The 67,842-nt window shown below is 60.3% G+C and overlaps 3 protein-coding genes across 7 annotated transcripts; 2 read left to right on the top strand and 1 right to left on the bottom strand.

Annotated features, from left to right (window-relative positions):
• Window positions 1-34,961: 34,961 nt before the first annotated feature.
• Window positions 34,962-42,653, top strand: PPP1R26 (protein phosphatase 1 regulatory subunit 26). 3 transcript variants are annotated; one of them, XM_021081056.1, is made up of 2 exons: window positions 34,962-35,113; window positions 38,051-42,653. In XM_021081056.1, exon 2 carries the CDS (start codon window positions 38,488-38,490, stop codon window positions 41,998-42,000), a length of 3,513 nt encoding a protein of 1,170 aa, XP_020936715.1. In that variant the 5' UTR covers window positions 34,962-35,113; window positions 38,051-38,487; the 3' UTR covers window positions 42,001-42,653. The 3 variants fall into 3 exon arrangements, with proteins under 3 accessions (XP_020936715.1, XP_005660603.2, XP_005660602.2); XM_005660546.3 differs by lacking the exon at window positions 34,962-35,113 and adding an exon at window positions 35,463-35,756; XM_005660545.3 differs by lacking the exon at window positions 34,962-35,113 and adding an exon at window positions 35,763-36,309.
• A 5,250-nt stretch (window positions 42,654-47,903) lies between these two features.
• CUNH9orf116 (chromosome unknown C9orf116 homolog) lies at window positions 47,904-53,314 on the bottom strand. 3 transcript variants are annotated; one of them, XM_013993957.2, is made up of 3 exons: window positions 52,362-53,314; window positions 51,257-51,341; window positions 47,904-48,727 (listed from the first exon to the last, which is right to left on the bottom strand). In XM_013993957.2, the coding sequence occupies exons 1-3, from the start codon at window positions 52,502-52,504 to the stop codon at window positions 48,539-48,541; spliced, it is 417 nt and encodes a 138-aa protein (XP_013849411.1). In that variant the 5' UTR covers window positions 52,505-53,314; the 3' UTR covers window positions 47,904-48,538. The 3 variants fall into 3 exon arrangements, with proteins under 3 accessions (XP_013849411.1, XP_003122328.1, XP_003353756.1); XM_003122280.4 differs by having other exon boundaries at window positions 51,263-51,341; XM_003353708.4 differs by having other exon boundaries at window positions 48,625-48,682; window positions 51,264-51,341.
• Window positions 53,315-53,378: 64 nt separating this feature from the next.
• On the top strand, window positions 53,379-56,471 carry MRPS2 (mitochondrial ribosomal protein S2). The gene is made up of 4 exons (XM_013993955.2): window positions 53,379-53,480; window positions 53,602-53,727; window positions 54,114-54,243; window positions 55,482-56,471. The coding sequence occupies exons 1-4, from the start codon at window positions 53,441-53,443 to the stop codon at window positions 56,053-56,055; spliced, it is 870 nt and encodes a 289-aa protein (XP_013849409.1). The 5' UTR covers window positions 53,379-53,440; the 3' UTR covers window positions 56,056-56,471.
• Window positions 56,472-67,842: the final 11,371 nt, after the last annotated feature.

Raw genomic sequence — 67,842 nt, 5'->3', positions numbered from 1 at the left:
CCCGCAGCACTCACAGGGCGCTGTCCAGGTGTCCTTCTGCCCCTGGGCCCTCTGGACCCTTCTGGAGCCAGGTGGGTGGGGGAGAGAGACCAGGTGGGAATGAGAGACTCAGCGGCACCCCTCCCCCATGGCACCTCGGCCCCGAAGGCACAGGCCTGACATCGGATGAGGGTCAGAGTGAGATTGGGCACACGGTGTATGACCGTGTATTGATAACCGGAGACGAGAAGCAGGGCAGGAACGGACCCCCGAGGCAGCAAGTCCAACAGTGGGAATGAGAAAGAGCAAAAGGCCGCCTGCCCCTGCCTCGCCGGTCCACTCGCTCAGGGAGCCTGATCCGAACTCCAGCATCCGAGAACAAACGTGGTCCCCCCGTGCCGGCTGGAACATCATCCAGCCTGAAGAAGAGGGAAATGCTGACCCAGCCCGCAACACCGATGACCCCTGCAGACATCGTATCCAGTGAACTGAGCCGGTCTCCAAAGGAGCAGTCCTGCAGGAACCACTTCCAAGAGATGGAAAGGGGATGATGGGGCCAGGGCTGGCAGAGGGGAGGGGAGTGAGCATTTAATGAGGACAGAGCTTCCGTTTGGAAAAATGACAAAGTCCCGGAGTGCTGGGGGACGGCTGCCCAGCAACGTGAGCATGCTTGATTCCCTGACTGTGAACTTGAACGGCTTAGGGAGTTCCCGTTGAGGCTCAGAGCACCTGACTAGTATCCATGAAGATGCAGGTTTGATCCCTGGCCTCTCTCAGTGGGTCAAGGATCGCACATTGCTGCAGCCTACAGCATAGGTCACAGACGCAGCTTGGATCCCACGTGGCTGTGGCTGTGGTGGAGGCCGGCAGCTGCAGCTCTGATTTGACCCCTAGCCTGGAACCCACCACGTGCCACAGGTGTGGCCCTAAAAAGGAAAAAAAAAGTGCTTAAGATGGTGTATTTTATGTACTGTTTATTTTATCACAATTTTTAAAAACAGTTTTCTGAGCCTGTTACACATGTATGTGTTTTTATCGAACTTTCTCTGGAGGCACAGACGCCCAAGAGGGCAGGGCCATCTCTGACCCAGAGGGTGGTGACCATCTATTTAGTTGGAAAGAAAGTCACGTGAGCCCATCTGCTCAGTGGGACAGGCGGGGGGACAGAGAGCCAGGCTGTCTGGCGGGACTCAGGGACCACACTGGGGAAGGGACCCCATCCGTGCCCGCAGGTGGTGTCAGGTCTGCCCAGAGTGACCCAGGACTTGGAGAAGAAGTGGAAAAAGTCATGCCTGGGGTCAGAGATTGTGGTAAGGGGCAAACAGCCCAGTCACCCGTCCTTCCCCAGCCCTGCACCAGCCCAGTTCCCCACCCCGAGCCAAGGCACCCATGGCCCAGGACAGAGCCCGCCCTTCAGCAGGGCTGACCAGAGGGACGGGCACCCTCGAATCACCAGCCGCCATTGAGCCAGTGGGTTCTCAGGCCATCAGTAAATGCTGAGTGGTTGCCACAGCAACTGCCCCGCCATATTTCATCTCTTGGAGATTCGGGAAAGCTCCAGCAGCACTACAAAGAGGCAGGCTGAAAGGGAAGGGGCCTCAGCCTCCCGCTTCGGCACTGGCCAGACCCCAGGGCTCTGAGTGCAGGGCAGATGCTGCTTGGACGCGACAGGATTTGGAAGGAACAGGAAGGATGAGTTTGAGGCCAGAAGCAGGGAGCAGCACAGCTCAGGGATGAAAGGCCAGCCAGATGCATCTCCCAGCGGATTCTCACCCTTTGCTCTGCTATCCACGTCATGCGACCCCTCAGAGCCTTAGTTTCCTCATCTGCAAACTGGCGACAGCGACTGTACCCCATCTGGGTTTTGCAAAAACGAAGTGTGATACAGAATGTGGTGGGCTGGGGGCATCTCAGCATTCAGTAAGTGGTGTCTAACAGTGTCACTGTTGGCAAACGGATTTAAACAGTAATTACCCACATAGCTACTGTGTCGGGGTGTCTTTATTCCTCTGTGTAAATCCGTGCTTCTCTTTGGCCTCACTTTCCTTGTTCCCCAAAGACAGCCTTCAACATTCCTTGTCGTGCAGAATGTTTGGTGATTAATTCTTTCTGCATGGTGTAGCTGAAGAGTCTTTATTTCACCTGCATTTTTGGAAAATGTTTTCATGAGGTAGGTATAGAACTCTAGATTGACGATTCTTTTTTCTTTCAGCATGTGAAAGATCTTTCCCCGCTATCCTTTCTCTGGTTTCTTTCTTTCTTCTTCTTCTTCTTCTTTTTTTTTTTTTTTTTTTTTTTTTGTCTTTTTGCCATTTCTTGGGCTGCTCCCGCGGCGTATGGAGGTTCCCAGGCTAGGGGTTGAATCGGAGCTGTAGCCACCAGCCTACGCCAGAGCCACAGCAACGCAGGATCCGAGCCGCGTCTGCAACCTACACAACAGCTCACGGCAATGCCAGATCGTTAACCCACTGAGCAAGGGCAGGGAGCGAACCCGCAACCTCATGGTTCCTAGTTGGATTCGTTCACCACTGCGCCACAACGGGAACTCCCTCTTCTTTTTTTTTAATGGCTGAACCCAGCATAGGGATGTTCCCAGGTCAGGGATCGAATCCGCATGGCAGTTGCGACCCGAGCCTCTGCAGCTGGATTCCTAACCCACTGGGTGACAGCAGGAACTCCGTCTCCCTGGTTTCTGGTGAGTGATCTGCTGCTTCCCTCATCGCTCCTCTGAGGGTAACGTGTATTTTTCCTGTAACTGCTCCATCACTGGTGCTGAACGATTTGATGATAATGTGTCTTGCTGTCATTTTTTTCCTGTGCTTTGCGCTTAGGGTTCATTGGCTACCCTGAATCTGTGGGTTAACGGTTTTTATCAAATGTGGACATTTATGTGCCATCATTTCTTCCAATATTTTTCTGCTCTCCTGTCATTTCTCTCCTTCAAGGCTCCAGCTGCAAGTATATTAGGCCATGAAAGCTGTCCCACGGCCCTCTGAGGCCCGTTCATACTTGTGAGAGTTTTTCCCTTTGTTTCATTTTGGGCCACTTCTAATGCTATGTCTTCAAGTTCACGCATCTTTTTTTTCTGCAGTGTTTAATTCCATCTGCTGTACTTTTCATGTCAGATGCTACAGTTTGTCACTTTCATCTCTAGAAGTTTGATATGTCTCTTTTTTAGCGTCCATGCCTCTACTTAATATGTTCAATTTTCCTCTGGCTTTTCGGATATGTAAACTACAGTTACAGCAACTGTGTTACTACATTGTCTGCCAGCGCTAACATCTGTGCTGGTTCTGAGTTAGTTTCAGTTGATATATATATATATGTTTTTTTTTCTTCCTTGAGGGTCATATTTTCCTGTTTTCTGCATGCCTGGAATTTTTTTTTTTTTAACTGAATGTTCATCCTTGTGGCATTCTCCTTGTGTGGTACTGAATCCTTTTTATTCATGTCATTAGTCCTGAGCTTTGTTTAGGGAGCTTTTATTTGGAAGCTTTGGGGTCTTAACTTTGAGCATCATTGTGCAGGACCAGGCAGCCATTAATTATAGTTATTCATCATGACTGAGGCAAGGCCCCACTGAGTGCTCCCCTCTGAGTGCTCAGAGGTCCTGAGGTTTCCCCTCTGGCTGATGGGAAGCACCCAACGCCCAGCTCTGTCAGCCCGAGGGCTGTTTCCTCCAGCCCTTTCAGGAGGTAGGTCCTCTCCTCGGCCTTGAGAGTCACCTCACACATGTTCAGTGACTGGTACTCCTGTGAATACTGGGGGTGGGGGGTCCCAATTCCCATGCAGCTCTGCCTCTGGGTTCTGCCCTGTGACTCTAGATGCCTTGGTCTCCCCAGGGCCTCATATCCCTCTCCTCAACTCAGGCACCAGGGTCCTCCTGGGGGTCCCGCCCCTGCACCAGGGCCTGGAAACCCCTTCCTGGCCACAAGCCAGGGCCATCCTGGGGCACACCTCCTGCATTTCCAGCTCTCGGCAGTCACTGTTCTTTGTTCCCCGGTCCAGCGTCTGGATAACCAGGGTTTCCCTGATGATGTCTGGATTCAGGGCAAGGAAAATGCAGAGCCTTTTAACAGACTCCCGCCAGGACCCGGAGTTGGCACTGAGTCCCAGTCCAGTACCAGCAGCACCAAGGTCCTTGTCATTTACATTTCAAGGGGAGACAAGAAAAGGGGAGGGTCTCCCACCCACTGGTTCTCAGTCTTCAACTCCTCAGTCCCCCTGGGCCTCTGTCCCCACTGGGCCTCAGTCTCACTGCTCAGTAGAAAAGGCCTGTCCTCACAAAGGCGAAAAGGCTATTTGCAAACTGGAGGCCTCTGCTCACACTTCTCTGAGGCCAGTCAGGGCCAGGCCAGCAGGCCCAGCACACGGGAGGATACAGGCCCAACAGAAGGACAGGGCCCCATGGGGCAGCTGGACCTCCATCCTGCTCCCAGGGGCACACCCAGCACTGGGCCAGGTCAGGGGCTGGGGGAGGGTCTGGAAGTCCAGAAAGATGGGATGGGGACACCAAATGTCATTTTCACCATCGTCCTCGTCTTCTCCTGCCCCCAGGCTCCCGTGGCAGGAGACCCCCCCGACCTCCACTCCGACCTCCCCACCCCGGCCTCCTCCGCCCATCCACAATCAGGGCCCCACAGCTGGTGTCACTGGGCAAAAGGGCCGGGCAGTTCCCCGGTCTCTCCTTGGCTTCCCTGAGTCCCAGGAGAGATAAACGCAGCCAAGCTACTGACCTCCAGCCAATGGGCCTCCCTCATAAAAATTTACCACCAGACCATGAAATGTTTAAACACCGTCTTCCGCCACTAAAAATAAGGCAGAAGCCAGCACCCCCTGAGCTGGGATATTCCTGGGCTTTTTATAGATCAAAGTGACCGAATAAAATAAATAGGACCCGCCACCTGTGGGGAGTGGGGAGTCCTGCCAGCCCTGCTGGTGTGGACTCTCGTCCTGGGCAGCTCCCTGCAGGTGCCTCCTTGCCCACAACTGGTTATAACCACGGCCTGTCTCACAGTAGCTTGGGGGGTTCAAGTCTCCGGGTTCCAGAGGAAGAGCCTGAGGTCCCACAAACTCCCATGACTGTCTGTGATGGAGACAGGTTCGAACGTGCCTGGAGCCAAACCTGCCTCTTCCTGAGCCCCTGCCCCGCCCCCACCCAGACCAGATGGGCTTTTGCAACTTCTCCTGCACAAGGGAAGGCGGGAAGTGGGGTGTGGCTGTAAGGGGACTGGACGGGGGTGGGGGGGCGCCCCTCAGGGAAGCAGGGAGGGGGAGTCGGAAACGGCACTCCCTCCACTCTGGGGAAGGAGAAGGAACCTGGGCCTCTGGGAGGCCTTATCCTGCCGAGGGCGGGCTGGTCCCATCAGAGAGCAGAGGGAACTGGCCAGAGAGGGCATGGCCGGGGGAGGAAAATGAGGCCTGGGGGACCCACCAGGTTCCCGTCCCTGTGTACTGAAGGTCCCTTCCACAGGCAGGATCCGCCCCTGACCCCAAGCCCTCTTCCTGGCCCCCCAGCTCAGCAAAGCCTCCTTCCCCAGATCCATGCCTCCCTTCCCGGGCCAGCCCATCGTCCACCAGACCCCGGTGGCCTCCTTCCCGCCCTCCTGGTACCCCTCTGGGACCACCCCGCCCATTTTCATCTCTGTTCCCCCAGAGACTGTGAGCACCATGGAGGGAGGGGGCTCTGCTGGGCCCACCGCTGTAGGCCATTCTACTCCCCACCCCAGGACACTGGCCAGTGACTGGAGACACCCGGGCTGTCGCCCTGCTGGGGGGTGGGGGAGCGGGCCCTCAACACCCAGCCATGCCCAGGACGGCCTCACGGCAAAGAGGGGTCCAGAGCCAAACAGAAAAGGTTGGGGGCTGCTCCGCGGAAGGCACGGGGCCCACGCATGGTGGGAGCTCAGTACTGCGTGCCCACAAATGAACGAGAAATGAATTCGCTGGCGACAAACGAATGGTGAGTGACCGCTGTCCCCTCCGACGGGAGGGGCGGAAGTGTCTCCTGCGACACCCACACACAGGTAATCAGTTCTCCTCCGCCCATCGCATCGGTCACCAGAGCCCGCGCATTGCCCCGCCCCTCCACGTGCTCCTGGCGGCCCCGCCCTCAGCCCAAGCCCCGCCCACACACCGATGCCACTCCCACCACTGCCCGCCCTCCCCTCATCCCTCTCCACCCTCGCGGGGTGCAGGCACCACGCACCACAGAGATGAAGGCTCGTCCCTGCCCCTTGGGGCTTGGTCTCCCCGGATTCTGTTTCCAACAGCCTGCCACCTCCCAGGACTGCCATGACAAAGGAACAATGAAACACCTTGTCAACCATAGGTACTGAGCCTCCACTACCCCCCCCAGGGGGGGGCGTCCCACCCTCCTGGGCTCTCCAGGCCCAGCCCCTTCTCCACCAGGGCGCAACACGCCTGGTGTTTGCTGAGATTGGGGTCCGGGGCCCACGTGTGCAGCTGGCAACTGTGCCGGAGCCAGGCAGCCCACGGGCTCCAGCACGCTGGCGCGGAGAAGGAAGGCGCGAGGCAGATGGCTCGTGGGCAGGCTGGTGGCACCGCCCCGCGTGGGCAGTCAACGCAGACTTCTTTGCACCGCCTCCTCCACACTGTGTTGGGAGACGCCATGGGGAGAACTGGTTTGGCCCAGGACACAGGCCTCCAGAATCTGAATTAACTTCTCTGTCCTCAGGGAAGCCTGCCTCCATCACCCCACCCGCCCCCCAGCCCCAGGCATGGCTCTGCTGGCTGCCCTAGCACCCGGGCTACCCCCACCTGCCCATCTCCCTTCCAGGCATCTGTCCATGCCCCGGACTTTGGCTCGGTGAGGGCAGGAATTATCGGGTTTTCCCCCTTTGGAGCTCTCCCTGCCCACGCCCGGCTCTCAACTGGCGTGTGTGACTTGCCCAAGGAAAATATATATAGAATGAAGGGGTGGATGGATGGGTGGATGGGGGATGGGGGGTGGGTGGGTAGTGTCTGGACGCGGGTGGGTGGTGGGGAGAGTGTCTGTCTGGATGGAAAGGCTGATGGTTGGTTGGATGAGGGGCTGGAACCCTGCACACACGAGAACACGCTTGGCACGTAAATGCAGGGCTCACGTGAGGTGCAGGAAAGCGGGAGCTGCACAGAGGCAGGGCCCAGGCCTGGACCCAAGGCAGGAGGCCCTCGCAGGCCCAGGGAAGCAGAGCCAGGAGCCAGGAGGGGTCAAACCCACACGCCCATCCCTGGCGCCCCAGCAGCCCCATTTTCGTGAAGGTGTGAAGAGAATTTCATCTGAAATAGAAATCGCCCCCAGCCCTGGCACTGCCACCCTCCTGATCAAGCATCTCCCACGGTCTCCCCATGGCCGCAGCCCTGGGGCCACACAGCCCGCAGAGTCCCACCAGGAGTGAAGAAATCCTTGAGCCAAGAGCAGGAGCCGGGTCCCTGCTCATGACGACTCAAAGGACACTCTGAGGCCCCCCCCCCCCGTCCCCTCCCTCCACCAAGGAAAATTCAAAGATCCAGATTCCAAGGCTTTAAAAACCACCCAGCTGGGGCTGCCTTAAGCATCTGCCCCGCCCCACCCCCACCCCAGGCCTTCCTTCCCCACATCTGAACAGGGCGCCCACCACGTACCCTGTCCATCTGAGCCCCACTCAGGGCTGCTTGTTAGGTCCCTGCCTCCCAATGTCCAGATGGGACGCTGAGGCTCCATGGGGTGGGGTGACATGCCTTGGCCAGCAGTGCATGGGCCAGAGAGGCCAAGATGACCCCAACTCGGGTATGCTGTGGGCTGCACGGCTCTGCTGGGGTTTGCCCACCACCTGCTGTGGCACCCAGGAGACGGGAGACATGCACGGGGATGAGCCAGAGCCCAGTGCCAGCGCCTGGGACTCGTGGCTCCCCGACCCCGCACACCTGAGGCAGGTGTGGTCACCCTGTGACACTCCCACTCCGTTCAGTGGGTGGGAGCCAAACCAGGGAGGTCCCGGCAGCTGGCAGAGGGGGAGGCACAGGCAGGTGGCCCAGGGCTGACAAGGGACTCGGGTCACCGACCCTGTCACCCACCGCTCCAGGAGGCAGGGGTTCTGGTGCCCGGCTCGGCTCTAGCCAAGCCCTGTGACCCGGGCAAGCCTTCATCTCCCCCGAGGCCCAGGGTGAAGACAACCCCCTCTGGGGCGGAGGTTCTGTTCCTGGGCTGCCCCGCAGCTCCCCAAGGCCTGTCCACCTCCGGGTCTCTCTGAGCCCCGACCGGACGTGCAGAGGGACAGCTCTGCGGGGACGTTCACTGTGACAAAAGACAAGGGCCCCGTGTGAGAAAGGACGGTCACTTCAACCCGCTAAGCTCGTCCTTGCCGGCAATCCAGTTTGTCAAGGCGGGACCAGCTCAAACACACTTGTCCCCCATTCGGAAGGCGTCCAGCCAACAGGGAGGCCAGGCGCCGTCTCACTCCAGCTCTCCCGATGCCGCCTCCGTCACCGGCGCGGCCCCTTCTGGCGGGGGACGCGCTGGGCACGGCCATTTGCGGCTGATCCCAGGCCCGGGCCTCAGCCCCGACGGAGCCCTGGCCTCAGCCTCACGGGGCCTCGTCCCCACTCTGTCCCTAGTGATGACTGAGCTCCAGGAGGTGACAGCCCACGTCCTGGCGCAGGGTCCGCCCTGCAACCTGGGCAGGGGTCCGAGTCGGCGCTCGTGGCGGGAGTGAGGGTGAGGACGGACCCACGGGCCGCGCGCTGTGTGCAGACCCGACAGTGGCCTTCGCCTGGGTGACCTCGCTCCGCCCTCAGAGCCAACGCGCTTCCTTCTGCATCCTCGGAGGGCACGGCGGCTCTGCGGGGCAGCGTCCCCAGGAGCGGAGAGTCCATTGCCCTCCAGGCCACCCAGAGGCCCCGGGCGCGGGCCAAGCAGGGGGGCCGGGCCCAAGCCCAGCATCAGCCAGAAGATGCCCTAAGGACGTGCCTCGCAAGACCAGCCCCAGGGAGTTCCCATCGCGGCTCAGTGGTTAGCGACCCCGACTAGGATCCGTGAGGACACGGGCTTGATCCCTGGCCTCGGTCAGTGGGTTAAGGGTCTGGTGTTGCGTGAGCTGTGGTGTAGGTCACAGATGCAACTCAGATCCCATGTGGCTGTGGCTGTGGCTGCGGTGTAGGCCGGCAGCTGTAGCTCTGCTTGGACCCCTAGCCTGGGAACCTCCATATGTCGTGTGAGGCCCAGAAAAGACAAAAAAAACAAAAACAAAAAAAAATAGATGGGCCCCAAAGGCACTGGCAGGTCAGGAGGGCAGAGGCGGCACTGATGGCCGCGGAGGGGGGGTCAAGGGCGCAGGTGTTGCCCTCGCAGCAGCTGAGCAGAAGCAGGAAGCAGGCGGGAAGGTGGTTCATGGTCCCCAGAGGGAGGGTCGCCCTTGGCGGCGGAGGGGGCAGTGCGGTCCGAGAGGAGGACAGGTGGCTTGGGGACCCCCAGGGAAGGGCCTGGTCCGAGCGTGAGGCCCCCTCCCCGCACCCCTCACCCGGGGAGGACCACAGCCCCTCCCCAGCGGCTTGGCACAACCCTGTGCCGAGATCCCACACCGCCTGCCGGCTCTCAGGTCACGGCTGAGGCCGTGCCGTCTCTGACCCGCTCTGCACGGGCAGGGGGGCCGCGAGCTGCCCCGGGGGGCTGGCCCCAGTCCCTGCCCGTGGGGACCTCCTCCCAGCTCAGCTCCTGGCCTGTGTCCGCCCCCACCCCCCAATTCCAGTTTTCTGAGCCTCCTGGAGCGCTGTAGGCTCAGCTCTGGAAAGATGCCCACAGGTAACTCCCACCTCTGGGGGCGGCTCTCTCTGCCCCCGCCCCCTCCTTATCACCTTGGGTGCCCTGCCTTTCCCCCCCCCCAACCCTCTGGGTGCAGAGGTCGCCTCTGGCCACCGCTCCCAGGCCCTGCCGGCTGTATAGACAAGCACACACCTGCTCGCGCCCTGGGTGCTCACAGACTGGGCCCCAGCTCCCCACCCCACCTCCTAGCAGGACCCCTCCTCAGGCCTCCCAATGGCCTTCAGTGTCCCAGCGCCCCCTCGTGGACAGTCACAGGCTGGCCGTCACTCCCATCCTGGGCAGAGGCAGGGCAGGAACCCAGGCAATGGGGGTGCAGGAAGCGGACTCTGATGGCAGGAGGGCAGACGGGGGCCTGAAAGGGGACTCCTGTGCCCACGGAGGAGAGCAGTGATCTTGACATCGCTGAGGGACCCAGGGGCCCCAGGGCCACCGTCCCCACATTTATTTATTCAACCTGCTCTGAGTGCCATCCGTGGACGAGGACTCTGCCAGGCGGCCTGACCCAGGGAGACACAGGTGGACGACTGAGCCGGGGGTCAGCCAGCAGAGGGACATGCACGAGGTCCGCCTGGAGGAGGCGTGCACCCCACCCATGCCAGGGCTGGGGGCTGGAGCGGGGGTGCACCAGGCTGGGCAGGCCGCCAAGGCTAGGGAGGGAGTAGCAGACGCCGCCTGGGGTCACAGGGACCCCTCTGCATGGGAGCTGCAGGGCTCTGAGCTGGGGATGGATGTGTTCAGACTGGCGAGTTAGGGCAAGGATGCTGGTGGCCTGGGGAGGACGCTGTCTGAGAAAGGGGCCGTCCCTGGGCCCAGGGCGGGGGTGGGGACGGGGGCCACCCGCGGTGAGAGTGATGAGACGAGGAGCCAGCCCTGTGGCGGCCGAGCTGGCAGGCCTGCTGCCTGGGTGGACTTGGGGTGACGGGGCAGCAGGGGGGAGCTCCGCCAGGGCTCCCAGAGCAGAGATTTCTAGAGGAAGATGGAGCTGTGAGTGGGGGGCCAAGGGCGTTCGGGGAGCACTGCAGTCTTGGTGGGGGCTGGGAGCCGCCAGCACCGTGGCTGCAGGGGACGGGGCACACAGGATGGCTGGCAGAGCCCTTGGGGCGCCCACGGCAGGGGGTGGGGGAGGCAGCAGGCCTCACAGCCGACTCCACCTGCACCTCCACCTGCACGCAGGCTGCACCCGTCACTCCCCCTACGTGAAGAAAGGCCCAAGGGCAGGAATGCCACCCCTCCGTCCCTGCTGGGACCCGGCACCTGCTCCAGGCCGCCTGTTGAAGGAAGAGATGAGTTACCAGAATAGGAATAGTTTTCCCTACCAAAAAAACAAAAAAAAAAACAACGTTGGGCGTCCCCTTTATGGCGCAGTGGAAACGAATCCAACTAGAGCAGAGGTGTAGGTCACAGAGGCGGCTCGGACCCCATGTTGCTGTGGCTGTGGTGTAGACCAGCTGCTACAGCTGCGATCGGACCCCTAGCCTGGGAGCCTCCATATGCAGCAAAAGAAAAGTAAAAAATAAAAACTGGGGTTCACGTCCCCATCCGGGTTCTGGCTCAGGTCACACGCGTTGTCAGTTTCGGTCCCAGCGACCACGCTACGTTCAGCCTCTGACTGTGTGTACTTTGCCTTTTGCGAAAATGTCCAAAATTGGGGCAAGGACATTCCTGGGCCCAGAAGCAGGTGCTCCCTGGAGGGAGGGCGGTGACAGGCACGGGGCAGCTTGTGGGACACGTGAACTGAGCCTGGCACCTGCCGTCAGCCTCTACACGGAGTAAAACCGGACCCCTGCAGCTGCCGACCCGCAGCCCCCGCCCCGCGTGGAGCTCAGGGCAGAGACCAGGACGGAGCCCCTCTGTGCCCCGGGAAAGTGGGACGGGGACGATGGGCCTTCAGAGAGTTAGATGCTTTTAGCAGATGTTATGAGCCCACGTCTTGCATCTCCTCACGTCCAGAAAAACACCGAGATCCTTCAGGAAAGGCTGATGTCTGTCGCTAGCAGCCACCTTCACCAGACCAGCAGCAAACTTCTATATTAACGTGTTCCTGGCGGCAGGCACCTGCCCCTCTGCCTTTTTTTTTTTTTTTTTTTTTTTTTTTCTTTTTTGCTTCTTAGGGCTGCACCCGTGGCATCTGGAGGGTCCCAGGCTAGGGGTCACATCGGAGCTGCAGCCTCCAGCCTCCGCCACAGCCACAGCCACGCCAGAACCGAGCCTCATCTGCAACCTGCACCACAGCTCATGGCAACGCCGGACCCTTAACCCACCGAGCAAGACCAGGGATCGAACCTGCATCCTCATGGGTGCTCGTCAGGTTCGTTAAGCCCTGAGCCAAGACGGGAGCGCCCCCCTCACCTTTATGACTTAGATCTCGATAGTGCCCCCCCCCCCGCCCCGCTCCTCTTTAGGGCTGTATTTCAGGCTCTCTGAAATAGCGCCCCCTGGGCTGTCGTTTGTGGACAAAACCAAAGATGTCATAGTCGCCTGTGAGAACAGCCAGCGAGGGCACTCGGGGAAGAAACGAGAAGACCGGCCCGCGGCTGAGGCGCCCATCAGAGGAGTCAATCCAGGGAGCCAGGCCCGCTCGTCTTCCCCGAGAAACGGGTTTCCTGTACACCTTCTTGTGCTCCACCCCTTTCCCTTCGTTGTAAAACCCTTATATATCCTGGCACCCCCACCTCTCCTCCTAGGAGCGGTTTCTCAGGGCTTCCTGAGAAGCTGCCTCCCGGGCTTAAATATTAATTTCAACCCAGATAAGACTCACTGCTCAACTTTCTCAGGTTTTTTTTTTTTTAGACAGAAGGGAGCAGCCTCAAGGACTGGAAAAGCCTTGGGAAGGGAGCAGCCTCAGGGGAGGGAGCAGCCTCAGGGGGAGGGAGCAGCTGGGAATCGACCCATGGGCCCACCCTCCCCTCCACTCCCTCAGCCCCTATCCTGGCCTCTGCCAGACCAGCCCCCAGAAAGCCAGGACCAGGGTTGGGGCACTTGTCCCTGGATCCGTGCTCCATCCTTCAGGCCAAGTGTTAGGTGCTTTCGGCCGTGCTGCCTCCTTTGACGCCACCCCACGGCCCGCAGTCCCTGAGATTTTAGGGGGCACAACCCCGACACCCAGGACTTGGTCCCAATGCCAGGACAGCCCTTGCCTTTCAGCCACATCCCACTGGCCAGCAGGGACCTCAGCGGGCAGCCCTTCCAGACTGTTGCCTTCAGGCATCTTCCACGAAACAGCCTTTGGGTTCAATAAACTTGAGCAACTCCGTGATCGGCCTCTACCGCAGCTCACAGGGCAGGGGCGTCTTGGTGGCCTGGGAAGCGTGCGTGTGTCGTGGAAACAACGTTTCCCAAACTAATATGACCGAAGTCTCTTCCTCCAACCACACCTGATAACACCCCCCGGCACAGGGCTCTGCGGTGCCCAGTTGGGAAACTCTGCCCACATGTGTCTCAGAGGGAGTCAGAGGGTGTGACCTCAGGGTGCGACCCTCCCCTTGTCCCCGCCCCAGCCCCTGCCCCACGCTCCGTAGAGGAAGAGCCCGCTTCCAACAGCCCGTCCCCAGAACCTCTCCCCCACCAGGGACAGGAAGCCGGGGCAGGAAATCGTTCAACTAATGAAGCTGTTCACACCCACATCCACGAGTGGGTCAGAACCAGACCCTCGCAAAAAATGGATTTTTCAGAAAAGCAGTAATTGGCAGACTTCACTCAAGCTAGTAGCGAGAAGGGAAAAAAGTGAACAATTTAAAGGATGAAAGAAGAGAAAACTCACCAGAGGCCCCCATTTCCCCCCTCGGGCTGAACCATGACCTGAGAAATCCCGAAAAACAAATATTTTTGTCTTTTTAAGGCCACACCCACAGCACATGGAGGTTCCCAGGCTAGGGGTCGAATCAGAGCTGCAGCTGCGACCTACACCACAGCTCACGGCAACCCCGGATCTTTAACCCACTGAGCGAGGCCAGGGATCGAACCCGCGTCCTCATGGATGCTCCTCGGGTGCATAACCCACTGAGCCGCAACAGGAACTCCCCCAAGAAAGCAGTTTTAACTCTTCCCCCAGCGCTTCTGCACCGTGAAGCCACTTCCAAAAGTGTAAACTGGTTGGACGTAGCCCCGAGGGTGAGGGCGGCCATCCCGCTGCGTGGCCTCGGGCCAGCCCTTCCTATACGCCCAGATCCTCAGCTGTGGACACCAAAGTGGATTCGAGAAAATCGGGAAAGAAATGCGTAAGAAGGGGCAGCGGTGTGTCCTGCCCCATCACGTTGTTCTGAATATGTTTTTGGCCGCACCCGCAGCTGCAGAAGTTCCCTGGCCAGGGATCGAACCTGTGCCACAGCAGTGACACCCTGTGCCTAGCAGGTACCCGGTTGTGGGGTGGGACCGTCTGGACTCGGGGGCCCAGGGCTCAGAGGCATTGTCCTGGGCCCATGGCGCACCTGTCACTCATCCACACGTGGCCTCCCTCATGGCACTTACGGATCCGTTGGTTCATTCGCTCCCTCGAGTATTGATAACGCAGTGAACTCCTTTAGCCCCAGACCTCATGCGCTCTCTCTGTCCCCGCTCCCTGCCTTCCCACCACAGCCACAGTCTGCACTGATTTTTTTTTGGGGGGGGGGCTCCCTTTGGTTTTTGTAAAAGGTTATCAATCCAGAGGCATGCCGACCTCACCTGATGTTCAGCTTGTTGCCCTGTGGATAAGATCCACCGGTCACCGGCCGCGGCTCATCTGGGAGCAGGACAGTCCAATGTTGCAGCACCACGACTGGCCCATCTTTTCCCAGGGTGCTCTGTGGCGCCTCCTGCCTTTTGCACACCTGGTGCACCTGTGCAAGAGCTTCTCGGGCCTCAGGGAGGTGGCTGTTCAACGTCGCAACATGAGCCCAAATTCTTTCAAAGCAGTTGTCCAAGTCCATCCTCCTGCCAGCAAGAGATGGTCCTACAGCCCCAGCCCCACTCACCACCCAGTGGGCTCTGGACTGGCTGTAGGACAGAGTTGAGTGTGGTCCTTGTTTGAGCCCCGTGTGGTTAGCTGTCTGTTTTCCCTCATCTGAGAGATGCCTGCCCATAGCTTTTGCCCATTTTGCTATTGGGTTGCGTGTCCTTTTCTTATTGGTTCGTAAGTACTCTTTATATATGCCAGATACTGATCCTTTGTCCATTACTTGCCGTGAGATTAGCAGCACCCAGTCCATAAGTAGGTTTTTAGCTCTCTTTAATCTGTCTCTTAATAAACATGTATTCTTAATTTTAATATCTTCACTTTGATTTAGCTTTCCTTTTTTTTTTTTTTTTTATCTTTTTAGGGCCACACCCACAGCTTATGGAGGTTCCCAGGCTAGGGGTCAAATCAGAGCTGTAGCCACTAGCCTACACCACAGACACATCTGCAGAGGACCTGAGCCACATCTGCAACCTACACCACAGCCACAGCAACGCAGGATCCTTAACCCACTGAGTGAGGCCAGGGATCGAACCTGCATCCTCATGGATGCTAGTCAGATTCATTTCCACTGAGCCATGACGGGAACTCCGATCTAGCTTTCCTTTTATGGCTAGTGATTATGGGGTCTGACTTACAAAATCCTTCTTCCTCCCCCGCCCCCAGTACCTGCAGGTTGGGAGGGGCTGAGCACTAAGACAGAAGAGCAAGGATCCTTTGGACCGGGAATGCCCAGCAGGGAGGAGACTGGGGGAGAGCCTGAGATACCCCAAAGTGGTGTCTGAACACAGAGGGAGCTTGGGCCCAGCTCTGGGCTGGGAGCAGGCAGCCTTGAGAGAAGCCCGCACAGAGCATATGGCACCAATGTCCAACAGGAAAGCAGCATCAGTGAGAGAGGCCGTCTCGCTGCCGTTACGAAAACCCCACCTCGAGGGACTAAAAGGAAAAGAACATTCGTTCCTGTCTATCCTGCAAAGGCCCCGGGTAGTCCACTCCACTGCCTGACCACTTCAGTCCTCAGGCCAGTGCTCCTCAAGGCTGCAAAGTGGCTGCCACTTCCCAGGAATCACACCCAGACCCCCAGCACCCAGTGAAAGAAGGACGCTCCCTTCTGAAATCTCTGCAGAGTAAAAGAACCTTCCCCAGCAGCTGCTTTTGCCAACCAACTTCAGACCCAGAGGCGGCCACACCTACCACCCCTATACTAGCCCCTGCAGGAACTCAAGAAGGCCAAGACCCCTGGAATTCGGCTGGTCCAGGACCACTGGCCCTGGGACGGAGCATTCGCTCAGAGTTTGTTGGCGAGGAAGGAGGTGGGTGACTGAGGCCACCAAGTGTGCCGCAGGGAGCTGGGCTGAGCCAGCACCTGAGCAGGGGCCTGGTGGCTTCCCCCCCACCACCACCACCAAGACCTGCACAGCCCATCCCGGCAGAGGGAATAGGGAAGATAACCGCTCACACGTACAAGCACCTTTACATATGTCCGTCCATTTAATTCCCATTTTACAGATGAGGAAAGTAGAGCTCAGAGAGGTTGAGCACCTTGGCCAGAGTCACACAGCTCTCAACTTGCAAGACTGATATTCAAGTTTCCCCTCTGCAGCTCTAACTGTTAGGTACATGGCCCAAGCAACCCCGGAAAGGCGTGAAGGAAGCCTGGTTTGTGAGGTGGGGGGGTGTGCACAGGCGCACAGGGGCCTGGGGCTGGGAGGAGGGAGAGGGGGCAGAGTGACCGCCGAGGATCTGCATATGTGCAGGGCCCTGGGCCTTCTCAGGGAGAACCGGGCTGGGCCCAAAGCCAGGGGCAGGGCAGGGCGGGTGGAGGACGGGGACATCCAGACTGAGAGCGGCTGAGGCCTGGTCTTCCCCACGCCAAGGCCCCCAGAATGCGCGCCCCCTGGCAAAGCTGAAGCTCAAGGGGAAGCCGTGACCTTGACGCTTCCCCAAAAGGGCCAGGAAAAGCCACCGGGAAGGGGCAAGACTGTCTCCACCACAGGTGGGCCGGGGGCTTCCGAGCCCAGCTCATTCGCAGAGAAGAACCGGGCCCCCCCTTCCGGCTGAGATGCGCGTCTGCCCCACCTCGGGCCTTGGCACCAGGAGGGCGCGGTGGGTTTAGAGGCAGACGTGCTGGGCTTGCCCGGGGCTCGTTTTTCATCCTGACCAGGAAAGAGCGCGGCCTCAGGGAGCCAGGCCCCCTGGGCAGGCTGAGGGTGTCAGGACTGATTCTTCCAGCACTTCAAGCATCTGCCTGGTGCTGATCCAAGGAAAGGCATGACTGCCCCCTGCTGGACACGCTGCTCCCTGCACCCGGCCCCTTTGGTGGGGGAACCCTGGCACCCAGTGGGCACAGAAGGCATTTCTGCAAGAAGGGGGCTCCCAAGGCCGGGCCTGGCTGGGAAGCCATGGTGAAGGGGTCAGAAGTTACAAACTTCTGGTTGTAAAATGAATGTGTCCTGGGGCTGTCACGCCTAGCGCGGTGACCATAGTTAAAAACACGGCCTCGGATACTTGAAAATTGCTAAGACAGCAGACAGCAGGCCTTTTCTTTTCTTTGTCTTTTTAGGGCCACCCCCGCAGCATATGGAGATTCCCAGGCTAGGGGTTGAATTGGAGCTACAGCTGCCAGTCTACACCACAGCCACAGCCATGCAAGATCCGAGCCGCTTCTGCGACCTACACCCCAGCTCATGGCAATGCCGGATCCTTAACCCACTGAACAAGGCCAGGGATCGAACCTGTGTCCTCATGGATGCCAGTCGGGCTCGTTATTGCTGAGCTGCGACAGGAACTCCACGACCGCAGATCTCGCGAAAGTTCTCATCACAGGAAGATTGGCAGGTGGTAACTGTCTGGCAAGGTGACGCCTTGTGGTCACTTTGCAGGGTCTGCAGATACCTGAAACCAGCCGTACGGTGCATGGCAATGATATCTCGATTTTTAAGAAAGAAAAAAGGGGAGTTCCTGTCATGGCTCAGCAGAAACGAATCTGACTGGCATCCTTAAGGACGCGGGTTCGATCCCTGGCCTCGCTCAGTGGGTTAAGGATCCGGTGTTGCCATGAGCTGTGGTGCAGGTTGCAGAGAGGGCTCAGATCTGGCTTTGCTGTGGCTGTGGTGTAGCCCAGCAGCTACAACTCCGATTAGACCCCTAGCCTGGGAACCTCCATATCCTGCAGGTGTGGCCCTAAGGAAAAAAAAAAAAGAAGAAGAAGAATAAACAAAAAAATCAGAAAGAACAAGAGCCGCCTGGACCTACTCAGTTTACCAAAAACATCAGAGATGGGGCTGGGAATCAGTTGAGGCCAGTGAGACACAGACTTAATGAAGGGGCACCAGAAAACACAGTCATCAAGATTTTTTTTTAATATTTAACGTAATTTTAAAATCGAAATGAATGGAAAAATACAAGGAACAAAACATCCCACGTCCAATAGGGAACCTGACCCTCGCCTCGGTCACCCAGCCCCGGAGGGGGGGTGGGGTCCTGCTTGGCTTCAGGGAGACCCCCTAAGCTGGCCCAGGGCTCTCCCAGCTAGGAGAGGAAGTTTCTGGAAGAAGGCAGGAGTGTTCACCCGCTCGGGCAGCCACAGACCAGGGCTGAAGCCACAGGCGCTGATCTTCTCACAGTCCTGGGGGCCGGCGTCCCGGGCCGGGGGCCGGTCGGAGGGTGTCGGGTGGGTCCTTGATTCCCGGAAGCAGGCGGCCCCTCTCCGTGTCCTCCACCACCACCCTTCCTCGTGCAGAGAGGCACTGGCGTCTCTCTTCTCCTCAGAGCTCCAGCCCTGCGGGGTCAGGACTCCCCCCCATGACCTCACTTATATCCCCAAAGGCCCCGTCTCCGCACACAGCCCCACAGGGGCGAGGGCTTTGGCGTGCGAATACTGGGGACCCGAGTCCGTCCCCAGCAGGGAGACACAGACGCTGAAGCGCACGAAGGCTCCTGCCACCATCCCACACCCCAGCCCCTCCGTGGGTGTCTGGGAGAGACGCCGTGGACGCACAGCTGGACCCTGGCACCCTCCTACCCTTGGCAAAGCCAAGGCCTGAGCGTGGGCCCAGCAGCCCCCCAGCCTCAGCGACTCAGCTCCTGAGCAGCTCCACAACTCCGACCAGGCTCCCCTGAGCCTCTTGAGCAGCCAGGCCATGGGGCCACCAGCGCGCCCCCCTCCCAGGCCACAGGGTCCCCTGGATTCAGAGCGGACAGCAGGCAGGTAGGAGGCCCCTCCCTACAAGGGCCCTTCCTGCTCCCGTGAGGGTCCCGACAGCGGCCTCTTGGGTGATGGAGCCTCAGTTTCCGTGACTCCCCGTAGAGGGGCCCGAGGTCCCCCAGGAGGAGACCTGGGACGGCCCAGGTCACGCTGACCGGCCGCTCTGTCCATGCTGTCCCGGCCCCACCCCTCGGGGCCAGCGTACTGCGGGCATGGAACTTGGGCCTCGGTTTCCCTGGGCACCTCCTGCCAAACCGAACGGATGTCTTGGGAGATTTCGCAGGAGGTTCTAGGATCCTTTCCCCACAAAAGGGGCCCTGGGGTGGCAGGGGAGGGTCTGGCTGCCCGCCTTTTCTCTGAGAGGCCGGGCCAGCACTGGGCTCACGCGGGCTGCTCAAAAATACCCCCCTTCACGGCCATTCCCTGCGCTGACGACTGGCTTCTCTCTTTTTTTAATTCTTTCCCCCAAAGAATTGAAATCACATTCAAGCGGGAGCTCCCTGGCGCCCAGCAGGTTAAGGATCCGTCATTGTCACCGCTGTGGCTCAGGTAGCTGCTGCGGCAGGGGTTCCATCTCTGGCCCTGGAACTTCCACGTGGCCTGGGCGTGGCCAAAACAAAAAAAAATAAATCAATAAGCACATTCAAACCAAAACTTCCAGTGAGAGCAGCACTATTCACGACCACCAAAACATGGCACTAGCCCCATGTCCCTCCCCGGATGAGCAGAGAAGCAAAATCTGGTCCAGCCACGTTTGGGACGCTTGCTCAGGCTTGGAAAGGAACAGCATTCTTCTATGAGCTCCAAGGACGAACCTCAAAACCTCGGTGACAGGAGAGGTCCCGGGTGACAAGATGCCCTTTGGGCGAAATGTCCAGAATAAGCAAAAAGCCACAGAGACAGAAAGGAGAGGTGGCGGGGGGATGGGAGTGATGAAAAGACCATCGGCGGCGGTGGCTGTTTCAGAAGGAGGCAGGGAGGGAGTTTACAGCACTGTGAGTGTGAGAAATGCCACCGAAACGTGGTTTCAAACGGTCCAGGGAGGTCCCGCTGTAGCTCAGAGGGTTAAGAATCTGATAGTGGGAGTTCCCATCATGGCTCAGTGGAAACGAATCCAACTAGTATCCGTGAGGATGCAGGTTCAATTCCTGGCCTCACTAAAGATTCGGCGTTGCCATGAGCTGCCGTGTAGGTCGCAGACATGGCTTGGACCCCGGGTTGCGTGGCTGTGGTGTAGGCAGCAGCTGTAGCTCCAATCAGACCCCTAGCTTGGGAACCTCCATATGCCACGGGTGCAGGCCTAAAAAAAAAAAAAATTAAAAAATATATTTAAGGAGTTGTTCCTGTCGGGGCACAGCAGACACAACCCCAACTAGGAACCTGGGGGTTGCACATTCGATCCCTGGCCTCGCTCAGTGGGTTAAGGATCCGACGTGGCCGTGAGCTGTGGTGTAGGTCACAGACACGGCTCAGATCTGGCGTTGCTTTGGCTGTGGTGTAGGCCAGTGGCTACAGCTCTGATTTGACCCCTAGCCTGGGAACCTCCATATGCCACAGGTGCAGCCCTAAAAAGACAAAAAGACAAAATATATATATATATTTTATGTATATATTTATTTTATATATATATTTTTTTAAAGGTTCATGTTGTGGGAGTTCCCTGATGGATCCAGCATTGTCACTGTTGTGGCTCAGGTCGTTACTATGGCATGGGTTCGCTCCCTGGCCCAGGAATTTCTGCGTGCATGGGGTGCAGCCAAAAAAAGAAAAATGATTCCTTTTATGTTATGTGAATTTCCCATCAATTTGTTTGCAGGGCACTCTGATCCCAGTGGTGGAGCCTGGGGTGGTTTAGAATCCGGGGAGCCCCGCCTGGGTTTCCTGGGGGACGCTGGGTCGTACTGTTTACCCCTCACACCCCAGACCGGGGACAGAAGTGTGGGCCTGCGTCAGAAACGCGTGCGTGAGGCTGTGTTCCGGCCTGGAGGAGAGAGGTCTTAGGGACTCTGGTGGCAGCTTAAAACCTGGCCCCAAAGCCACTGACCCTCTTCCCGCTGAGAGGTGGGGTCACTGTGGCCTCCTTGAAGCTCTGCGGGCTGTGGCAGCTCCTCTACAGAGGACAGCGGGGAGAGCGGGGCATCCTTGCTCAGAGGCCGTGCAGCGCAGTGCTGGAAGGCCAGCTCCCTGGACCTTCCCCGTGAGAGGCGCCCTCTCCAAACTGAAGCCCAAGCCAAGGGAACAGGCCGCGGGCAGGCCCTCTGGTCAGCAGCTGCGTCGGAGCCCAGGCTTCAGCATCCCTGGCACCTCCCGCACTGGCACCTTCCAGCAGGGCGCAGACAGCGTGGAACAGAGGCAAAGCCAAACCACTGCAGCCAGCCCCGGTTCCTGACCCCAGGGCCCGCCGTGGTGAGCATCCACGACTGTTTAGTCTCACCCAGTTTAGGTTGAGGTGGTGTGTTTCACGGAAATTGGTAACCAGATCTGCAGGAGAGGTTGTTGAGGGCTGGCTGCCTCGTGGGTCCCAGTTTGAACCACCTCAAATGCGTGTCATTTCTACCCCGAAGCTCAGGTTTTGCGGACATCTGAGCTCACTGTGCAAAGTCCTGGTGAGCAGCAGTGCTCTGAGCATGGACCCACTGGGACGCTCTGTTCTCCAGAAGCTTCCATTGCCAGGGGCAGAAACACAACCCAAACCAGCTTAGCCCAGAAGGGCAGGTGCCAACGGGGCCAAGGCAGCCCCAGGCTGGACCCAGAGAGGTTTTCGAAGCCCAGGCAGATGGCAGAAGTACCACCCGCTTTTTTTTTTTTTTTTTTTTCCCCGCTTTTCAGGGCTGCACCCTTGGCATATGGAGGTTCCCAGGCGAGGGGTCGAATCGGAGATGCAGCTACCAGCCCGCACCACAGCCACAGCCACGCCAGATCCGAGCCATGTTTGCAACCTACCCCACAGCTCACAGCAACGCCGGACCCTTAACCCACTGAGTGAGTGAAGGGATTGAACCCGCGTCCTCACAGATCCTAGTCAGGTTCATTAACTGCCAAGCCACCAAGGGAACTCCCTCAATTTCCTTTTTTAAGGGAACTTATTTTTTACTTTTTTTTTTCCTTTGGCTACACTCATGGCATGCGGACGTTCCCGGGCCACTTCCAGAACTATCCCTTTGTTAGCCCCGTTCCGTGAGGAAGGCAGACAGGCCTTCTGCAAAGACATCTAATACAGGGCCCTATTTGCACTGGAATATAAAAATTGCTACTCCCAAGAGCATCTTTAGTTATCTCTGTGAAGCTGGAGAGGGCCCTGGGAGGGCGCTGAACCCAGAGGCTGTTTCTCACTCCTCGGGGAGGGGCCCTGGGTGTGGCACTAAGGTGGCCTGGGCCCTAAGGCTGGCCCCAGGCTTCCCCGGGGCACCTGGCTGAGGACCAGGCCAATGCTGCCACCCAGAAACCGTGCTCCAGCTTCCAGGACGAGCCGCAGCTCCCCGGCTGCCAGGCTGGTCCTTCCGCACCTCCCTCTGCCTCCCGGCCCAGCTGGCCTCCCGTTCTTGTGCTCATTCTACAAATATTTACCGAGTGTCTCCGCTGCGCAGACGGGAACATCCATCAACAGACACCTGCCTTTAGCTTCGAGCATTTAAACCAATTAATTCTCCGGGTGCCTGAAATCAATCACGATAGAGCCGCAGGGGCGAACTCCAGGGGCGAAGTCAGGTGCGGGGGGAGCTCTGCCCTTTGCGGGAGACAGGTTTGCTGTTTATTACAGTTTAGTTGATTGACAATGCCCTGCTAATTTCTGTTGTATGACAAAGTGGCTTGGTGGTACACACACACCTCCGTGTCTTCACGTTTCTTCCCATCTTGCTTTAGCCCAGGAGACTGGAGAGAGGTCCCCGGGCAGCACAGCAGGACCTCATCACCCGTCCATTCTCAGTGGAGTCATTTGCACCTCCGAACCCCAAACTCCCCGTCCCTCCCACTCCCTCCTCCTCCGGCTTGGCAACCACGAGTCTCTTCTCTGAGTCTGTTTCCGTTCTGTACATAGGATCGCTTGTGCCGGATTTTAGAATTCACACAGAAAGGATATCCTACGGTATTGGTCTCTCTCTCTGACGTATTTCACTTCGTTTGAGACTCGTTGCCTCCATGTTGCTGCAAATGGCATAATTTTGTTCTTTTTTATGGCTGAGTAATATTCCATTGTGTGTATGTACCACGTCGTCTTGATCCATTCCTCGGTCGAGGGGCAGGGAGGTTGCTTCCAAGTCCCGGCTGTGGTGAATGGAGCTGCCATGAACCCAGGGGTGCTTGGATCTTTTCGAATTGTAGTTCTGTCCAGATAGATGCCCCGGAGTGGGATTGCTGGGTCGTATGGTGGTTCTGTATTTAGTTTTCTGAGGAACCTCCATACTGTTTTCCATAGTGGTTGTACCAGCATTTTTCCCACCAACAGTGTAGAGGGTAGTGTCTTTTTATTAAAGACAGATTTTTACGTGAAGTCGTAAAACCTCCCGCGTTATTTTCTGCCGGATCTTGGATTCCCGCTCCCTCTTCCTGACAGACTCCTCTGAGACACACTTCCCTGTGGCCCTGGCACGACTGACCGATGGCCCCGGGAGTCGCAGGGCCACAGCCCGGGTGCCCGCTGTGGGAGGTGGAGCATCACCAGGCCTCCACCCTCGACAGGCCACCCCCCACTGTGACAACCCGTGGTGTCCCCAGATTTGGCCACGTGTCCCCTGGGAGGCCGTGCCCCTCCTGTCCAGCACCCCTGGCTCAGAGGGGATCTCTTAGATCAGGGCCCTTCCAAGCCCTCAAGAAACCCAGGGCTTCCTTCCCGCGTGGGGAGGGTTCTCTGTGTCACTTGGCCAAGAACCCCTTCTGGAGGGCGCAGACCCGGCGAGCAGGACGCTTGCACAAGGAAATCCTCCCGCGGCAGCTGCCTCCCTGTCACCTCCATGCCCTCGACGTCCCCACAACAGTCAGACAGAGAATGGGAGGCTAAGCTGGCGAGCAGCATGAAAGAGGTTCCGTGTGTGGAACCAAACAGGAGTCGTTTCCAGATGACTTAATAACACTTCACAATTCAGTGAGAAAACCGTTTTTCACACCATGGAAAAATGGGCAAGAGACCGGAACACGTACACCCACACGGAGTGTGTCCAGGGACCACTGACCACACGGGGGAAAAAAAGCTCCACTTCTCTGGCAATCACAGCAGTGAACACAAAACCGGTAATGAGCAAACATCTGCCGTCCATCAGACGAGTGCACATAAAAGGCCCGACAATAAGAAGCATTGGCAGGTGTTCCCGTCGTGGCGCAGTGGTTAACGAGTCCAACTAGGAACCATGAGGTTGTGGGTTCAATCCCTGGCCTTGCTCCGTGGGTTAAGGATCAGGCGTTGCCGTGAGCTGTGGTGTAGGTCACAGATGCAGCTCGGATCTGGCGTGGCTGTGGCTCTGGCGTAGGCTGGCGGCTGTAGCTCCAATTTGACCCCTAGCCTGGGAACCTCCATAGGCCGCGGGTGCAGCCCTAAAAAGAGGGAAAAAATACATCAACTCATCTATTTAAAAAATAGTTGGCTGCTTCATGCTCATCTTCCAACGTGGTACTTTTTTATGCACGGAAGACAGTTATCGACAATTTTGGGTGATGGTGGTGTCTCCAAAGGGAAGGCGCTTATCTCAGCGCAAAAGGAAATCAGAACTGTGCCAGAAATTGCGACAGGAAAGTGAGCATCTATTTAAGTGAGAAACACACCCCTTAAAGAGAGGCGGGCAGAGAGGCGAGGGGCCGCCCTGCGTTTCTCTGGTGCACAGTTACAAGGGGCACCCAATTGCATGAGAGGAATATTCATTGGGAAGGTGGGGTTTTGGGGTCATAGTCCTTAATTTTGTCTTTTTTTTTTTTTTTTTTGTCTTTTTAGGGCCGCACCTGCAGCATATGGAGGTTCCCAGGCTAGGGGTCGAATCAGAGCTACAACTGCCAGCGTACACCCCAGCCACAGCCACATCCACACCAGATCCAAGCTGCATCTGCAACCTGCACCACAGCTCACAGCAATACCGGATCCTTAGCCCACGGAGCGAGGCCAGGGATCGAACCTGCAACCTCATGGTTCCTAGTAGGATTCGTTTCCGCTGCGCCACGACAGGAACTCCTCGCAGCCCTCCATTTTTATCCCAGCTCCACCTTCCCAAAGGGAGGAGGGATTTTTGTCCTTATTTAGCTTTCATCAGAAGATGAAATCGTCCCCTCCCTAGAAAGATGCCTTCTCTGGGGCATGGCCTTGGGGCCCTGGGAGAGGCTCAGGGGCAGGAACACACGACATTGCTGGCTAGCTGGATTTACTCTTCCCAAACATGAAAAGCAATGTAGGGAGCTCCCGCTGTGGCTCGGTGGCTTAAGAACCTGACCAGTATCCCTGAGGAGGTTGGTTGAATCCCTGGCCCCACTCAGTGTGTTAAGGATCCAGTGTTGCCGAGAGCTGTGGTGTAGGTCGCAGATGCAGCGTGGGTCCAGTGTCTCTTGATCACTATAGATGTCCTTACAGACCCCGGCTGCCTGGCCTTTTAGCTGCCTTTTGGATGGCACTCTGGCTCAGCCAGGCACCCCCGGTCTCCCGGGTGGAGGCGGAGGATGTGTCCTCGGAGCCTGGGTGCCCCCTGCCCCGTGGCCCTGCCCACGCCTGTGGGTTTTCCTTCCAGAGTCTAGAGAGTCCCAACTCCTGCTGGACACTTCCATCCACCTGCCCCTGGAACCCACTCTGGGGGAGGGGTAAAAAAAAGGGTGGTTTGAGCTGGTCCAGGGGGGCCCCAAAGGACAGGCTGGCCGCAGCTTAGGAACTCTGCAGGAGGACTGCACACAGCTATGGCCGGAGCTGAGACAGGACACACTAAGCCCCGGGAGCCACCTGATCAGATCAAGGTCAACTGGCCAAGTCGCTGCTGCCCCCCGGGGGGTTGGAGCGGGGGGGGGCAGGATGTCTCGGGCTGAGGCTCGGGTTGGGACGGCAGACGATGCCTGTCCACTGGGCACCCAGCACACAAGACGTTCCCAGCGAGGGACTCTCAGCCCTTTGGATGGCAAGTGTCCTTGACTTTCAAAGCAAACCCGATTATTTCCCAGCTTGGGAAATTTGCCCTTGTGAAATAGAAGTCACAATTTTGTGGACGGCGACCACGACTCTGACCATGCAGGGCGTGGCAGGTGTGTGCACAGACCCAAGTTAGGACCCTGGTTTAGTCCACCTTGGTGGCCACGACCCTCCCTGTAAGAGGAGGGGCCTCCCGGACGGTCGGTGAAGCCCTCCCCCACATGCAAGTGACCCCCCTCAGCAAAAGCCCCAAACTTCAACCCAGCAGCAGAGTCTGGGGGGGCGGGGGGCGGGCGGCACATCCTGGGTTCAGAGCCCCATCTGGTCTTCAGAAGCCAGCCAGGAGGAGCCAACGTGCAGGGGAAGGAGAGGCCAGGAAACGCCAAAAAGTCAGAGAGCAATCCAGAAAGCGCATAGAAAGAGCTGCAGAGTGGACACGTCCTGTCTCGGCTCCCGTGAGAAAAGGTCTGGGAGGCGTCGCCCCCCCCCCCGAACAAGGAAAAGCTGCACAAAGCCAGTGACTCTTCTTCTGGACCCCTGGAGAACTGAGATTTGGGCGAACTGCCACCCTGAAATCTCCAGGGACGGGAATTCAGAATGCTGCAGCCCAGGCCAGCTCCCCTGAAGCAGAAGTGGCTGCAGCCACAACCAGTATGGGGGGGGTGGTTGGGGGGGGTGAGGGGAGGGTGCCGAGTTAGGGAAGCGGGGGGCTGTGGCCGGCTGCGTGTGCAAGTCTGAGTGAGAAGTTCCTGGGGGCCACAGCACAGGCTGCGGGGAGCACCACCAGGTGCTTTTGGGGAAGATCAGAGGGGACCCCCAGCATCCTTGGCAAGGGAGGGGGTAATGGGCCAGGCCCACCCCAGCCCTGCCTCGTCTGCTCAGCTGGTCTGGGGAAGACCCATCGCCCTGCCAGCTTCCCGGCACTGGGTCCTGCCTGCGCGCCGCCAGCCACCCCTGTCCAGCGGGTTCCCCTGTCCAGCTGGGGCTCTGTCCCTAAGTCTCCGTGTCCCTTTGGGGCTGCGTGTTCTTCAGGGCACAGGATGGCCTGACCGTCGCTTTCAGGGGTTAGGGGCTGCCATCCCTACAAACATCAATTTCCCAGGGGTTGCAAAATGGAATCTTCTAATAATAATAATAATAATAGACCTCCTTCATGTGGCACCTGGGTACCCAGCGCCTGGGTACCCAGCAGCACAGCTCCCTTGGGAAAGGTGCTGAGTTCTGCCCTCTCATCCGCTTGGCTTCAAGACAAGGAGCTGGTCCCCGTTACCTTCCAAACGTCACAGTTGGGTTTTTTAGAAATGCCACACTGTGCACAAAGGGCTGAAACTTTTCTTCCAGTTTCACTGCATTTGGGGGGGAGCGGCCAGCAGGAGGGCACCTGTAGCCCATCTCGCCAGGGACGGGGTTCAGCCACTCTGCCTCCCTCAAGGCAGAGGACCAAGAGGGGGCTTCCAGGTCCAGGCAGGGAGGCAGCGGGTGGGCGGGGGGGGGGTGTCCCCTGAGATCTGGCTCCATAACCAGAGTAGACCCTCAAGTGAAACCCATCCCCGCAGATCAAGGTCTTGGGTGCAAAGGTCAAGGTTCTTCTGTCCATTTGAGGTTCCCACCTAAGTCCCAATAGCAGGGGTAAGAACACTAGAAGCTGCAGCAGTGATGATACTACAACCTACACGCGAAATTTGACCATTTTTGCCAAGATGGGCAGGGGCCCCGGGCGGAGGGGTTGGGGGCGCAGGGCATCAGGAATGAAGCTGCGTCTGCTGCTGGCCTGTCCTTAAAGCCTAGCGCCTGCAGGCCCCCAGGCGGGGCAGCCCCAGGAGAGGCCCCGGCTTCTCACCAGAACCTCGAGCACAGAGACACGTTCTGGGCTTGGACGTTTCTCCAGAAGTGACTTCTCCGCCACCGGGTTCTCAGACGGCTCTGGATTCTTCAGGAAAATGTCCCCAGCAGCTCCGTCCGTTTGCAATCACCAACGTTCTCTCCTCCGTTCCCGGTCCCAGAGGCCCGGGGAGGGGGGCAGGCAGCCCCCCTGATATTAAGACCAGCCTTGGGCGTGACGAAGCTCGGCTCTTTCCCCGGGTTCAGCCAGAGATACAAGGAAGACCCACAGCAGAAACCACCGGTTCAAGGTACTTTCTCGCTTGGGCGTCCCCGTTAAAGGCCTGGGTCTCTCCTCCGAGGTTTTTTTGTTTTCTTTTCTGCTTTTTTTAGTGGCCACACTCACGGCATACGGAGGTTCCCAGGCTAGGGATCTAATAGGAGTCACAGCCGCCAGCCCACACCGCAGCCACAGCAACGCCAGATCCAAGCCGCGTCTGTGACCTACACCGCAGTTCATGGCAACGCCAGATCCTTAACCCACTGAGCGAGGCCAGGGATCGAACTCAGATCGAACCCACGTCCTCATGGTTCCTAGTCGGATTCGTTTCCACTGCACCACAACCGGAGCTCCTCCTCCGAGGTTTTAGATAGAGTCCCGTGTCCAGTTGGCAGGGGGGAGTCCAGGCTGGTATTGGACTGGGGCTGTTACCACATGCCCCTGAGGCCCCTCCAGCCCTGGAGACCTCAGTCTGTGCCAGCACGTTCTGTTCCAGGCTCCCGGGGCGCAGGGGGCATCTTAGCCAGGGGGCTGGCCTGGCCCTCCTGGACCTTCCTATCCTTGGTGACAGAAGCTGCGGGTAACGGCGGTCAGGGACCCATCAGGGCCCAACCGCTGCTGCCTCCTTGTCCCCACCTGGAGGATCCGCTTCAGAGCCTGCTTCCCGCGCTCAAACTCGGGTCCCTGAGCACCTTTTAATGATGCCGAGCAAAACGGAACACACGCAGGCTTCTACTGTGTGTGGAGAGAGGGTTTCCAAGGTGGCTTCAGGAGTTCCCGTCGTGGCGCAGTGGAAACGAATCCGACTAGCATCCACGAGGACGCAGGTTCATTCCCTGGCCTTGCTCTGTGGGTTAAGGATCAGGCGTTGCTGTAAGCTGGGGTGTAGGTCGAAGCCAGGGATCGAACCTGCGTCCTCACGGATACCCGTCGGATTCATTACCGTGCAGCAGGCTCCTCTCAGCCCAAGAAGACCTGAGGTAGAATCGCTTCTATGGATGGGGGGCAATGCGGGTGACGGAAGCGTGAACTGTCTCCTCTGCACCCATTTATCCCCAGGAGCGCGGCCGCGTCCCCAGGACAGGTCCTGCCAGAATCTCTTTCCTTCACCACATCCGCCATCATTTTAATTCTGTTAAAATTCCGATTCAGGTTTTTATATCTAAGTTTCATCATCTTATCATTTCCTGAAAAATTTCAGCAGGCTCTTCCACTGAATGCAGCGGAGCTAAAGTTTCCAAGAAAAATTTATAACTAATTCTTTGCCTGAAATATGGTGGAGAGCTGCCAAAGGCTTTTTTTTTTTGCTTTTTAGGGCTGCACCTGCGGCACATGGAGGTTCCCAGGCAAGGGGTCCAATCAGACCCACAGCTGGAGCCTACAACGCAGCCACAGCAAGGTGGGATCAGAGCCACGTCTGTGACCCACAGCACAGCTCACAGCAACACCGGATCGAGCTGAGCGAGGCCAGGGATCGAACCTGCATCCTCGTGGATACTAGCCGGGGTCGTCACTGCTGAGCCACAACGGGAACTCGGTGAAGGCATTTCTGAAGTGTAGGAGCTGAGCAGCTGCTGCCAAAGGCTGAAGTCCTGGATGGTGTGTGGTGGATTCAGGGCAGCCGTTCAGACCCCTTCAGGCCAGAGGCACCAGGCATGTGGTCTGCACTGACCACAGCCGATACCCCTGCCGGCCACGCCTCCACCTAAAGGACCCCCCTGGCCGTCCCCTCCTCCCCAGGGGCAGCCCACGTCCAGTGGCCTCTGCAGGGGGCATAAAGTTCACTTCCCTCAACGGGACGATCCGAGGGTCCCCCTACCCGCCTTCACTGCCCCCACCTCACAGCCACCTGTCCCCGCCCCATCCTGCGTGAGCGCCCCCAGCCTGACCCCCGTCCACGCATCTGGGACCAGACGCCCCATGTCTGCCATCCCAGGGTGCTTGGCCTTTGCTCAGTACATTTTCCTGCCTGTGAAGCCACCCCCCCACCCCCGGCGGAGCCCCCAGACCCTTCAGGGAGGGAGGAGAGCAAACGAATAAGAAGGGCCTTCGTCCAATTTATCTTCTGCAAAGACTCCCAGACAGGAAATCCTCTTTCTCTCAAATCCTGACGCGGAAACCACCCCTCCTTCCGTGACTAAGTGAGAGGTGACACGTCTTTCTTTTCTGTCCGTGAGGCGCACGGGTGTCGTCTACAAGGCTTATTTTCTGCCGTGGTTCAAGCTGCTTTATAAACAATCTTAACATCAAGTCGTCCCCAGAACAGGAAAGAATACGTCAGGTGAGGTTCATACCAGGAAAATCCTAAGAGCCCGACACTCCAGAAATAGGCACATAAAAGTCCTTTCTGAGGTGAAAGATTTTAACAACTGGTTTTGCAGGAGTTCCTGCAGTGGCGCGGTGTTTAAGGATCCAACTGCACTGGCTCGGGTTGCTTCAGATATGTGGGTTCAATCCCCAGCCCAGCTCTGGGGTGATGGATCCGGTGTTGCTGCAGCTGTGGTGCAGGTCGGGGCTGTGGCTCCAATTCAGTACCTGGCCTGGGAACTTGCACATGCCACAGGAACAGCCATAAAATTAATTAAAAATGGTTTTGCAAGTTTCTGCCATGGTGCAGTGGGTTAAGAATCCAATGGCAGGGAGTTCCCGTCGTGGCTCACTGGTTAATGAACCTGACCAGTATCCATGAGGATGCAGGTTCGATCCCTGGCCTCACTGAGTGGGTTAAGGATCCAGCGTTGCCATGAGCTGTGGTGTAGGTCGAAGATGCGGCTCGGATCCCGAGTTTCTGTGTCTGTGGCATAGGCTGGTGGCTACAGCTCCAATTCAACCCCTAGCCTGGGAACCTCCATATGCTGCAAGTGCTGCCAAAAAGACAAAAGAAGAAGAAGAATCCAACTGCAGTGGCTCGGGTCGCTGTGGAGACATGGGATCAATCCCCAACCAGTGCAGTGGGTTAAAGGGTCTGGCGTGGCCACAGCTGCAGTGTAGGTCACAGCTGCAGCTCGGATTCAATCCCTGGTCCAGGAACTTCCCTGTGCCATGTGAATGGCCATTACATTTAAAAAAAAAAAATTTTTAGTGGTTTCACAGACAGAGGATTTCCAAAGACTGAACGGAAAAGGCAGAGTGACCTGCGCCTGGTCTGGGTGACACGCAAGGGGGCCACATCCACACGCAAGAGCAATCACGCGTTTCCATTCGACACGTGCTGTGAGCTGCCTTTTGCACCTGTGTGAGAGCAATGCTCAGGATTTTAAAGCTGAAACAGAATAAAGAAGTCAGGGGAACACTGCCATGTCTCCTGGGCGCCCTCCCCGGCCACTCCCCTGAGGGCGTCCCACTGCTAGCGGTTGCTGGCACATCCAGGGGAGAAATGACACTCTGTGGACCCGTTCTGCTGGACAGGTCACGGCCACCCAGTGGTCGCCTGTGAGAGTAGCCTGGCTGAGGCTCTCCGGGACCCGCTCCCACCTGCTGCCACCTGGCACGGACCCCACCGCCCTCTCCAGCAGAGGCTCAGGGCCCGGGTGTCCTCGCTGGCATCACTGCCCCTGCTCACAGCTGCGTCGGGAGGGCTGTTGCTTTAAGTGAAGAATCGTCTTTGGAGAATTTCGCCTTCGAGCGAGGACTGTGTGACCACAGCCTCAGCAGCACCCAGTCCACGGGGCGGGGTCGATGCCCCCCCCCCGCCCCATTGCCCAGACGCAGCGGGGACACGGTCCTTTATCCTCTGTCAGCTGGCTCGGCTGCCCGCATCCCACAGCCCCCAGGGACTGTGGAACTTCCCCACGTGCCAGGGAAACGGTGCCGCCTTTCATTAGAGCTTCTTTAATGATGGGAGCAGCAGTAACTCTTTTAGAGAAAACAGACCAGATCGAGGGGCCCCTGTTGCTCTGCTGACTCTGCCCCAGCTGCCCCCACACCCCCCACCCCCATCTCCCTGCTCCTCATGCACGCAGAGGGGAACAGCAAAGGTCCCCAGGATTCTCTGTGCCCTTGACCCAAGGGCAAATGGAGGCCAGAGGGCAGCAGTGGCCCCATGGGGCCCCAGGGCCCGTCTGGAAGCCAGGCCACTGCTCTTGTCCCTGCCCCCACTCCTCACAGCTCCCCCCCCCCCCCGCCCACCCACCCCGGGGCCGGCAGAGCTGCTGCTGGTCATCCTAGGGGCCAGGCCTGGGCTGAGCAGCGATGCTGGGGCCCTGCTTTGGGGAAGGGCGCCCGCCTCCCGGCCGGTGGCAGAAGCATTCATCACATGAACAGGAAGGGCCGCCTGTGGGCTGGTCCTGGGAGACCTTGAACTTGCAGTCAGGAGGCTGATTCAGGGGAAACAAAGCCCCTTGGGCTTCTGAGCTGCACGGAATCTGAAACTCACGGCCCTCCATGTCCCCAGTTGTCCTTATTTTGAAATTTCACCGTGAAATCACTGAAAGCTTATGGCAGCTCAGTGCAGTAAGAGCTATCCTGGGCCTTACCCCAGAGCCAGAAACCTTAAAAGAAACTTGCCATATCTGGCTTCCTCCGAATTCAAAATGTGCACATCTCAAACAAAAGCGACAAAAAGCTAAATCCAAAGTTGAAAGAAAAAATGGCAAACTGAAAAATCAACGCAGTACACAACGGAAGGGGGCAAAACCCTTAGCGCAAAAAGCGCTGGAACATGAGAAAGACACACGGCAGTCCCCTTTGGGTCCAGCAGGTGAAGGATCCGGTGTTGTCACGGCGGTGGCTCAGGTTCGATCCCTGGCCCAGGAACTTCTGCACGTTGTGGGTGTGCCCCCCCCACCCCCCAATAAAGAGAGACATGGTCCAAAAGGAAAATTTAAAAATGTGCAAAGAACAAGTACAGGCAATTTTTCAAATGGGCGGTAATAAAATGAAAACACATGGTACGTCACCAGCAAAGAAAATAAAATCGAAGTAGAAGAGCCTCCTTTGCCTAAGAGATTGCCAGAGGCGAAATGGAACCAGCAAAGAAAATAAAATCGAAGTGGAAGAGCCTCCTTTGCCTAAGAGATTGCCAGAGGCGAAATGGAACAGGAACCCAGGCCGCCACCCACCTGATCCTCAGCCTGCTTCCGAGGACACGCCAGCAAGGATGTTCACCACGCTATTTTAAGCCCATGGGAGGAGTTCTCATCGTGGCTCAGAGGAAACGAATCTGACTAGGATCCATGAGGACGCAGGTTCGATCCATGGTCTCGCTCAGTGGGTTAAGGATCCGGCCTTGCCGTGAGCTGTGGTGTCGGTCACAGACGCAGCTCGGATCTGGCATTGCTGTGGTTGTGGTGCAGGCCGGCTGCTGCAGCTCCAATTAGATCCCTAGCCTGGGAGCTTCCATATGTCGCGGGTGCGGCCCTAAAAGACAAAAACTGGGGAAAACATGCCAAAATATGTATAGTCCTCATTTCTGGGTCGTTAGGTTATTGATTCGATACATTGCCCCAAACTTTTGGTACTGAAGGAGTATTACTCTTGTAATGAGAAGGTTCTGTTTTTGAAAACAATTCTCTAAACCATTAATACAATGTTTTAATGAGATTTTTTTCTTTGACACTTGGCCCTAAATCCCCCAGGTTAATAAGACTAGGAAGCGCCCCCTTCTCATTCACGGAGACAACAGCCTCTGATTTTTTTTTATCCTGTCCAACTTCTGGCACTTTCTAGAAAGGGCCAGTAGGAATGGACAGAAAGACAGCATCGTGTCTTGATCTCGACCTGCGCCTGCCACCGGTCATGCTCCATCCCCACCAGCCCTGGGACCAGAGAGGCCCTGGGCGAAGATCTCTGGACTGTTCGAGAGATCCAACAACACTGGAAGGACCTTCAGGGCCAGAGGGTCACTGCAGCGCCGGGAAGTAGAAGCCCACGTGCAGTCCAGGGCGAGTTCCTGGAAAACCGAGCTCCCTCCCCATCTGCCAAACAGGTCTGACGTCCAGGGCAGGGGTGTTTTTAACATCTGTGTGCTCTTACTGGAAGCGGGCTGCAGGGGCTCCAGCCTCCAGCCCAGCCTCCCCAGGCCAGGCCCAGGGTCCGCACACATCCAGAAGCTCAGCGACCATGTCCCAGTGACAGGGCTGCAATCCCGGGAGCCAGGCTGCTCTGAAGTCCTGGGCTTCCATGACACATGAGGACTGAAACCTGCTTGCAGGCTTCCCTGAAGACCGTGGCCCTGGGCAGGTTGGTTGCCTATTCTCAGCAGGGGGCTCCTTACCCCCAAGTTTAGGGGGAGGCAGGAAGTGTAGACACACAGCTGTCCGCAAAGGCCTGGGCAGCCTTTCCGGAGAGAAAGCGGCCTCGGAGCACGGAGCTTGGGGTGTGGGGGCAGGGGCTGTCGGCAGAAGGACCCGCTGCTTGCGGGGAGCCAGACGTGAGCTCCCGGCAGGTTTAAGGCAAGAAACCACCTCCGCCAACCTGGACGAGGAGGAACGAGGAGGCCGGGTGCCAGGCGCACGGCGGGGCGGACACGGGACACGCAGGAGCTTCCAGACGCAGGGCAGCTGGTGCTCACGGCTACACCATCCACGAGGAAGCGGCCCGTCCCTGCGCTCCCGGTGGCCCGAGCTTCCCACGGGGGGCCTCGGAGGCAGGGCACTGCCTGCCCACGCGGCCACTTCCGCGGCGCGCGCCCGCCGCGCCGGGCAGCCGGGGGTCCCGGCGACAGTGGTCCTCAGCGCCGGGAGCGGGGCTGGGGGCGGGACGGCGCGCCGACGACTCACCCCCACGGCCCCCGGCGCCTCTCCCGGGCCGGCAGAGCCCGGGGAGGGGTGGGGCGTCTCCCCAGGCTCGGGCCGCCTCCCGGCTGGGCGGGCGCGGGGGCGGCGCGCGGCGGCGCCCGCGGCTCCTCCGCAGCGCGGCCGGCAGGTGGGCGCGCGCTCGCCGGGCGGGGGTCCGGCCGGGCCGCGCGCCTCCCCCGGAACTCGGCCGTGCCATTCCCATGATGCCCAGCCACCGGGCACGGCTTCCGGAGCGCGGCCGCCGCCGCCCCGCTGCCGCCGGTAGGTCCGGGGAGGGGGCTGCGGGGCCCGCCCCGCCCCGCGCGCGCGCGCCCCGCCCTCCCGCGCGCCCCCGGCGCCGGCGGCCCGGCCCCTCCGCGCCGGGACCCCGCCGCCGCCGCTGCCGCCTCGGGACGCGGCGCGCGGGGCGGGGGGCCGGGCCGGAGGGCGGGCGTGCAGGCCGCGGCGCCGGGCTGCCGGCCGGGGAAGGGGCCGCGGCGGGCGGGGCGGGCGCGGCCGGGCGCGGGGTGCGGAGCTGCCCGCGCGGGGATCGCGGCCCCAGAGGCGGCTCCGGGCCGCGGCTCCCGCCTGCGCGCGCCCGCGTCGCTCGGAGCCGGCGGGGCGCGGGGCCCAGGTGAGGCGCAGGTGAGGGCCCGCGGCGGCCGGGCCTCCGGCCTGGCGGCCGCCCGCCCCAACGCGGCCGAGGCCCTGCTCCGGGCCGCCTGCCGAGATCGCGCCCTGCGCCGGCGCCCGCGCCGCTTCCGGCAGGGTCCCGGGGCCCCCGGTCGGCCTCTCGCCGCGGAGCCCGCGGAGCCCGGAACGGAGCCCGGGGCGCAGCCCGGCGTGGAGGCCTGACCCCTTCCGAGCCAGAGACCAGGTCGCCGCTCCGGCCGCAGGGATCGCTGTGGCGGAGGCCGCGCCGGGGGTGAGCGCCGAGCCTGTGCCCCGGAGTGGGAGGGCAGGGCAGGCTCCGCCGCTCCACCGCCCCGCCGGAGGGTCTCGCCTTGCCTCCAGCTCCCGGGGCACAGGCAGTGGCCCTGCCGCTCTGCTGGGAAGACGTCCTTGGGGTATGGTGAGGTCTCACCTCTGGCAGGCCTGCCCGATTTAGGCCCGGCCCTCCCGGAGAGCCCAGAGCTTCACCTCCCCGGCCCTGGGGAAAGCCCACCTGGGAGGCTGGAGCGGGAGGTGCGCAGGGGGACCACGGGCTGACAGCAGCAGGGGCTCTGACCTCCTGGAGGGTGGTTTCTGGACTGAGAAGAGGCCCACGAGCCCCCTTCCACTTTTCACATGGTGGCACCTCAGGGGTTTGGGGCAGGCTGGCAGTTGGACAAAGCAGGAGCCCCTGGCTTCAGCTCACAGTCGCTCCAAGTCCACTTTAGGGGAGTTTTCCAGAATGATTCATCTCTCGCGGATGGTTTTAAAGCCACAAGCTGTTGCTGGAGACGCCGTGTGGATTTTTAACCTCATTCTTGCACTAGGTAATCTGACAGTTCAGAAAACAGTTCACGAGGCGTCCGAGCCCTCTACGGTCCTGTCCGAGCTGTGGACGGGGTCCCCATGCTTGGCAGAGGTGGCGTTTCCCCTTCCAGCTGCTCCGCTCCCTGGAACAGAAAGCACGGCCGCCCTGTGGGCTCGGGCTCCTTCCAGGGCCCAAGCTTGTCTTGCTATCTCTGTGCTTTGGCAGCTTGACCAAGGAGCAAGGAATGTGGGCACAGGGCAGAAAACGAGCCCTCCCCCCGCCCCCAACTGGTGGTCCCCACTGCCCTTGGCCTCAGGGAGTCTCCGGGGGGGGGGTGTCTGGGAGAGGTCCCAGGGAATGTCACGGGCCCCCAGACTCTCAGAACTGCCACCTAGCTTCACGTGCTCGCCCGTCCCATCCGGCAGTATCAGACCTGTGGCCCGAGACTTGGACATAAGTTGTAGTTAATTGTGTCTGGCCTCAGGGTAAGTTCTTCCAAAATTTGGCGTGGAGCCCCTAAATGGGTGCTCTGTCTTTTCCCCTCAACGTGGCCTCGCTGTACGTTCAGCGTCCGAGTGAGGTCTCTGAGTCTCTTTAATCCTGGCAGTCGGAGGTCCGTCTAAAGCGTGGGCTCGGGCTGCTGTGGCCCGTCCGCGGAGGAGCGAGGACCCAGTCCCTGACCCAGCACACCGCCGATCGGCCAGGGCCAAGGACTTCCTTCGGAATCAGCGGCGGCCTCTGGCGCATCGCTGGTCCCACCTGCCTGGGCACGTCTGTGCCCAGGCGGCCTGGCCAGGCCGTCTTGAAAAGGACCCCGTGTGTAAACACAGGATTCTCCGCTTGTCAGGAAGGAAGCTCGGTGGCGAAGGGTCTGTGTCCGAATCCAGGCGAACACACAGGCCACTTGCCGGCCACGGGCCGAGGCTGCAGGGCCCGAGGCACCGCTTTGCCTTCGAACGTGGACTTCCCTGTTTCCGCGCCTGCTGCCGAGCGCGCCTCTCGCATCTCGGCTGCTTTGCCTTCCAGTCTAGGGGATCGGGAGGGGTCGGAGTCGTGTTAAGAATTGGTAGTTACCTGATCAGTTTGAGTCTTTCTAATGGGCTGTGTGCCGGCTCTTAGGCTCCTCTCCGCGGCGGTGCCCCTGGGCCTTTAGTGTAGAGGCTGTTGTGAGCAGGCTTCAGAGCGCTCCCAAGCCCGGCCCAGGGGTTCTGCCGACCCAGTCCCGTCTGGTCTGAGCTACGAAAGTGTGGAGAGACCACACAGGATGAATAAAGGGTGTGCGTCTGTGTTTGGGACAGCGTCCGTGCTAATTAGCTAAAGACAACGATACGACTGCAGGAGGTGATCAGACAGACAGACAGTGAGGTTTTCCAACAGAAAGGCTTAGTGGTAGAATCACTCTAAAGGGGTCTGGGCAGGAGTTGCCGGCGCGGCACAGGGGAAACGAACCCGGCTAGGAACCGGGAGGGGGCGGGTTCCCTCCCTGGGCTCGCTCAGTGGGTTGAGGATCTGGCGTGGCCGTGAGCTGTGGTGTCGGTCACAGACGCGGCTTGGATCCCGCGTGGCTGTGGCTGTGGTGGAGGCCGGCAGCTGTGGCTCCAACTGGACCTGTGGCCTGGGAACCTCCCCAGGCCGCAGGTGCACCCTAAAAAGCAAAAAAAAAAGAGAGAGAGAGAGAGAGCGAGAAAGCAAAAATAAAAATAAATGTGTCTGGGCAGATAATGTTTGAATGGCTCACCTTACACAACTTCTCATTTCAGGAGCTGCTGGTTCGAGACAAGCCCAGACATCCCGGGGACACGGCCCTGAGCCTGGATTCACACCTGTCAGCCTCTCCCACCTGCAGAGGAGCGTCTGAGCCCTAAGCTCATTGGCAGCGCCTGGCGACTTTGAGGGGGAGATGCAGCTCCTGTTCCTTCACGGAGGCAATGGACAGAGGGACCAGGAGGGGACATGCGAGCCGGCAGCATTTTCCCCGGAACCTGCGCAGCCATCCTCCCTGTACCGCTGCGGCAGCTGAGGCCCCGAGGCGTGAGCGACTGGCCTGGGGGCCCAAGGCCAGCGGGACGCTCCCCAGGCCTGTTTCTCGGCGGCCCCGGGCCACAGCCCGGCCACGGCCCCAGCGCGCCGGATCCTCCAGCATGTGAAGCAGGCAGAGAAGCCGGGTGCCACCTCTCTGCCCGTCCCGTCTGCTAGGATGTTTCTCATGAACGCCCCTCCTGTGCTCGCCCTGCAGTCCAAATGGGAGGCCTTCGGCCAGCCCGCGAGCTGTAGGTTCCCCCGATGCTTCTCGGAGCCGAAAGAGGGCATCGCGAGAGCGGCGGTGAGCGCCAAGGTGCACATGGTCATCAGCACGCTTCAGGGCAACGGCGCCGCTCTGGGCATGAGCGGCGAGCATGCCCGGCAGAGGAGCCAGAGGGCAGAGAGAGGCCACGGCGCCAGGCTGGCCGCCAGCCCCGCCTTTGCTGCCTGTGGTCTTGCTGGTTTGGACCCCAAGCGGGAGGAGGGGGCCTCAGACCTTGGCCCCCTGGTGCTGGATTCGGACAGCGACGACTCCGTGGACCGGGACATCGAGCAAGCCATCCAGGAGTACCTGAAGGCCAAGAGCGGAGCCGCCCCAGCGCCCGGGGCCGCAGACGGGGCCGGTGGGTGCAAATCAGAGCCGCCTCCGAGCAGCACTCCGGCTGCCCTCTGTGCCCCCAGCCTTGCAGCTGGCTCTCGCGGTGTCCCCAGCAGCCGGAGGAGGGCCGGTGAGGACCGGGGCTCCGCCTCCCCGGTCAGCGTGAGCAGTGACGACTCCTTCGAGCAGAGCATCCGAGCCGAGATCGAACAGTTCCTGAGCGAGAAAAGGCAGCACGAAACCCAAAAATGCGACCTCCCCGCCGACAGAAAACCAGACGCCAGCAACAGCTTGGCCAAAGCGGCGTGCAGGTCCGGCAGAGAGCCGACGGGCAAGGCACAGCGGCAGGACCCGGCAGGCGCCTGCAAGGAGTTTGTCTTCCGGAAGCCTCCCAGGTCCGCAAAGGCCAGTGCGCAGCCCAGAGGCCCCAGGTCCAAGGTCACCGGCGAACCCCCCGCCATCGCAGGCCGCCCCGCAGAAGCAGCCCCGAGCAGAGGTGGGGGCCGGAGGGGCGCCGGCCCCGGGAGGCGGGGGAGGCGAGTCCGGAGCGCCACCCCCGTGCGCGAGGCAGCCGACTCCAGCAGTGACGACGGCATCGAGGAGGCCATCCAGCTGTACCAGCTGGAGAAGAGGAAGGAAGCCGCTGGGGACCCGCCGCAGAGGTCCCCGCCCGGGGAGGAGAAGGGGCCCGGGCCCCCTGCACACAGCGCCAGCCTCTGCGCACGAAGCGCCTGGCCTGAAGCCCACGGCAAAGCCCCCAGCAGGAAGAAGCCTCCGGCCCTCAAGGCTGCAGACCTGAGCCCGGATGGCCCGGACCCCGACCAAGCTGCCCAGCTTCCCAAGGAAACCACAGCTCCCGCACCTCCAGGAAACACAACGGCCAACAGCGGGCGTGCTGACCGGTCCCCGTGCCGGGCGGACACGTCCGCCGAGCTGATGTGCGCCGAAGCCATCCTGGACATTTCCAAAACGATCCCGCCGGCTCCCCTGGAAGGCGGCGACCGGGCCCTGCCCGCCAGCCCGCTCCTCTCTCCCCCAAACGTGCCCTCCCGCTCTGACGGCGACAGCAGCTCTGTGGACAGTGACGACAGCATCGAGCAGGAGATCCGGACGTTCTTGGCCCTGAAGGCGCAGTCGGGGAGTTTGCTGGCCAGAGCGGACCCCTGCCCACCGCCCGCCCAGAGCCCCCTGCCCTCGCCCGGCCTCAGGGCCCCCGCTAAAACGCCAGACCTGGCGCTGAGCTGCAAGAGGAAACGCGGAGGCAGCGGCCACGCTGTGCGACCTTGCGCACCCAAGCGGACCAGAGAGACGGCGGTGGTGCCGGAGGGTGCCCAGGACGCCGACCGAGGCCTGGGGAGAGCCAGCGAGACCCCCGCGAGGGAGGGTGAGACCCAGGGCCAGCCTGTCCCTGGCAGGACGGGCGTGCTGGGCCCTGAACACGTTCCCGCAGACACGCAGGGGGCCGTGTCCCCAGGCCCCGGGAAGGTGGCCGAGGCAAGGCCCAGGGACGAGAAGGAGAGCTCCGAGGATAAGAGCAGCTCGCTGGACAGTGACGAGGACCTGGACACTGCCATTAAGGACTTGCTGCGGTCCAAGCGGAGGCTCCGGAAGCGGTGCAGGGACCCCAGGGCCGGCTGCAAGAAGAAAGTCAGGTTCAGCACCACGGAGACACAGTTCTTGGATAAAGTCGGGGCTTTCCAGAAAGACTGGCGAGACCGAAGCCCACACTTGCTGAAAAGCTGCCTCTCCAAGTCCAGAAAAGAGGGGGGGAGGCCGAAGCCGGATGGCACCACGGCCGAGGACGGGTCCCCAGCTCTCCGGCCCAGGGACAGAGCCGCAGGAGGGAGCCTCTTCTCCAGTGAAACGTCCGCCGGTGACCCTCCCAGTCCAGCCCCAAGCGCCAGTTCCCTTTCTGGCGACACGAGTTCCGTGGACAGTGATGACAGCATCGAGCTGGAGATCAGGAAGTTTTTGGCCGAAAAGGCCAAGGAGTCCGTGAGTGGATTAGAAATTCAGGGAGGGGGCCCGGGCGCTCTCGGGACCGGGAGCACGGCCAGGCCGGAGCTGCCGGGCCGGAAAGTGCCACCCCCCAGCCCGGCCCTCCCGCCCGGTTTGTCCACACGGAGCCAGAGGGGCAGGGGGCCCTCGCAGCCGGCTGAGGGACCGAGGGGCCTGGGGAGAGCCTTCCCCCTGGGCGGGAGGAGCAGCCCCCGGGCCGAGCAGGCCTGCCTCCCCGCAGCCCTGGCCAGATGTGAGCTGGCGCCGCCCAGGAGCGTCAGTGGGGCCGTGTCTGCCAAGGGGTTACCAGCCGGCAGGAGGAACGCCCACGCGCCCAAGGACCAGAGCCCCCGGGGGACCGAGCCTGCCTCCAGGGAAAGTGCTTTTGGTCAGCTGCCCAGCTGCACAGAAGCTGGCACCCGGGCAGGGAGCCAGAGCTCGCTGGCGGGGGCCCTGGGCACCGAGCGGGATGGGGGACCCCGGCCTGGCCTCGCGCTGCCCTGGAGTGACTTCGCCCCCCAGAGCCGGCTGCCGAGCCCGTGGGCCCTGAGCTCGGAGGGCAGGGACGCAGCATGGAAGGGGGGTGCTCTGGGGGCGCCGAGAGACACGGGGGCGGAGGGCCAGGCGCGGGGCTCGGCCAGCCTCGTGACGGACCCCAGGAGAGGCCTGCCCTTCGCCGGCTTCTCGCCGCTGCTCCCCTCGCAGCTGTTTCACTTTGGCAAGAGCGTCTCCTGGGGGGGCAAGCAGGCCGGCCTCTTCAGCGCCCCCCTGAGCCTGCCCCTGCCGGGCCCGGCCTTCCCGGCCTTCCGGGGGGCCCCCGCCGGCCATGGCCCCGTGTTTGGAAGCTCACACCTGCTCGTGAAGGACAGTGGCCACTGGCCGCCCAGGAAGCCCCGGGCGGGGCTCGGGCTGCACGACAGGAGGCACTCGGGGTCCGAGGACAGCGTCTTGGACCTGAGGTTCGGGCGGAGGGGGCGAGACAGAGACGACGAGGACCAGGAGGCCCTGGGCAGCGACGCCAGTGAGTTCAGCGACACCTCGGTGGAGGAGGGCGGCGGCCCAGTGGCCAAGGGCCCCGTCCTGCAGCTGTGAGTGCGCCGGTGGGCATGGGCGTGTGACACGCCCTGTACAGCCTGTATATTTGTACACTAACGCGAAACAATGTTTTTATTTAACAGACGTGTCCCAGTAAATATGATTTTTGTAGCTTTTTTGTAAATTATTTAAAGTGCTGTACAAAAGTATTTTTGAGCAAATCCCATCATTCCGTTTCGTAGGGCGTCCCCCTTACAGGTTTCGTCATCTCCACACATGTCTTAGATCAGCAGACGCTTGGTTCCGACCGCCCTGGCCCTTTAGGGTTGATGCTGGTGGCCGCGGCCAGTGGTGGCCGCAGTTCACGCCTGGGGAAGGCGGCCGCTGGGGGCCTCCCTGCGACTCACAGGAGTGCCCAGCCGTCCGTGTTGGGGCCCCGCGGGACAGGACTCGTGGTGTAAAAGAGCCCCTGGCCCTGGGAGGCCCAGGCGTGACTTCTGAATACCGTGGACACAGCCTTCGTTCGGAAAAGCGTTTCAAAGCACAAAGGCCAGCGAGCCAACTGGCCGTCCCAGTTGCATGTAGAAATTGCCAGTGAGCTCTCGAGGCAGGTCACCAGTTCCCCCCTGAAGCCTGTGTTGTTTAATGTCCAGTCCTGTTCAATTATGACATGATTCTAACAGCTCAATAAACCTCTTTTTTATATGGGAGCTGCGGTTGTTCGTTTTTAATCACGGCTCTAAGAGGTAAGAGCCAGCCCCCGGGGGTTTGTAATGTCCTTGTCCCGGAAGTTCCCGCCGTGGCTCAGCTGGTTAGGAACCCAACTAATATCCCTGAGGACACAGGTTCGATCCCTGACCTCGCTTAGTGGGTTAAGGATCCATCATGGCCGTGAGCCACCGTGTAGGTCACAGACATGGCTCGGATCTGGTGCGGCTGTGGCTGTGCTGTAGGCTAGAGGCTGCCGCTCGGATTCAACCCCTAGCCTGGGAACTTCCATATGCTGTGGGTGCGGCCCTAAAAACAAAATAAAACAAATGTCCTTGCCCTGATCCGTGCGAGTGAAGGGACTGCAGCTGCTGCCTGGGCTGTGGTGCCCAGACTCCTGAGGTCCAAGGACAAAGCCCAGCGCCTTCTGGGAACTGGGCTTGTCAAGGCTGCGCTCCAGCAGCGGGCAGGCGGGGCCCGTCCCCTCCCCATGCTCTCCGAATGTCCAGGCCGGGTGATGGTGCCATGTGGAACGGAGGAGAGCGTGGCACCCTGTGCCTCCTGCTCTGAGGCTGCCGCGGGGCACACGCGGGGCTGGGCACTGATATTGACGCGTGCCCATCCTCCAGCATTCACCTGCTGCCCACAGGCTTTCACCTGCCGCCTGGAGGGCCCAGCTCACTGTTGCAGTTCAGCCACAATTTGACTGGAGCAGGATTTACTTGGCAGCTGAAATTAGTCATTATTTGAACGTGCAAGTGAATTTGTTCCACGTTGTGTGCTCCTGGGTTTTAGCAGGAGTTCACATCTGTACCCAAAGACGGACGTGTGCCCACCGCCACAGTCGGTGTCTGCAGGGTCAGACGCCGTGATGAGCAGGCCCCGTGGCCCCCGGCGTGGTGTGTGTGTTTGATGTTTCCATGGTCCAGTATTCATTCACCTACATGCTTCCAGGAAAAACAATTCGTTAATCCATGCTTTAAATTCTACTTAGTTTTTAAGGCGGGCTTTTAACACTTGAAAACAAAATCAGCTTATTTTGTATATAAGCCCCGGGTCTGTTTAATGCTATTAAGTCAAGCCCCGTTCACAAGCCAGTTTACCAGTCTGTCCTCTGTGGGGTGGCCTTTCAGGACGTTAACCTGCGTTGGCATGCGAACCCAGCGTCTGGGACTGTCAGTGTCCCACCTGTGCAGGTTCAGCCCCAGGCACCTCTCCGCTCCGGTGGCCCATCCCCCTCCCCCCCAGACCCTCACACCTTCCCCTCTCCTGCCCTCCCAGCCCTGTTCTGTGTGCCTACTGGGCAGGACTGGCCATGCCTGGCTGCCAGAATCTGGACACACACGTGATTGTTGCAGACAAGCCATGCTGCGTGGAAGCCCCTTCCGTGTCCCGCGTCCTAGGTCAGCTCTGGCGCACGCTGGAGCCCATGTCGGCTTTCCCTCTGGACCTTCAGGAAAAGGGGCTGCAGTGCAGGCAGATGGGACTGCTTGTCCAGAAGTGATGACTGGCTGTACGTGTGCAGCCCTGGTCCAGCTCCTCCACTCACCCGGGCCCGAGCAGGCGCCCGTGCGCAGCTGCATCCTGGGAGCTGCGGCCAGAGCTGGCAGATGCTTATAGAAAGTCTCCAGGGGGTTGTGTCACCAAATCGAGCTATAATTTTTCTTCTTCTTCTTCTTTTTTTTTTTTTTAGGGCCACACCTGCGGCATATGGAGGTTCCCAGGCCAGGGGTCCAATCGGAGCTGTAGCTGCCAGCCTACACCACAGCCACAGCAATTCAGATCTGAGCCGCGTCTGCGACTGCCACCACAGCTCACGGCCATGCCGGATCCCTAACCCACGAGTGAAGCCAGGGATCGAACCTGCATCCTCATGGATGCCAGTTGGGTTCATGAACCACTGAGCCACGATGGGAGCTCCCAAGCTGCAATCATTAAGACCCACAGAGGAGTCCAACGCAAAGAGCCCCCCCTGGTGTCCCACGGAGTGGGGGAGGGGCACGTCTACACCCTGGGGCCACAGGTTCATTTCACTTAATGCAGAGAAGGGGAGAGACCCAACTCGTGAATGTCCAGTGCTCCGGGGTAGTCACCCTGGGGTCCGCTGTCTCTGCAGGAATTGCCCCCTTTCCCGGGAGGAACGGGTGTCAGGTCCCAGCAGCATAGGGATTGGGGGAGGGGGTTTGGAGGTCATCCAGAGGTCATCCGGAGGTCTGGTTTGACGTCCAGCACCCAGGTTCTCCTCGCCGTAGAGGAAGAGGGTCTTCCTAGGGAGGGGTCACTCCCGCTCGCTCTCTTGCTCAGAGTCTGAATTGTCAGCCAGCTTCTCCAAGCTGAGATCCACGCACCGTGGGAAGCCAGGCACCGAGTTTGAACACTAGCATTTTATCTGCTCTTATAAAAAGTACTGCCACCCTGATGCCCGCTCCCCAAAGTGCACGTGGGGCCTGGGGGGGGGGCCGCTGGGGGGACAGCGCCAGGCCCCCCAGCCGGGTCTGCAAAGCGCAGCGGGCTCATCCCCGCGCGCCTGCCCGGGACGGGAAGTGGTCGGCTCTTTGCAGAATCTCTGGGGTTCCTAGTATTTTGCTGCACACTGGAGATTCCTCCCCCCAATATCAACATATTTTATAATGTAGCTGAAGCCATTTATTCTCCTCGACTGCAAAGAAAAGATTAGATGTCACTGAGGAAAACACACAAATGAAAAATAAACTTTTTTTTTTTTCAGGGCCGCGCCCACAGTATATGGAAGTATACCTGTAGGTATACAGAATCAGAGGCACTGAATCACAGCTACAGCTGCCGGTCTACACCACAGCCACAGCAATGAGGGATCCAAGCCGCATCTGGGACCTGTCCCACAACTGACGGCAACGCTGGATCCTTAAACTGAGTGAGGCCAGGGATCAAACCCGCATCCTCATGGATGCTAGTCGGGTTCTTCACCTGCTGAGCCATGACGGGAAGGAACTCCGAAAATATGCTTTAGAATAAGAAGTTACTGGTTCCAGGCCAACTCCGTAGCTAAATTAAGCAAGGAGCAAAGTGGTATGAAAAGCCGTCGGTGTTTCTTTTCAGGGCGGAATTAAAAGGCGGGATAAAGCCAACACCTGCTCGTGGATGGAGAGCGGCTTCCCGGGACCGGCGTGCAGCTGTGAATCTTCCGTGGAAACTGGGTTTTGGTTCTCTAAGTATTTGAATCACCCTCTCTGCAACTGTTCTGATGGGAGCTTCTGTTTTGAAAGAACTCAGGACAAAGGGCAGAAGGAGGACAGGTGTCGCTCTCTTTCCACTGTGGGACCAGCCCGTTCTGCGTGCGGCCACCGCGGACGGAAGGCACGTCCGCGCCGTATTCCGTGAGGCCTGGCAACCTGCTCTTCCGCTCCCGGGACACGTGCAGGCGGCCGTGTGAAAATACGTTTAAAAAGGTAAAGGTCACGATGGCGCTAAGACACTGGCGTCCCGCGCGCCTTGTGCAAACATGTAGGAAGTTGGGGCCATTCTTCGGGGTCAGGCGCTGATGACCTGTCCCCTCCCAGGGGACCCCCCCCGCCATGGTGGGTTCAAGCCCAGGGCCGGGCATCGCCTCTGGACCCCAATGTTCCCACCCAGAGATGGGGGACAGGAAGAGCTGCCCCAGGCATGAGCGGCGGAAGAGGTGAGGCTGTCAACGTCCCTTGAACACACCGGGGCAGCGTGGCCGCCAGGCGGCTGCGGGGGGGCCGGGGCGCCAGGAGAAGGGGGGCATTGGGAGCCCGCGCTGGAGCGTTTTCAGGAAGATGATTACGTCGACTGACCCAAAGGCGTCTCTGCCGTCTTTCCAGACACTCATGCTACGTACTGAGTCCAACTTCCTATGAACCCATTACCCAGCAATGTGGGATATCGGCTACGACTGCTCGTTAAAGTACTCCTGACGCCGGAATTAACCTTGGGAAGCCAGCCGGCGCACGGGGCATCTGTTTTGTCGGCATCAGCTCGACTGAGCCCCCAGCCTGAGCCCCGACGTGACCTTCAGCTGGAGTCCAGCCGTCCCCCCCCACACACATACCTGCTGTCCTCTTACGGGTGTGCAGACGCTCACCCGGTCTGGCCGGGGGGTGACGGTCCCTCTGCCGGCCGGCTTTCCCTCCCCTGGGCACCTGGCGTCCCAGAGGCAGCCCCAGAGGCAGCACACCCTTCTTCTCAGTGAGTTCAGAAACTGTGTCGGCAACATATTCTTTTCTTTATACCTCAAGGCTAAATACAGAAGCATTCTTAGTATTTTGACTTTTTTTTCTTTTTATGGAATTTACCGGGCTAGGGGTCAAATCAGAGCTGCAGGGCAACGCTGGATCTTTAGCCCACTGAGCAGGGCCAGGGATCGAACCTGCATCCTCACGGATACTAGTCAGGCTCTTAACCCACTGAGCCACAATGGGAACTCTGAAAGGTGGTAAAAACTAAATTTCAGCGTGATGCCTGGAGGCCGAGCTGGTTTTCCAGCTACGGAGGAGGAGGTGACACAGCTCCCGGCTTCGAGCTCAGCTTTGTATCTTTTCTACTGCATCTATTGATTTTCTCTGGAAACCATTTCTATCCCAAACTGGACATTAAGAATGTTGCCAAAATGTTTCCTTTCGTGTAATAATAGCAATAAACTTTTCATGACGAAATAACCGGTCACGGTGTTTAATTTCATCCCAAATGCAGACGGGAGTAAAATCTCTCTGAGTAAAGGTCGTTGTAAACACAGTAGCTCCAAGAGTCTGTAGCAATGGTTCCTTCTGTCTGTTCCAATATTTCCCGATTTCCTGTGACGGGTCTATGCCTGGCCGTCCTAAGGGCAGGGGGGCCTATGGAAGGTATATAATATCGTGGGAAATGTTTTCTCACTGAGGACTCTCTAAACCATGGTCCTTTTTAATTTTATTATTTTTTTTTAGGGCCACACCCATGGCACATGGAAGTTCCCAGGCTAGGGATCGAATCGGAGTTGTAGCCACCGGTCTACACCACAGCCACAGCAATGCCAGATCCGAGCCACATCTGCAACCTACACCCCAGCTCACGGCAATGCCAGATCCTTAACCCACTGAGCGAGGCCAGGGATGGAACCTGCAACCTCATGGCTCCTAGTCAGCTTCGTTTCCACCGCGCTGTGACAGGAACTCCAATCATAGTCGGTGTTGATTGAGAACTAACTCCATAGAGATGAAAATCCACTTCGTGTGGCTATCACCCGACCTGAGAAAAACAGGGTTTTCTCTGCCTTTTTTTTTTTTTTTTTGAACATTTTATTGATAAAGTAAAATGAAGACCCCATGTACACATCACCTCTCAACCATGAGCGGCTCCCCAGCCTCGGCTCTTTGTTCTGCCTCCGTTCTGGCCTTTATTTGTGGTCAGATGATGCTCAAGGTCACCCCAAGGTCGGCCGGGGTCAGGGTGCTCCTGCCTGGAGCTTTCCTCCCGGGTCTGCTCCGCTTCCTTCCCCGACCTCAGCCACACCCTCCCCTCCCTCCAAGGCCAGGCGGGATGCTTGAGAACAGAAGGCCTCCAGAAGTGTCACAGCTATAAAAAGGACTCCCAAATAAAGACGCAGGCGGGGCTCTCGGGGCATCCCCAGCGTTGAGGCAGAGATCAGGGTCCCAGGAGCCCACGGCCCAGCTCCTTGACCACAGAGGAGTCGGGAGCCCAGGATGTGGCAGGGGTTTTAATGGAAAGTCACGCTATTCGCTCTTTTCCATCTGAGACGCGGAACGGAGAAAGGAGGGCACCGCAGCTCCGCGGGCGTATTTTTCTAATCCAGGAAACGTATTTTCAGGGCCAGCAGTGAAGTGTGCCCGTTACGACGGGGCAAACTGTCACCAACGAGAGAGCTGAGGACCGCTGGGGCCGAGGGCCCTCAGTCACAGATGGAGGGCTTGTTGACCCTGTAGCTGGGGTGGAAGTTGAGGCGGTCGTAGGAGGTGATGTAGTTGTCGGGACCCGTCACGATGCTCTTCTCCATGTAGACGTTGAAAGTATTGTTCTGGAACATTCCACCCGCCGCAAGTTGTCTAGAAAATTTATGCGAATTTGGATAAAATACCTTCTGGAAGTGAAAAGGGAACACTAGGATTAGTGAGGCAGCATAACGTCCCGGAGCAAACGGTCCGTGGGTATTTATGGGAGAAAAATCAAGAATTCGTAAGAAAACATCTCCTCTGTTCCTAGGAAGCAGAGAAGACAGGGCAGGCGGGATGGCCCCCTGACCGTCCCAACTGAAGCCTAAGGTCAGGGAGCAGTGACGGATAGGCCCTCCTTGACTGTCATAGAGGCATCAACGGGCCACCTTCACAGGGTCGCCGGGGGTCAGGCTCAAAGCCACTCCCAGTTGGGTTTTCCTGGCTGTGCTACTAGGGTAAGTCACTGGACCTCTCTCTGCACTTGAGCTTTCTCTCCCGTGGACTAGACATACCCTCCACATGGGTGGGTTTTGACCTTGACTGCGCATTCGACTCCCTTGCATAAGTCAAATACAGTGGAAAAAAAAAATCATAAAAAAGGAAGCCAGAGAATAGGAAAAAAAAAAAAAAAAAAAGAATCCCTTGCAGAACTTTGAAACAATTCTGATGCCCACACCCCACCAGCCAGGGGGTCTGGGGGGAGGGCTGCCCTAGCAGGTGGGGTGTGGTGAGAACACAGGTGCAGCCCCTGGTGTGTGTGCAGGCTCCCAGGAGTAGGAAATGTCCCAACAACACAGCATCATCAGGTGACCTTGAGGCTGCTGAAGGAAGTGGCCTGAACCACCGCCAGATGGCACAGCCGGGACAGGTGACCTGCCCCAGGCTTCCCTTGTATCAAGTCGATCACTTGGTGCTTTGAGTCCTTGGCAGGAAGTGAGCGCGAAGAGCAAAGACCTTCAGTGCATTTTTTAAAGGAGATTTTATTTTTTTTAAGAGCAGCTTTAGGTCCACTGAGTGTGTTGGTCTTTTCTGTGGAAATACCTGATCCCTTGATTCTGGAACAGTGACCCTCAAATGCTCTAGAAACTTTCCAGATACATAATCTCCTTCCACAAATAACAAATGCTGGAGAGGGTGTGGAGAAAGGGACCCCTCCTGCACTATTGGTGGGACTATAAACTGGTCCAACCCAACTATGCAGAACAGTACGGAGGTTCCTCAGAACGCTAAATACAGAACCACCACACGACCCAGCAACCCCACTCCTGGGCATATATCCGGACAAAGCGCTCCTTGAAAAAGCCACATGCTCCGGCATGCTCATGGCAGCTCTATTCACAACAGCTAAGACATGGAAACAACCCACATGTCCCTCGACAGACGACTGGGTGAGGAAGAAGTGGTATATATATGCAATGGAATACTACTCGGCCGTGAAAAAGGACAAAATAATGCCACCTGCAGCAACATGGATGGAACTAGAGACTCTCATCCTGAGTGAAGTAAGTCAGAAAGAGAAAGACAAATCCCATATGACATCACTCATGTCTGGAATCTAACAGATGGCACAAATGGACCTTTCCACAGAAAAGAAACTCATGGATTCGGAGGACAGACTTGTGGTTGCCAAGAGGGAGGAGGAGGGAGGGGGATGGACTAGGAATCTGGGGTTAATGGATGCAGACTATCGCCTCTGGAGTGGATAAGCAATGAGATCCTGACATATAGCACTGACTGTATCTAGTCACTTATGACGGAGCAGGATAATGCGAGAAAAAGAATGTATACATGTATGTGTGACTGAGTCACCTTGCTGTGCAGGAGAAAACTGACAGAACGCTGTAACCAGCTATGATGGAAAAATATCTCCTCCTCACAAGAGCTTGACACCTCCCCCCCCCATGCAAAACAGGCAAATGAGCAATTATCGGACCTTTTTTTTTTTGGCCACGCCCATGGCATGTGGAAGTTTCTGGGCCAGGGATCAAATCTACAATATAGCAGTCACCCAAACCACAGCAGTGACAACACCAGATCCTCAACCCACTGAGTCACAAGGGAACTCCCGGGGTCTTTTTAAACAAGGACTATTTTGGAAGAAAACCAACACGGCCACCCCAAAACAGGTGGCCCTCCTGTCTCCGGTAGCCAGGGGATGCTTATACTGGTCCATCTGGTGTTCACATGGACCAGCAGGTACATCAGGAGATTCTGGGAGGCCCCTGGCCCCCCAGAAGGGGTCACATTCCCCCAAAGTTCATAGATCCCCCCATCCTTCTATAACCTGTACTTCTGTCAGCCAGCGCTGCCTCTTAAGGTCGCAAGTTAGTATCTCATAAAATAAGCTACTATTCCAAAAAGAAAGCAGGTCTTCTTTTATTTGCCTCAAACCTTACTGCTTTAGGTGGCGAGAGTTGGTTGGTTGTATGAGAGGCTGGGGCCAGGCCTTTGGGAGGCGCTTTCTTCATCCTCGAAACCATTTCATTGCCAAATTCACTCTCATTTATTTCTACCCTGCCCCATTCCACAAGAATTTGAGGATGTCGGAACCCCAGGGCCCCTCGCGCCTCCCCCTCAGGAGGCGTCGCCCTTTTGAGAAATCCGGAGCTACAGTCCCCTCCTACAGATGCCCCACCTGCACGCTCTGTGCATGCCTCTCCTTGCTTCCGGCTTACCCTTACCGGCATCTCATGCACAGTGGGGGCTCTGCTCCCGTAAGCTTGGTTGCTGGTCCTGTACACTGAGGGGGGCTCCTTGGTCCTGGCAGACGAGAAAAATACTTTATTTCCCACTCACGTATTCCAATTCTGCCCAAGCCACATCTTAAATATATTTGGTAGATGGAGCTTTGTTGGAAATGCCCCAGGTTGGTGAGGCAGCGGTGAACCTGCGCCCCTGGAGAGAGCAGAGTTGGCCTGCCTGGCAGGCTGTGCTGACCTCTGCCTGGTGGGAAGTGTTGCCTGCCCCTCAGCCCCTGAGGGGCCTGGGGCCATGCTGTCACCTCCTGGGTAGATGGGTAGATTGGGAGCTGTGGCTTAGCCCCCAGACATGCCATCAGGCGGGGGTGTGGCGGGGGGGGGGTTAGGACGGTCCCCCCCACTTCTGAGTCTGCAGGAGAAAATGTTCCCGCAGTCTCTCGTCCTGGTGCTACCCACACATTAACAGAGTGGTTGTGGTTCAGACCACAGCCCAGCCTCTTACTAACTCTGCGGTCTCGGGGCAAGGTAATATCTTCCTACATCAGGGCTGTCTCTCCGGGGCAGGAGGAGGCTGGTGGAGCCAACTCTATAGGATGGGGAGGGGCAGGAGGCGCGTGCACCCCCTGCCAGACAGGTCTCCGAAGCGTCTGCGCCCTGGAACAGCTCACAGGCTACGCTCCTCTCCTCGGCAGCCTGGCGTTGGCCGCGTGGTGCATGCACCTCCGGGGACACCTCCCCTCAACCAGAGTGGAGAGGAGGCTTGCCCCGCCCTGAGGGCGCGGCTGGGAGCAGCCAGAGTTGTAGGATTTTCTGGCGCACGCCACGCCTCACCTCGCAGGCTGAAAACCCACTCACTCCATCGGCGTGTCGGAAGCTCCGGACAGCACTTCTGCGCCCATCAGGTGGTTAACAGCTGACCCCACATGTGACCTGGGGGGCCAGGCTGGGACCTGGGGACTTGCACACAGGGCTATCTGAGCAGAGCGCAGGACCAGCTGGGCGCCTGGCTGCCTGCTGGACCAGGCGTCCTTCCTGTCCTCTACCAGGTGGACCCTGACCACACGGACTCCCTGGTCCTCACCTGTAGCCCCGAAACCACGCCGGGTTGTTGAACCTGGCGGGCAGGTCCTCGCTTACACGGTAGTAGTCGCTGGTTTTCTCCGGGGAGGCCGTGGCCTCGGGCTCCTCCGGCTCCGCGCACTCCTGGGGGTTCTCCTCGGACATCTCCCTGAGTCCACCCGAGGCTTTCGGCGAAGAAAGAGCAGGCAGGAAACAGCCTCTCCTCCCGTGGGCCGCGATGGTCCGCGCGGCGTCCTGTCGCTAAGCGACAGCCCAGCTCTCTGAAGGAGTGGGCGGGGTCCTTAAAGGCGCCGCGCCTCCCAGGCTGCGGGTCCCCCTTCTGGAAGGTGGGGCAGAAGTTCGAGGTCTAGGGCTTTCCGCGCCCAGCTACGAGGCCCTGGACTGGCCGAGATAATGAGGGATACTTCCCGGGTTGCAGTGCCGGGCAGTCTGCAGTCACTAGCGCCCCGCGCAGACGCTTCCTGACTTTTTCCCAAAGGCAGTGGGAGGCGAATTTCGGGGCAGGTGAAACCCCAGGCCCTGGGACGTGTCGGCAAATTGCGAGAGAAAGTTCTCCGCAAGGCCGTTCCGCTTGCAAAGATCCGACGCTCACCGCGACACGCTCCCCCCGCCCCACTTCGAGCCCCCCAATGCCCTGCGTCTGAAATTAGACTCCAGATTTGCCTAACTTTATGGCATCCTTCTAGGCCAAATAGTGCCTAAAACTCAAAGCGCTTTTGGGCAGCGAGAGGTTGTGCTGGCCTGGCCAGAGGTTAGGACGATTCCTCGCCCCGCGCGTCCCGAATCGTCCGGCCCGCCCCTCCCTCCTTGCGCCTCCATGGAGCCGGGGCGGATATGAGGCTCAAGGGCCGGCGCTCCCCGAGGACCGCGCGCCGCGACCCGGAGTGCGCAGGCGGGGGCCGGGGGCGGACACCGTCCCGAGCCGGGTCCCAGAGCGAAGCGATCGGCGCGCGGTGACACCTCCGGGCCTGCAGGCGGCGATGCGTCCGGGGCGCGGGCCGCGGCGGAAGGAGGAGCCGCTCGCGAGGCCGCGCGCGCCCGCCGCCCGCGTCCGCCCGCACGTCGCCCGGTGTCCGCGCCATGGCGTCCGGCCCGCTGCTGCCGCGGCTGCTCGGCGCAGGTGAGCGCGCCCGGGTCCCTGGTGCGGGAGCGCGCGGCGGGGACCCTCCTCCCGGGCCCGGCGGCGGGAGGGAAGGAGGGGGGCGTCGGGGGGCCGCGTCGCGAGTCCGCTGTCCCCGCAGGTGCCCCGCGCAGGCCGCTCCGGCTGCACCTCGTCCCGACGGCGACCCCCGGCCCGGCCGGGCCGACGGGCAGGACGCTGGGGAGCAACGCGGCCCCCGCCGCCCGCGAGCCCGAGCTCGGCAACGGTAACGCCGGCTCCCGGCCCCGGGGCGGGGGGTGAAGCCGTCTGCCCGGGAGTCCCGGGCGCCCTGGGTCTGGATGCGGTCCCTGCAGGGTGGGGGCCGGGGGAGGGAGGAGTGGCGCCACGTGCCAGGTCGCACGCGCTTCCGGGGGCCCTGAGAGGACCCCCACCCACTGCTGGGGCCGGGGCCCGCTCTCCCCGAAAAGCTGCGGGCGGAGTTTCCGCGGCGGCTACGGTGACACTAGCCAGGCCCCTCCTTTCCGAGTGAGCCCTGGACCAGGTCGGACCCGACTTCCGCCCGGTGGCCCTGAGGCCCCGCAGCCCTCGAGGGTGCCCCAGGGTTGGGAGCAGGGGCCCAGCCCTGCATCCTCTCCCCCCCCCCACCCCCAGATCTCAGGGACAGGATCCTCAGCGAGCCTCTCAAGCACGCCGACTTCTTCAACCTCAAGGAGCTGTTCTCCGTGAGAAGTCTCTTCGACGCCCGGGTGCACCTGGGACACAAAGCCGGCTGTCGACACAGGTAGGTGAGGGTCGCCCCCCCCCAGGCCTTGGCCGCTCCTTTCAGCTTTTGGAGGAGAGGACCGCCCCCTCCTCCTCCTCCAGATGGAGTCCCTGAGCCCCTCTGACAGCTTTGCTTCCGCACCCCCAGTCCTCAGCCCTGGGTGGCACCTTGCGGGGGCGGGGAGGGGGAGGGGCTCACTGTGGCTGCGGCGGCTGCTGCTGGTTCCCAGGCGGAAAGGCCAGCTGGTCCTGTGAGCCGTGATGGGTGAAGGGGCTGGCGGGGAGGTCTCCAAGGCCGAGCCGAGGAGTGGTGACCTCTCTGGGTAGCAGCTGCCCTCCGTGGCTCAGAGCAGCGGGCGGGGAGGTGGCTGTAGGAGCTCAGGAAGGTGCGGGAGAGCTGGAGCCGCAGTTGGATGGAGGCGATGGGGGCAGGGCCGGTGGTCCGGGTGGGGCTGGAGTGGGGGCTGGTTGAGCAGAGGCCAGAGCAGGTGTCAGGGTCATTCACCCCAGGAACTTGTGTCCTGGGAGGGGCGACCCTTTGGCCACACTAAGGGGTCTGGGGGTTGGGGGATGGTCCACCCCATCAGACCCCTTTGAGAACATGTGGAGAGGAGGCGGGGGCCGGGGTGGGGGTGCTGCTGACAAGTCAGCCGAGGGAGGGCAGGTGGAGCTCACTGGGCTTTGGGCACAGTCTGATGGGGGCGAGGGACAGAAGCCAGATGGGAGGGGGCAGAAGGGTGAAGGGCGGGGAGTGAGGACAAGAGATGCCCCGTCCCTCTGTCCCAGCCAGCAGGGGTCAGTGCCCTCGGGGTTCCCCTCCCAGGCTCGCTGGCACCTGTTCCAGCCCGGGGCGCCCCTGCTGCTTTGCTGGTCCCCTGCCCAGCCCCTCAAAGACGATGATAATGACAGGAGTGACAGCCAGAAGAGCGGTACCAGGGGGGACGCTGTCTGGACGTCGTGTTTAAGTGTCCAGGCGTCCCTGTGGGACGAGTCCTGTTCTGATGCCCACGTGGCGAGGTGGAGGTTCAGAGGGTTAAGCCGCTTGCCGCCGACGCCGTGGAAGTGGCCGCAGCCTAGCCCGCCCTGCTCGCCCCCCCCCCCACATCACTCCAGGGAGAGGTCCTCGCTGTCACCAAGCTGAGGGGCTGCGGACCCTCCCAGCCCCATGCGTGGTGTGTCCTCCACAGAGTGGCCCAGGGTTGGCTGGGGGCGGGGGCCCGGGGGCCGCTTCCCACGGGCCTGGCGGCTGTCGAGCAGGTTCATGGAGCCGTACCTCTTCGGGAGCCGCCTGGGCCAGGACATCATTGACCTGGAGCAGACGGCCGCACACCTGCAGCTGGCCTTGAATTTCACGGCCCACGTCGCGTACCGCGAGGGCATCATCCTGTTCGTGAGCCGGCACCGGCAGTTCGCCCACCTCATCGAGACCACCGCCCGGGACTGCGGCGAGTACGCGCACACCCGCTACTTCAAGGGCGGCCTGCTGACCAACGCGCCCCTCCTCCTGGGCCCCGGGGTCCGCCTGCCCGACCTCATCATCTTCCTGCACACGCTCAACAACGTCTTCGAGCCCCACGTGGCCGTGAGGGACGCGGCCAAGATGAACATCCCCACGGTGGGCATCGTGGACACCAACTGCAACCCCGCGCTCATCACCTACCCCGTGCCCGGCAACGACGACTCGCCGCCGGCCGTCCGCCTCTTCTGCAGGCTCTTCCAGGTCGCCATCAGCCGGGCCAAGGAGAAGCGCAGGCAGGTCGAGGCCCTGTACCGGCTGCAGGGCCCGGCGGGGGCGGAGCGCGGCCCGGCGGCCCCCCCGCCCCCCGAATGAACCGGCAGCCGAGCGGCTTCCCGGGCTGCGAGAGCCCTGGGGCCGCTGCGCTGCCCGGTGGGTCCAGGCCTGGCGTCTCTGCCGCCAGGAACGGTTCTCAGCAGCTGCCGCCCGCCCGGTGCCCAGGCTCCCCCTCCATCCTCGGCCCCGCGGACTCGCAGGGCAGGCGGCCTGTCCCCGGAGCCCGAGGTCCCTGCTTCTACCCTGAGACGGTGCCTTGCGTGTCAGGAAGGCTCCCACGCCAGGCCGACTTTTCTTCTCCACCCGAACCCCCTCGGCTGGGCTGCTTCCCCTGCCGCCTGGTTTCTTTTGCAAGGTTGCAGGAAGATTCCGTCTGGGTTGGGCCAGGCCAGGCAGACAGGACGATTCCAACAGCAATAAAACTTGATTTGGGCAAAGTGGGGCCCGGGCCGTTGGTTCTGCAATGTGGTCTGTGTGGTTTTCACCAGCTCCTCCGGGGCCTGCGAGACACAGCCCTGCCCTCTGGGTGCTGGCGCTTCGTGGAGGTGGATGGAGGCGGCGGGGGGGGGGAATGGGACAACAGAGGTGCCGCCTGTAGCTGGGAAGGACTTGGGGTGCTGTTCACAGACACTTCCGTACCCCACATGTGGGGCCCCTCCTCTGCACCCCACCCCAGGAGACCTGTCAGCTGGCGAGGGCCTGGACAGAATGGCCCCTGGGTGCAGGGACACGTGCCAGCCCGCATCCTCCAGCAGCTCGGGGGCAGGAAGTCAAGTCCCAGGGACCCGCTGGGCATGGCCTTTCAGGGTGGGGTGTCAGGCCGCGGCCCACAGTGTTTTCTGGAGGGGTCCGTGGTTTGGAAGGGACAGGGAACTGAATGACAGTTTGGAAGTTGAGCGCTGAGCAGCATGGCTTTATCTGGGACATGGAGTGTACAGGCAGGTAAATGAGGGCCCCTCCAGGATCCCCCCTTGGGGTGTGGGGGTGAGGTTTCCCGAGCTGATGTGTAGAGAGAGCTGGCCGGCCCTCAGCGCCCCGGGGAGGCCAGCAGTGGGCAGCCAGGACCCTTTAAGTCAAGGCAGTGTGGCGCTGCCTACTCACCACGGCCAGGACTTCCTGGGGTGTGAAGGGCCAGAAAGCAGCAGGGCAGCCGGGGGGCACTTCCAGAGGGGCTCAGGGGGCGGGGGGCGCATGGTCTCAGCCCTGCAGGAGGGGACTCCGTGACTGCCACCTAGAGAGGAACCCCAGAGAGGCTGAAAGTGCAGGAGTCTGTGCCCAAGATGTGGAGAGGAGGGGGCTTGCCTGGGGGTCAGGAGAGGAGGGGCCTGGGCCCTCTGTCCTGCTGCTGCAGTGGCTGCTCACACATTAGACTCAACCCCCACTGGGCCCTAGTAGGGCCGTGCCCTGACTGGCTGGTATCTCAGGCCTGGAAGAGCCAGGCTCAGGGGGACTTGGGGCCAGAGTGGGTGAGGGCAGGTGCGTGATGCCACCAACTCTGGCCAGAACAGGCTTTGGGTGGGTGGGCACGGAAGGGTCCCAGAACCAGGCCTGGAGGTGGTGGGGGCCGGATGCCCCCCAGCCATTCCTCAGGGCCCCGCCCAGGCCTTGGCCTCTGGACGGGTCAGTCCCAACCCAAGTCCGGGCTCCTCCCTTCACCCGCCATTGCCGCTCGGCCGTGGCCTTGGCCTTGGCCTGTGCAAATCACTGTTCACAAATGTGTAAGATTTTCCAGGCCAGTTCGTTATGGGAGACGAATTTCAGGACATGAACATGAGTCTTTTTGCACCATTTATTTTTTGAATTCTCCCTCTTCGTGGAAAAATAGCTGCAAGTGTAAAAGTGAGTCAGCCCTGAGTCTTATGAGACCTGCAAGGTGCGGACGGTGAAGGCAGGTACCCTGGAGAAGCTGGTGGGGCACCTGGTGCCCGCCTTCCAGGGCAGCGACCTCTCCTACGTCACCGTCTTCCTGTGCACCTACCGGGCCTTCACCACCACCCAGCAAGTCCTGGACCTGCTGTTCGAAAGGTGAGCGCCCCGCCCCCCAGCACAGCGGCTCCCGCCCACCTCCTGGCTGTGCTTCCTCAGAGGATACAGGGCCTCTCTGAGCCTGGCTTTGCTCGGGTCAAAGCCAGGCTGCCAAGAGGCCGACCTCACAAGGTTGTCAGCACTATGGGACAAACACGGACAGTGTCACCCTGGGCCTGGCCATGGAAGGGGCCGCTGAGGGACGTGGGGGTTCTTCCTGAGGTGTCCCTCTCCCCCCGTGAAGAAGCTCTCTGCCTCCCCATTTGGAAAGGAGGTTCAGGGTTCTGTCTTGGGGGCCCCCTCCTGGGAGTGGCCAGAGCAGGGTCACCGGGGGCTGGCCGAGGGCCCAGGCCCACTCGGCTCTCTGTAAGGTGCTGAGCACTTTGCTGGGCACAGGGCCGATCTCAGTGAGCCGGGCAGACCTCTCCCCACCCTCCCGGGCCCTGTCCTAGTTGGGGAGTCGGCCCGTAACCCTGGCCCTCACAGCAGGTACGGTAGGTGTGACGCACTCACGGCCTCCTCTAGATACGGCTGCATCCTGCCTTATGCCCACGAGGACGGCGGGCCCCAGGACCAGCTGAAAAAGTGAGTCGACTTTGGGTCTCATGGGAGGGACCTGTCTCCAGGTGGGGACATTTGGGGGCCAAGGCTGAGGGGTGGGGCAGAACCCTGGCTGCTGCACATCTGGTGATTAGAGGGCCAAGGTCTGGGGGCTTCTCCTGCAGAGGGGAAGGAGTCAGAGCCTGCCTGGGTCCTGGGTCCCCAGGGAGCAGAGCAGAGGCTGGGGGCCCATCCCCACCCAGATCCGGGGCCCTGGACAGGAGGTGCGTCACTCCCGGGAGCGCTCAGCTGGGGCTCAGGAGAGCTGTCAGGGCTCGGGGGCCGGCTGGGTCCCCATTCCCGAGAACAGTGTCATTGGGGGGACGAGAGCCGCATGTGGGCACAGAGACCAAGGCAGCCGTCAGTGTGAGAGCTGCAGGTCCAGGTGAGGGTAGGACAGGTACCCGCCCCGCTCGTCCCCTCCTGGCTCCCACACTTCGGCGGTGCCCACGGGGTGGCCAGGCCAGCACAATGAACAGGGCAGCCGCCGCCCTCCCTGCCCATGTGCAGTCTCCCTTCCCGTGGGGGGGCAGACAGCAGTGAGTCAGGCTCCCCCAAGGAATGGAAGGTGTCACCAAGGATGGAGGGTGCCCTCTCGCCAAGACTGTCCGCCCCGCCTGCTGACCAGGCTGCCCCTGCCTGGCAGCACCATGGGGGTGGGCTGGGATGAGGCTGGCCTCCTGATGGGCCCAGGGGCCCAGAGGCCCCCCCATGGGGGTGCCAGGGGAGGGCCTCCAGAAGCAAAGGCCAGGCCTCTGACTCTGCTGCCAGCCTGCCTGCCCCAGTGCCATCTCCTCCATCGTGGGCACCTGGCTGGACCAGTACTCGGAGGACTTCGTCAGCCCTGCGACTTTCCCTGCCTCAAGCAGCTGGTGGCCTATGTGCAGCTCAACATGCCCGGCTCCGACCTGGAGCGCCGTGCCCACCTTCTCCTGGCCCAGCTGGAGCATGCGGAGCTCACCCAGGCAGAGCCAGAGGGTGAGGAGGCCGGGTCGGGTGCTGGCCATGGGGGAGCCCCGGAGGAGGCGGCTGGGCCGGGAGCAGACGGGCCTCAGGCCACCCACGCGGGGACCGCACTCGGGAGAGGCGTCCTGTAGCAGGTTCTGGGTTGGAGCTTCCATATGAGGCAGCGAGTGGGCTGTTTCTGTGGCTCTCTTCCTGCAGCTTCACTGCATCTCAGGATCTAGCGAAGGTGCCAACACCAGCTCCTGGACCATCTGAAGTTCTGGATCCAGCGGAAGAAGCAGCAACAGAACCAAAGCCACATCCTGCGCTGGAGGAACATTTGCATTCGTAGCCAGAGCGACACGGCTGGTCGGCAGCTCCAGAGCAAAGCAGACGCCATGGTCAGTTCCATCAGCACCTCCACCCGGACCTGCGGCCGCATCTGCTCCTGCAGGAGACCCCGAGCAGGTCAGGTCCCACCAGAACGGTGCTTCCCTCCCCTGTTATTGTCTGGGGTTTTTAAGTTTATTTTTCATTTTACATTTTATATGGTGCCTTATATCTTAGGTCTTAATATAGTCACGCCTAGTGTTTTAAGGGCTACATCACACGCCTCACGAGCACATAGCACATCCCCGACACCGAGCAGCCCTCCCCGAGTCCCGTGCGGACTGTGTCACTGCCCAGGACGAGACTCTGCTGGAAGCACTCACTCCCCACCGCCCCCCCAGCCCCCAGCAGCCCCTCATCTGCCATCTGTCTCTGTGTCTTCACCTGTTCTGGATATTTCCTGTAAATGGAATCCCACAGTAAGTGGCTTTTTGTGTAGCCTGCATATTTTAACTGGGGACAGGTTCTTTTGGGGGGTTCGTTTTTATTTGAAATGACATTTTTATTACTTGAAATGCAAACCCCAGACAGATGAAAGAGGAGATGCACAAAATGAAGCCCTTTGAGTCACTGTGTGCGTCTGGGCAGTGTCCCCTGTTCTGAGTGTGACGTCAGAGCCAGAAGACCGACGGGAAACTCCTGGCTCTTCCTGTGGCCAAAACAGGAACAGGAAACATGTGGAAAGTGAGAAAGACAACCCACAAACTGGAAGAGCCTCCTCACAGCCCAGGGCCAGGGCGACAGGAGACATCCCTGGGGTCCTGAAGACGCTCCAGAGCCAATGCTTCTCTCCGGGTGGGGCCCCTCCCCTGCAGAGCCCATCCCGGGACCCCGGCCGCAGGGATTCCTGCGCAGTGTCTCCAAGATGTATTTTCAAGAGGGTCCGGCACGGCACAGGCTGGAGTATCAGGGACTGGAAACGGCAGTGTCCACGGAGAGGGGATGGGACGCATCGGTCCTGGTCCAGGTGGGCCAGTGAGCGCTGGGCAGCTGCTAATGTGGGTGTGGGGTCCCCACGTGCTGACGGAGACCCCAGGCGTCTTCTGACATGGGCCACCTGTGGACTGTGCACCCAGGACCCCGTCTGTCAGACCACGTACACGTGAGGTCAGGGGGAGACACACACGTATGAAACCGAATCTGTGTATGAGCGAGGAGACAGACAGAGAGACACGTGGCAAACCTTTGGTGATGTGCGCCCTGGGGTGGGGTGTCCACGTCTTTCATCTTTAAATTTTTGTAAAGATTGTGTGTGCACGTGTGTGTCTGCTTGTGTGTCCGTGCGCCTGTGCCTTTGTGTGTGTGCACGTGCCCACACTTGCATTGTGTGATGTGTGAGTGCACACACGTATGTGTGTGTGTGTGTGTGCGTGTGTCTGCTTGTGCACACCGAGGGGAGGCTCCGGAACATTCCCAGCGCTACGCAGTCCTTACCTGGTGGTGGGGGACCCCGTCTCCACCAGACCCCGGAATGTTCTGTGAACGCTGCGCCCTGGGCTCCTGCTCCTCCGCTGGGCGGGGCTCGCCGTGTGGTCAGGACGGGGCTCGGGCTCCCCCAGGATTCTCCCGCTGCTCCTGAGGGTTGGCCCTGCGGTTTGTCCCCCTTCCTGGCTCCTCACATCCCATGTCCTTGTCCTCACTGTTGAGCACAGATTTGCATATGTGCTGTCCCCCGAGAGGCCCTGGGAGTCCCCTGTCTCGCTGGCCTCTGGCCACGCTCCCTGCAGTGCCCCTCACGTCCAGTCAAGGCCCAGACCCTGTCACGGTGTCACACGCGTGGCAAAGAGCCCTGAAGCTACAGCCGACTGGCAGGGGGTGGGGGGTCTGCTCCCCTGGAGCTGGGGACATCCTGGGTGACCTGGGTGGGCCAGCGAAGCTCCCCGTTGCAAGGGTGGAGGGGCAGAGCAGCGAAGCCGTGAGGACACGACGTCTGAGTGAGGCGGCGGGCGGCTCCATTGAAGCTGGACACGGCTGGCCTTGAAGGTGGGTCACTGTGGGTTGGTGATGGCTCGGTGGGGCCATCAGAACCAGGCAGTTTGCTTGACAAGTGGAGGTGGTAGCAGCCAGGCCTGAGTATCCCATTAAAACCCAGGTCCTCTGAGAGCCTAGCCATCGGGGTTCTGTCCTTTGCCTCCCTGTGCTCACGAAATGACACACTGACTGACAAATCCCCTCCACTTCAGACACCTTCAGGGCCAGGCGCGCATTCCGTGAGCTCTCACGCGTGTTCCTTGGGTTTTCTATTTCGCTTCACACGCCTACGTCTCTCTGCGCTTCTGGCTGAGGGACCTGGTCCAAGGCCACCAGGAAGCCGTTCTGCACAGATTTCTGGGGGCAGGAGTCCTGGGCCTTAGCGTTTCCTTTGCAAGCATCCGGACCAGCCAGGGTTCTTGACGACAAACCGCAGGTGGGGCTCTAAGGAACCGAAGCGGGAACACAGCTCGGCAATGACCCCACGGCTCCCGGGCTCACAGGAGCCTGGCCAGACTGAGGGTGAACAGGAACCCGGGGCAGAGGTCCCGGGGCGCCCCCCCCCACCCGCCCCCAGGAAGGGCCGGGTCAGCAGCGCGTCCTGGGCCGCAGAGGTCGCTGGTTCAGGGCGGGCCCCCTGTTGGCTCCCCGACAGCACCTGAGTCCAGACACCTGCCCTCCAACCGGGAGAGTTACTTTCTGTTATTTTGAAGGTTGTGTGTAACACACACCACACACTCAGACATACAGATACACACATAGACACACACACACGTGCTCGTACACACACACAGGGCCGCACACGTGCAAATCCAGATACACACACCTGTCACACAGACACGCACCCACACGTACAGCACACGGACACACATAGGCACCCACCCCTGCCCAGGGGCAAGGATGCCCTTTGCACGTGGGGGACATTCCGGGCGCAGATGGTGGAGGAATGGGGGAGGGAAGCAGGGACCCCTCAGGGTGTTTGGTCAGTGGCATCGCCCCAGCACCTGGGGGCCTGGAGCCAGGGCAGGGCCGGCAGCAGTGAGGGAGGGGTGATTTGGGACACAGGAGGGCAAACTGCTCCGCTGTGTGGGGAGCAGAGGAGAAGGTTCCAGAGGCTCAGCAAGGCCTCCCGCCCCCTGCCACTCCCCTGCACGGACAGGAACAGGGGAGGTTTGAGGGGAAAATCAATCCAGCCAGCAGGGGGTGCTGCAGGGCTCGTCGAGCAGTTAAAGGAAGGCTGGCATTGCCAGGGGCTCAGGAGGCCTGGGAGTAAAGGGGGCGGAAAGGCGGGCACCAGCTCTGAGGCGGCGCAGCAGCCTGGACCGGGCCCAGCCCTCCCAGGGGGGCTCCAGGGCCCAGGGCTGGTCCAGGACTCCTGCGGCTGGGGCAGCGGTGGGGGCGGGGGGAGCACAGGGAGGCCCCTGTTACACCTCCTGGCTCTTAACCCGGAGGGCACGCCCTCCCCTTCCGATAACAGCCTCCACCCAACCCAGGCTTCTCCCAGGGCACCTGCTCCAGAGCCGTGAGCACTAATTACACAAGTCAGAGCCTCCGTTCACAGGATCCAAACACAAGGACAGAATCGCCACCTGCACCGCACAACCGAGGGGCCTTTGTGCAGGTGACGGGGCGGGAGGCTGTCCCCAGGATGCGGGCAGCGGGGGATAAATGGGGCCGGGAGGCCAGCAGAGCAGAAGCAGACATGCGGGCCCAGTCCCTGCAGGTGCTGCTCCTGACGGCCCGGCAGGGGCTGCTCTCTGTGTTGGGGGACCAGGCGCCCCAGCTCATCCCCGCCGACGCTAAGAAGGTGAGATCCGGCAGGAGGCATGGCCACGGGACATGTGCGTCCTGGGGTGGCACCTGCTCTGGGCCAGGGTCTCAGTCCCGGCCCTGGGGCACCTGGGCCAGACTGCCCTGTCTCTCACCTTTGGTGACATCTTCCAGGCAGAGGACAGGGCATCAGGCTTACTCCCCCTGGGGCAGCAGGGGCTCCGTGAGGCCCCGGGCAGAGAGTGCCAGGCGTGGGGTCTAGCCCAGGCCCCTGCAAGGGCAGGGGAGTCAGCCCCCAGACCCATTTCCTCCCCACCCGTCAGACTGTGGTTCCCAGAAACTGCTCTCCGCTCATCAGACAGGGCTCTGTTCAGAGTTCTCACTCTGCAGGGAGAGGCTAAGGCATGAAGAGCCCATAAAACCCACGGAATCACCAGCACCTGCCTTTTAAAAACTCAGGCAAGAGAGTTCCTGCTGTGGCCAGTGCATGAGGATCCAGCACTGTCACAGCTGTGCTGTAGGTCACAGCTGCGGCTCAGATTCCATCACTGGCGCGGGAACTTCCATATGCCAAGGGTGCGACCCAAAAAGAAAAAACAACCAAAATCAAAACCAAAAAAACACCCCAGGTCTGATTTATGGTGAGACCCAGGGCCTTGCCCACGATGGGCCCGCCGCAGGGTGTGAGTGCCCGGATGCAGCCTCCTGTCCCAGGTGCATATCGGGGTCCAGGCTGGTGGCCCAGCCAGCCCCACTCTCCCCCTAGCGACTTGGGCCCCCTCCCGGACCACAGGGCCCCCCTCCCCCACTGCCCTCTGTGCCCCCACGCGGCCTATCCTTCCGGAGCTGCTGGGCTTTGCCCACCCTGCTCTTGGCCCCGGGCTGGGGGCCCAAGCTCCCCGCTCTCTTCCATTTTTCTGTGGAAGGTTCCCCAGCAAGCCCTCATCCTGGATCCGCGCTCCCCGCACACAGAGGGCCTGGGGTCAGCTCGACCCAGTGTCCCCACAGCCCTGAGGCCCTGGGTGCTCCTCGGCAGCCCAGCCCACTGGGTCCCCAGGCACAGGACCCCCGTCGTGCCCCTCCCAGGAGCCTGGCTGCCCCTCGTGCCGCTGGACGGAGGGGCCGAGACGTGCCCAGGCTCAGGCCCCCTCAAGCCTGCACTAGGAAAGCCAAGCCAGACCAGGCCTCCCCCCAGCCCCTTCCCTGCTTAGCCCCGCCCCTTCCTACCGACCCCCTTCTCCCCCCAGCACTTGGGAAGCTGGCACATACAGCGCTGGGCCGGAAACATGCCAGTCTCGGGGAGAGGCGGGGCCACCCGCTGCCTCCCTTCAAGTTTGTCACCAACACTCTGGGGAAGCTGGAGTTCAGGGTGAGCCTCCGGTGGGTACCGCGTGCACGGCCTGTCCCGCTCCCGCCACCGCCGCTGCCCCCGTGGGAAGCAGACCCACCTCCCTGGCTGGACAGCGGCCTCCTGAAGCTGGGTGGTGACTCCCTGCCTCCCCTGCCCCCCAGGGGAACTGCTCCCTCTGGGCTTCGCACACTCGCTCCTGGGCAAAACACAGCCCCGAGGGCACAGGACCCTCTGCTCAGTGCTCTGTGGTCAGGGAGTGGACCCGGTGGGAGCCGGGCGGATCCGAGTCGGGAATCCAGGTTATTTGCCTTGAGAGATGCATTTGAAGAACTTGGAGATCTGAGTCGTGACCTTGCCAGGGCCGCCCCAGGGCCATGGACAGAGTGGCCTGAGGCTCACTCAGGCCCCCCTGAGTCAAATGGCACCAGGGCATCCTGAAAGCCAGTGCGGGTTTGCCCTGGCCCTGCCCCACCCGGCTTTCCTCTGGGCTGGGGCCATCCCCGGACACAGGGGACACCCCCACCAAGGGGTCCACGGGAAGCTGGCCATCAGAGGGGAGGCTGGGCCAGGCTGTTGAGAGCCTCCAGGGGCTGGCCGAGGGCCGCGGCCAGGCTGTGTGGGGTCCCCCTCTTCCTGCTTCGCCTGCCTGAACAAGGCGACCTGGTCGTGGTGACCTCGCTCCGAGCCTCAGGGTGGGGCCCTGGGAGCCGGGCAGGCAGAGCTGAAGGACCTGGGGTGGGGGGGAGCAGGTGAGGGGGGCCCACCTGGGACAGGGGTCCTCGAGGGAGGCCTGGGCTCGCATCCGGGGGACGGTCCGCTTCTTGCTCCAGGAAGCCCAGCGGATGCGAGCGGTACACGCTGTCCCTGAACACAGCCTCGAGGCCCGGCCTCTTCCGCGCCTGTGAGTGGCCGCTGCCCGGCCCCTCTCTGAGCAGCTGGGGGTGGGGGCGTGTGGCCCTGAAGGTCCTCGTGTGCCTGCAGGTGGAGATACGGGGTCTCCATCGACTTCCCGCCGGGAGGAGACGCGCCACCGTGTCCTCGGGCGGCAGGAGGGACAGGCCCTGCTTTCAGTGACCATGCTCATCGGCAGCACTTCCTGGGGACCTGGGGCGCTGGCTCCTGGGGGGCTGAGCCTGCCCGGGGTCAGGGGATCCGCAAGCTCTCCGGACGCCCTGGTCCCGTCTCATGCTACGGTTCCTACGGCCCAGAACCTGTGTCCACTCAGGCACCCCCCACTCCCCTGACCCTCCGCCCTTTTATTGCTCCGTCGTCCTCTGGTGGGGTCGTGCCCTAGACCAGGGGGTGCATACGGGGGTCCCAGGTGACACGGGGCAATGTCTGAGACATCTGTGGCTGCTGTGACCAGGGAAGGTGGTGGTCCAGGCACCTGTTGGATGGGAGGCCGCCGAGACCATCCGGCCTCCCCCCCCAGACTGGCCCCTGCCTGCCTTGCCATGCCTGCCACGCCCCTGCCACGCCCTGTCCTGTCCGGCCCCCTATAACGCCCCGCCCCTCCTGCCCTCCCCTGCCCCTGCCCCTGCCCTTGCCCTCTGCGGCCACGCAGAGCCATAGCCCCACTTTGGGGTCACGATGCTCCAATAACCTGTATTTACATCTCTCCCAAAATTCTCCTTGTGTCCAGACTGCCCCTCTGTCAACTGCCCCTGTCACGCCTGTCCTTCCAGCTGGGCAGTCCTTGCCACACCCCCAGCCTGCAGCACACTCTGCCCACAAGGTCCCAACCCAGCCAGGCCGGCTGGTCAACAAGACCCAGAGAGAGGACGTGTTCTGGGTGCCTCCTCTGACCACAGGGTCCTGGGAGCCGCCTGGCCTCTCAGTGCCCCCAGGCCCTTGCTGTCCCCACTCCAGACAGCATTTCAGAAGCCCCACTGTCTGGCCTCCTTCCCAGGATGTCTGGGCCGGGGGGAGGGGGGTACCCCATCCCTGGGTGCCCCTGGGGACAATAGCCAGGAGTCCCCCCGGAACCTAGGGGCCTGCCTGAGAGAGGCCCCTGCTGAGGGCCTGGCGGGCCATCTCAGCTGCCCAGACCCACCTCCACCCACCTCGCCGGCAGGCCGCTCCCTGGATGTGAACCCAGAGGCCCTGAGAATCTTTGAGGAGTTTGTGGAGAGCAAGGGGCTGAGCAAAACGGAAATCGCCAGCCACCCACACATCAGTAACAGGGACGCCCCCCCCCCATTTCTCTGCAACCAGCGCCTCAGCCCCGGGGTCTGGGTGCACCTGTGAGGCTCTGAGCAACCTGTCTGCTTGTGCAGGTGCCTGTGTCTTAGGAGCACTTAGTAGGGGGGCCTACAGGACGTCACCGCCAGCCACCAGCTCTGGCCTGGGGAGCCACCCTGCCCTCCTCCAGCCAACGTCCAGCATGGTGGTGACACCCTGACCTTCCCCTGGAAAGCACGAGGCCTCCCTGGCACCCCAGCCCCCTGCATGGTCCCTTAAAGGACAAATCCTGTGTGATTCCACCTCCCTGAGGTCCCTAGAATGAAACCCAGAGAGACAGAAAGTTGACGCTGAGGCCGGGCTGGGGGAGGGGCGGGGGTGGGAGCGTTTAAAGGGGCCAGGGTTCGGTTTGGGAAGATGAGAAAATGCTTAACGCCACTTTAGAAAGGCTAGGATGGTGAAAGCGTGTCATGTGTATTTTCCCATAATAAAAAGGATTATTCCATGGGTAATTTTTCCTGGGAAAGTTGACATTTTTATATAGGGTTTCCTTATACAAAGTCTTGGGCTGTATCTTCACCAACCTGACGCAG

This window comes from Sus scrofa, unplaced genomic scaffold (genome assembly GCF_000003025.6).
Source record: "Sus scrofa isolate TJ Tabasco breed Duroc unplaced genomic scaffold, Sscrofa11.1 Contig1206, whole genome shotgun sequence".
NCBI lineage: Eukaryota > Metazoa > Chordata > Mammalia > Artiodactyla > Suidae > Sus > Sus scrofa.
The sequence above is the reverse complement of the archived record's forward strand: the minus strand, read 5'-3'. Positions and strand labels throughout refer to the sequence as shown.

Bases quoted from the DNA above. Each gene is read 5' to 3' on its own strand.
- MRPS2 (XM_013993955.2), top strand. From the start codon at position 53,441: ATGGCGTCCGGCCCGCTGCTGCCGCGGCTGCTCGGCGCAG. The intron at 53,481-53,601 runs GTGAGCGCGCCC...CTGTCCCCGCAG, and splicing joins GCCGCGGCTGCTCGGCGCAG to GTGCCCCGCGCAGGCCGCTC. The intron at 53,728-54,113 runs GTAACGCCGGCT...CCCCACCCCCAG, and splicing joins CGAGCCCGAGCTCGGCAACG to ATCTCAGGGACAGGATCCTC.
- CUNH9orf116 (XM_013993957.2), bottom strand. From the start codon at position 52,504: ATGTCCGAGGAGAACCCCCAGGAGTGCGCGGAGCCGGAGGAGCCCGAG. The intron at 51,342-52,361 runs GTGAGGACCAGG...CTCGTCTGCCAG, and splicing joins GCGTGGTTTCGGGGCTACAG to GACCAAGGAGCCCCCCTCAG. The intron at 48,728-51,256 runs GTAAGCCGGAAG...TTTCACTTCCAG, and splicing joins TGCATGAGATGCCGGTAAGG to AAGGTATTTTATCCAAATTC.
- PPP1R26 (XM_021081056.1), top strand. From the start codon at position 38,488: ATGTTTCTCATGAACGCCCCTCCTGTGCTCGCCCTGCAGTCCAAATGG.